Source organism: Odontesthes bonariensis, chromosome 4 (genome assembly GCF_027942865.1).
Source record: "Odontesthes bonariensis isolate fOdoBon6 chromosome 4, fOdoBon6.hap1, whole genome shotgun sequence".
Lineage (NCBI taxonomy): Eukaryota > Metazoa > Chordata > Actinopteri > Atheriniformes > Atherinopsidae > Odontesthes > Odontesthes bonariensis.
The window spans coordinates 31,634,771-31,706,859 of NC_134509.1; the positions used below are offsets into that span (position 1 = coordinate 31,634,771).

General features: G+C 40.3%; 4 protein-coding genes across 5 annotated transcripts; 1 reads left to right on the top strand and 3 right to left on the bottom strand.

The window, feature by feature from the left end:
* Positions 1-12,777: 12,777 nt before the first annotated feature.
* gtpbp1l (GTP binding protein 1, like) lies at positions 12,778-24,302 on the bottom strand. Of its 2 annotated transcripts, XM_075463961.1 has the most exons (15): positions 24,227-24,302; positions 23,755-23,945; positions 21,660-21,771; positions 19,991-20,171; positions 19,160-19,343; positions 18,914-19,078; positions 18,633-18,756; positions 17,922-18,036; positions 17,649-17,793; positions 16,596-16,778; positions 16,226-16,361; positions 15,941-16,119; positions 15,666-15,812; positions 15,174-15,224; positions 12,778-14,605 (listed from the first exon to the last, which is right to left on the bottom strand). In XM_075463961.1, exons 2-15 carry the CDS (start codon positions 23,941-23,943, stop codon positions 14,492-14,494), a joined length of 2,025 nt encoding a protein of 674 aa, XP_075320076.1. In that variant the 5' UTR covers positions 23,944-23,945; positions 24,227-24,302; the 3' UTR covers positions 12,778-14,491. The 2 variants fall into 2 exon arrangements, with proteins under 2 accessions (XP_075320076.1, XP_075320077.1); XM_075463962.1 differs by lacking the exon at positions 15,174-15,224.
* Positions 24,303-25,561: 1,259 nt separating this feature from the next.
* On the top strand, positions 25,562-28,879 carry lgals2b (lectin, galactoside-binding, soluble, 2b). Its single transcript, XM_075463963.1, has 4 exons — positions 25,562-25,634; positions 27,378-27,451; positions 27,571-27,742; positions 28,510-28,879. The coding sequence occupies exons 1-4, from the start codon at positions 25,632-25,634 to the stop codon at positions 28,654-28,656; spliced, it is 396 nt and encodes a 131-aa protein (XP_075320078.1). The 5' UTR covers positions 25,562-25,631; the 3' UTR covers positions 28,657-28,879.
* Positions 28,880-30,777: 1,898 nt separating this feature from the next.
* On the bottom strand, positions 30,778-31,851 carry uts2r4 (urotensin-2 receptor 4). Its single transcript, XM_075464576.1, has one exon. It carries the CDS (start codon positions 31,849-31,851, stop codon positions 30,778-30,780), a length of 1,074 nt encoding a protein of 357 aa, XP_075320691.1.
* A 1,552-nt stretch (positions 31,852-33,403) lies between these two features.
* Positions 33,404-57,518, bottom strand: LOC142378948 (arf-GAP with dual PH domain-containing protein 1). Its single transcript, XM_075463964.1, has 11 exons — positions 57,052-57,518; positions 54,304-54,434; positions 52,087-52,178; positions 47,564-47,646; positions 47,370-47,482; positions 43,714-43,860; positions 42,108-42,191; positions 41,942-42,004; positions 37,436-37,507; positions 35,990-36,221; positions 33,404-34,696 (listed from the first exon to the last, which is right to left on the bottom strand). The coding sequence occupies exons 1-11, from the start codon at positions 57,128-57,130 to the stop codon at positions 34,668-34,670; spliced, it is 1,125 nt and encodes a 374-aa protein (XP_075320079.1). The 5' UTR covers positions 57,131-57,518; the 3' UTR covers positions 33,404-34,667.
* Between the last annotated feature and the right edge of the window lie 14,571 nt (positions 57,519-72,089).

Genomic DNA, 72,089 nt, shown 5'->3' on the forward strand with positions numbered 1-72,089 from the left:
TAAGGCATAAATAAGTTTGTGACAAAAAATAAATAAATAAATAAGTTGTGACAAAAAAAACTTAGTCTTGACATCAAGACATGAATTTGACTTCATTCGGCAAATAAGTAAAACCGAAACTATTATAATTCCTGTCGAGATCACATATTTCTAAATCATGTTTGACTTTAATTCATAATAAAACCTTTCAAGGAAGAGAGACTTTAAGTGCATAATTGGTTGTGAAATCCCTCCTCGTTTTAGAACCAAGTGTCTGTCCTTGACTGCGTGAATGTGACTTCCACTGGTTTTCTGCTGAGTGGCTCATTTCATCAGCTTATATCCTCTTTCATCGGCTATTCCTTCCAAATCAGCACATTTGGCTTCATTTATTGATGCAACATGCTGGCTTAACATTAAAGGAAATATTTCTCAGGTATCGCAAAGCATAATCCTCAGTGTCTTTTTATCTGATGTATGAAAAAGACATTTTATTCCCCTTTTTCCCAAGAACAAAGTTACGAGTTGTTTGTATGCTCACCTATTCTTTTGTTGTATGTTCCCTGAATTATACAATTGATTTTCTGATTCTGGCAGAGATGCAATCAAAAGTTCACGTTCACGAATGGGCCATATAGAAAACTCAGTGATGAAATCTACATTTTTCACTTAATTTGCAAAGATAAAAGAAGAAACTTATTTAGATATCAGCTCCTCAGCTAATAGAGGAAATTTTATTAGATAAACCATTTTTCATTACAAGACATTTCAAAGTAGGCTGAGGACATTGAGTAGGCAAGGTCATGGTCCTTAGTTAAAATATGGTGGGTTGCCTACTCCGGGTTAGGAGTGAGTAGTTGCCTTTTGTGGAGCCTTGGGATCCAGTTCAAGAGTCGGGGTAGAACAGGGATGTTGACTGATGGACTGGGGCAGCATCTGAAATGATATTATATCAGTCTGTCAAGTTGAAGAGAGAGCCGAAGGTGAAGCCGTCAATTTACCAATCAATCTACTTTCCAATCCTCAATGCGCAGATTAACTGTGGATACATGCAGCTAATATGAGCTTCCTCTGAAGGGTGTCTGGGCACATCCTTAGATATAGGGTAAGGAGCTGGGTCATCCAACAGAGTACAGTCATCACTCCACTCTAAGCCCTTGCTAAGGGAAATCTTTTAAACCTGTCCCACCAGGAGAAAGCCTCAGGGCAGACCAAGGACTTGCTGGAGAGATTATCTGGCTTGGGAACAACCCGGTGCCCCCCCTCCAAGAGGAGATAAAGGAGGTGGCTGCAGAGAAAGGTCTGGGGACCACTGCTCACTGTTGCCTTTGCAGCCAAGTCCTGAATAAAAGGCAGAAAATGGATGGATGAACTCATCAAAAGCTAAAAATCTTTCTTTAGCTAAATTTTAAAATATGTCCTTCAGAGATGAATAATACTGCCGTTGCATTTACTATAATTAGAACTCCCTCTGTTTAAAGTGTTGTGGCTAATTCAAGCATCCTGAGCCCGTTCTTTCTCGTGAATTAGAACTGATCACCATGCAAAACAAAGTTGATCAATCTGAAGTCGAGTCCACATCTGACGTGATTATTTTTCTTAAATACCTGCCTAAAAGGTAGGGTAGGAGATCCTGGATTTTGAGTCCAGCGAAGCTGCATTTTGAAAATACACAGGTCAAAAGTCCCAACCCTTTTCTTCACTTTCCCCCCGAAGGCACGCCTCTAGAGTACATGAACGCGCACGAGCACGAAGGTGCACGAGCGCTGTTCTGACAGCAAGCATCGATCGTTGCCGTATTTAGTATTTAGTATTTAGTATATGCTAACTATACGTTTAATAATGCTAGGTGCTAGCCAAGCTGGCTCTAGTTTAGCTTTCTGCCAAGCTTCTGGGTACGCGCACAGGGGGAAGGAGGGGGAAGGAGGAGCAGATTGCAGTTTGATAGACGGCATCAGAATCCAATCATTGTTAACGGTCCATTCAGTATGATTGGATACTGTTTTTCCTAGATTGTACGTTCTAGAGGCCACTAAAACTTTTCATATTTGTGTCAAAACTTTTAATTAATTGGTTGCAATGGGGGTGTGAAGAGTATTTCAAGCAATATGTAAAAAAAATGCTCCAGAAAAAGAACCCCTACCCCGCCTTTAATGCGAAATGTTTCAGGATGAAGAATTTTGCTCTATTTTAGAAACAATTTCATGATTGCCTTGTTGCTTAGTTCAGACAGACCACGCGTTTTATTCTTGAGTTCTCAAATTCTCCCATTCTTTCAAAGCAGGTAAGTGTTTCTTAGACACACAGTGTGTCCTTTGATATAAGTGCTAAAGTGCAATGGCCATGGTAATATTTCATGCCGAGAAGAAGAGTTACCTAATCACTGGCTACATTTATATGCACAGCAGTATTCTTATATTAACCTCAGTAAGACATTACTCTCAATTAGACACTGCTGTTTAAAAGCCTTTTCTAAGTAACCTGAATTAGATCACATTCAGGTGTAACCAACAATCAAGTTAAGCTGTGTGGGGTACACAACCTCTCACTCTATATTCTAGCAAAGTTGTTAAGCCATATTTCTCACACTGCCGAGTTACCATGTAGCTGAGTGACTTTTGGCTTCTTTTCTTCTTTTCTTTTCCCAAATTGTCATTTGTTTAGAGCTTCTTTCAAATTTGTTTATGTCACAACATCTGGAAACACTGACTCCGGTGGAGTTCAGTGCAGAAAGTCAAATTTGCACTAAGCTAAACATCCACTTGTGTGGCAAGGAACAAACCCAAGTAGGCTAATGCTACATATTTTGATGGATATGGGTATAATTCAGACTTTAAACGGTGAAATCATTGCATTAGCATAGGGGAATGTAATGTGGGCCTGAGTCAATAATTGGACTATGCTCTGTAATATGTAAAAAGGAAAATGAAACAAAAATATCATTGCTGCAACTCTGGTGAACCAGAATATTCTCATATTCAGATAAAGTAGGTAGTTGCAATATTGCTGTGCATGTACAGATAGCCAATGAGGGGTTATATCTGCATGAGGATGTAGGGCAGGTGTCAGAAGAAAAAGATGTAAGACTGGACTGGACTCCCCTGTCAAACCAATGTTTTTCATTGTAAGCCCTGAGTGAAACCATTGTTCTGTTCAGTTTTTTTCTCAGTCATCCCATTTTGCTAGGATTAGGTTTAATTCTTAGTCAAGAGAACTGTTTAGGTTTAGGCACCAAATACTATTTGGTTTGGGTTAGGAAAACATGGTTTGGCTTGATTTGGCTTCCACACCCCTTAATAACATTAACCCATCGTACTGAGAAGAGCTGATGGTTGTGACAGAGATTAGGCTCCAAAGATGCGAAATGGGCACACACAATGAAAAACACTGATAGCTGCCAAACTGTTATCATTTCCAAAAGTCTGTGGTTTTTCCTGTCCACACCTCAGCACTGAAAACAGGTATCCTAAATACATTCACCCTGGAAGAAGTTTTCTGTTTCCACTAAGTTAAAACCACATTTATCTATGTATGAAACGCCAAAACCCCGTAAACAATAATATGTTTTAAAAATACGTTTGTACACGAGAAACAGACCAAAAACTAAACTAGCATATTTTTTCCCATAATGTTGCTTCTTTTACACAGTTTTTTCTCACCTTACTTCTTTCATTTAGCCTCCGACTTAACTTCTGACCGCTTTTCTGAAACCATATTGTTTACGTCATCATTTTTTTGGAAACAAATGTTCCTCATTGTTGTCCTTTTCTAACTCATTCACTGTCTCTCTCTTTTCGCTCACACAGTTTTATAGTCAATACACTATTTCTTCTGCCCGTTTTACTAGCAGCTTATTTCTCTCCATCTGTGTACCAGTCTGTTTGTGCTGCCTCTCCGCACAGCATAAACCAGTTGGTTGGCCCACCCTGCATTCCTGTTGCTCTGGCAGATTGTCGTGTTTGTCATACAAACATTCATCGAAAGCAGTTTTTCATGGGAGCCAGACACTACTTAATTGGCTGAATTACTACACAATACATACTATAGAGTCAAGTGACTGATGCCTTCTTTAAAGCACAAAGGCATAAAAGTTTGATGATCTATTGTATGTGTGACAGAGAATGAAGCAAAGTGGACACAACAACAGTGGAAATGTCAGTTCCCTGGAGCTAATCCTCCTGTCCCAAGGCTTTTTGATGAAGCTACCCACAGACAACTTGCAAAACAGTGGCCCAAAGCACACAATAATAATCAATACTGAGATTATTGACTGTCAGTGTGAGTGATTGTTTGCAGCCCTGGATGTTCACAGAAAACAGAATTCTAAAATAGTTTGGAATGCATAAGGGGGATGCATTGTCTCTAAGGGTGACAGAGATAACAAAGTGATTATTTGACTAATTAAGACCTACATTTTTGTTTTTCTTATGTTAAAGCAGGACTCACGTGTTAAAACAGAGGGCGCAAAAACATGCACGACTTCACATAGAACACACATTCAATAAGTGATAGATACAAGGATGGTGATAAATGTAGATGTATGCAGTGTATCTGCAAAGTATTGCAGCCTATTTGGGAATGACTAAACATGAATATTGGATGAACAAAGATGCTCAGGGTTGAAACAGCATCTGAATTTCAACAGGGAAAGAAGGACAGGGTGGTAACAGAGGCCATGCTGACAAACATGATGATAATGACACCATCTTGAAGCAAGCAGAAATAATTGTCTGTGTCAGCCTCGTGTCCAAACATTTTTGTACCCGCTGATGCCTGAATTTGTCTTTGAATAATGGAAAGCTTTCTGTGCAACATCATCAGAGAGCTGTGTGTGCAACTAGGGGGCAATGCTCATCACGACTCATCTGTCAGACCCAGGCTCCTGGAGAGGAGAAGACGAGGAAGGTGCCAACAGCCAAAAGAGCAGATAGAAATTGTTCAAATTTCCAAAGGGGATACAGCCCTTTGCCAAGAGCTGAAGAAGATTTTGGATCAAGGGAAGTAAAAGGCGAAGGTTGCAGTGAGTCTGCAGTGCCAACTCCTCCAGATGCATAATCCTGATCCCACGTCATAGGATTTTATCTTCTGGTAACTTCACGGAGAACATCTAAGGATTCATCAGCACAGATTTTCCTTTATAGAAAAATCTGGCTTCCTAATGACTGACATGCATGTTTCATGTGCATGCGTAGGTTCTCTCTGGGTTTCCCAGCTTCCAGAAACATGCATGTTCAGCTAATTGATTATCCAAAACTGACTTTAGGAGTGAGTATGTGCATGCATGGTTGTTTCTTTCATTTGTCTCTGTCTTGGCCCTGTGATGGACTGGCAACCTGTCCAGGATGCCACTGAAAAGATGGCAGCTGGTTTAACTGAAGCTTCCCCCACAACCCTGAATTGGCAACACCAGTTATAGAAAATGCATGGATGGCTTGACATTATGTGCCATGGGCCAAAGACCAAGAGACCATCAAGATTATTATCTGTAACAAGTCCAGAAACTCTGTGCAGGTATGGGGTTGTATAAATGCCCTTAAAGGCAGCATCTTTCCCCTGAACATCCATGCATACTTTAAAACGACAATTCTTAAAAAAGAATACAATTACATGAATTAATTGCAAAGATGAATGCATATCATTAAATCAAATGAAGTTGTTGAGGGGAAAAAAAAAGAAATATTTTCAGATTCTACTGTCAAAGTAAATGTATTTTCCTTATTGGCCCAACTGTTACTGATATGTGGATGTAACATACAGCATGGCCCCATTAGATGTGCCGGATAGTACAGCATAACTGGCAAATAGTGCGACCTAAAAGTGTGATGTGTAAAAGAGTGATGCAGTAAAATTAGTCCATGCATTTGTTACTTCAAGATTGGACTACTGTAATTCTTTATTATTGGGCTGTCCCACATATTCTCTGAAAAGCCTTCAGCTGATCCAAAATGCTGCAGCCAGAGTTTTGACGAGAACTAACAGGAGAGATCATATTTCTCCAGTTTTAGCTTCTCTTCATTGGCTCCCTGTTAAATTCAGAATAGAATTTAAGATTCTTCTCCTTACATATAAAGCTCTTAATGACCGAGCTCCATCATATCTTAAAGATCTCATAATAAGATATTTTCCTAACATACTTCCCGCCCAAACTGCAGGTTTACTTGAGGTTCCCAGAGTTTCTAAAAGTAGAATGGGAGGCAGAGCCTTCAGTTATCAGGCCCCTCTCTTATGGAATAGGCTGCCAGTAAATGTCCGGGAAGCAGACACCCTTTCCACTTTTAAGACCAGGCTTAAAACTTTCCTTTTTGATAAAGCTTATAGTTAGGGATGGCTCAGGTGATCCTGAAACATCCCATAGTTAAGCTGCTATAGGCCTAGACTGCTGGGGGGCCTCATCTGACACACCTTTCCTCACTTTACTCTCTTTATGTATATGTGACATTATTGTGGTCATTAACTCGTGTTTCCCTGTTCCAACAGATATCCTTTGAATGGTGTTACAGTGCCGCCGCCGCTGCGGCCCTCCCCCCCTTTCTGTCTTCTCAAACCCTAGCTGGTCGAGGCAGATGGCCACCCTTCCTGAGTCTGGTTCTGCCAGAGGTTTCTTCCTGTTAAAAGGGAGTCGTTTCTCTCCACAGTCGCCTCAGGCACGCTCAGGCCGGGAGATTGGACCGAAAAACAAAAGTTTTCAGTGCAATCTGTTGGTTTTCTTAGCTAGGAAATTGTTTTTGAATTGGCTCTACATGAACGAATTTGATTATTTTATAAATAATTATGATTACAATGAATTGAATTCTAATTGGCTTGAATTGGACTTTATTATCTAAGTGCCTTGAGATGACATTTGTTGTATTTGGCGCTATATAAATGAATTGAATTTAATTGAAAAATTAATTAAAACCCAGGGTTTTTTAAATGATACCTTTAAAGGGGAACTTTGGGTTATGCCCGACTGGCATTGTCACAATCTTTTGAGCCATTTGGGCAGCGAGACAGATTAATGAAACTCTATTGGCACGAGCAACAAGAATAAAGAAATGCCAAATGATCACACATGGTAAATTCTACTAACAAATTGATTTTCACTTGAATAGGAAAAAAATCATCACTTAGGAGGTGATTATCTAATGAGGCACAATTAGAAAGCCATTGACTTTGCAAACCAGTGGAGAATTCAAGGGGTTTCTCAGTCATTACTAATGAGCTGTGAGTGCTTTAAGATGAGGCAACAAGACGCAGGCAACCACACCATCTTTAATCTTTTCTAAAGATGTGAAAGTCTTAAACTGTGAGGTACGTCGTATACACTGAGAGAGAATGGCAAGATTTTAATGAAAAAAAAAAATTCGACATAATAGTTCCACATCTTTTAAAGTCAACAGGAACAAGCTTTGGAGTAGTCAGTCTTTGCTGCTGATGCTCATCAGTGAAAGTGAAACGGGTCACACTGTCCATTGGGGTCTCTGAACACCTACTGTAGCTGACCATCCTCCATCCGCCACATCTAACCATCAGTGAACGTCTGTCGCTCCTGCATTTTTGGTGTGCACAGAAGGTAAATGGCCAACTTTGTCATAAGGCACGTGGAAGCTTGTGGTTTTGTAGTCAAAACTTAAATTATTTTCAGAATGGCTCTGAAGAGCACCATTTGGTTTATTGCTGACTGCATCCTGCATCTTGTTCAAAACCATAATGTGAACACAAACACACACTGCCGGGGCTAATTAAAGGAATTGGCCTCTCTTCTCCAGAATATGCTCATAATGAAATTCAAATGAAAGCATTTTGCTTCATCCACTCAGGGCACTTAAACTGGTTTTATCGTTCATTAACTTCCTAAAACGGTGAATAAATCAAACACATAGCCTCACCTCTGATTTCTGTCTTTCATCAGCAATGCAACCCGATGGGGTTCATGTCATTAATTTCAGCTTTGTGCTTTTCTTTCATTCAGAATTTTTTTTAAATCTAAACATGCTGTAATCTCTGTCAATCGTTGTTAGAATGGTTAAGCTGTAATGGAAATTCCACTATGGTTTAGTTATCTAGTCAAACATTTGTGCCACGCACATTGAATGCAAATGCATGGCTTTGTTTTCAAGGTCTGTTTTTTAAAAGCTCATGTTATGTACGTCAGAGTTTGACTCAAACCTCCTACAGTCAACATTCCTTGCACACAAACTCTTCCTGGTTTCAAGACATGTTTTCAATGGATCATTTTCAAATTTAGTCAGCTGTTACGGACTACCACATTAAGTCCAATGGCATTTGAAAAGGATTATGCCATGGAGACCGACTCTTTCCGAACTACTAAGCAGATTTGGTCGAAAGTCATCAGCAGTGGGTTTTTTTTTTTTTTTTTTTTCAATCTTTTTATTGCAAACAAGTCGTGGTACAGAAAATGGCATAGTATAAACAGTAAGTATTATCAAAACAGAATTATACCATTACATACCTGTTATAACAGGAGGACAATGGTGGAATGAGGGAAAAAAAAAAAAAGAAAGTAAAGTGCAACATTCTAAAGGACATCCTCAAGGATTAAATACAGATAGCAATATGAGTTGCTCCATTAACACTTTAAGTTACCTAAAGTCCTTATTCACAGTCTTGTTTTATTTTTTAATTATATTTATCAAACCCTCCCCACCCCCCACCCCCCACCCACGGGTATGTTTGGGCCACAAATAATATTAATAACATATTAAGAATATAAGTTATAGAAAACAGTCTGAGTAAGTCCAGTATTAAAGAAGAAGATAATAGACAGTGTTGTCCTGGTAAAGAGAAGGTTACAATAAAAGGGGAAAAGGAAATAGTGGAGTGTTGTAAGGCAGAAGGCAAAGGGCCAGTGGAAGAGCAGTAACAGGATGGTCACATTCTCCTCTATATATTTTTTTCCGCTTCAAGCCTGCGACCCAGCAGCAGGATTGATAGGGAGTTTTTTAATAAGAGCTAATAGTGGGTCCCAGGTGGAACGGAAGGATTTCAGAGAACCTTTTAATGAGAATCTTAGCTTCTCCAGCTGGAGGCTCTGTAAGATGGACTGTATCCATTGATTACGTGTTGGTGGAGAAGCATGAATCCATTTGAGGAGAATAGAGCGTCTAGCTAGCAGAGTGGAGAAGGCAACGACACGGCGTAGAATGGTGGGCACGTCTCCAGGTGGAGGGAGACCGAACAGTGCAGTCATAGGATTGGGGTCTATCTTTATGTTATAGGCCTGTTCAATGGTTCCAAATATGTCAGACCAAAATTTGTCAAGCTTCGGGCAGGTCCAGAACATGTGCATGTGGTCAGCCGGGGACTGGTTGCATCTGTTACAAGCATCGCTCCGATCCGGGAATATTCTAGCCAACTTAGCGTTAGTAAAGTGAGCTCTGTGGAGAACCTTGCATTGGAGTAAGCCATGTCTAGCGCAGATGGAGGATGTATGAGCTAGGTTGAGCGCGTCAGTCCATTGGTCATCAGAAATTGTATTACCCAGATCACTCTCCCGTAGCTCCTTAAGAGATAGCGTAGGATTTGGAATAAGGGAGCCAATCTGGCCATAAAGAACTGAAATAAGCCGTTTTTGGTTTGGGTCAAGAGTAACAATTTTATCGATTGGTGATTCGGGGGGGCGATTAGGAAAGTGGGGGAAAAGCTTTTGAATGAAGTGCCTGGTTTGAAAAAACCGGAAGAGATGGTTGTTGGGCAAGTTGAATTTAACTGACAAGAGTTCAAAGGAAGAAAAAACACCATCCACGTAAAGGTCGTTAATCGTCAAAAGACCACCGTTAGACCAACTGCGGAAGGCCGGGTCAGTAGACGATGGGGAGAATAGGTGGTTATTTGAAATAGGGGCATGAATTGAAGCTCTATGTAACCCGTGTTGTTTCCTGAATTGGATCCAAATATTTATGGAACTAGTAACAATTGGGTTATTTAATTTTTTATGGGTAGTTACCGGGAGTTGAGAGCAGATTATAGAGTGTAGAAAGGAGGAAGTTGACAATTCAATATGAACCCAGGGTGGGCAGGGGTAGCAGTGGGTTTTCAAAGTTTCCTGAGGCCATAGAGAAAAAGGTTGGGGGAGTGTTAGAGTAAAACGATTTTGAAATATGACTCTACAACGTCCTGTTTGATTTTTCGTTAAGCTTAAAAATCCAACGACATATTACCTTTAAATGATTTCACCAGATAAGCATTCCCTGCGATGAAACACTTTTCAGGTGTTATGCCCACAATGACGGTGAGACAGTTTAACAGTCACACACATGCATTCATAACAACTGCACATTTACATTAAATCAATTATTTACCAAGAAAGAAATTGATAAAGCTGCAGTCTTTCCTCTCACATCCCAACACAAGACAAGCAAGATCTAAATCCAGTCTCAAATCAAGATCAATGAGCAACATGTCAAATCCAAAATCCATCAACTTTTGAGTGTCCCAAACAACGTAAAATGAGCTCTTCACCAAATGCCATTTTAACGGCAGAGTAACCACAAATCATGGCTGCTTTGAAAATGCTTATTTCATATGTTCGGACAAGTTTATTGTCAATATTCATGATACAGCTTCATTTACGGTGACTATAACTGCAGCTGTGCATGGTGAATAATAGCTGTGTGAGACCTCTCTAAAGGTTTAGAGACTGTTCTTATTCTCTGGCACACGATTATCCCACAGGCTTCCACGGTGAATCATCTATAGCTTTGTGTCTCCCACCTGATCATCTCCACACAGTCTCCACACTGTACAGGCTGTGCATTCATCTGCTGCACATAAGACAAGAACCGCCGTTCATCCGGCAAAGCCTGGGTGAGACGTGTGACCCGATGTGCGTTCCAGCTGCTGGTTTATAATGAGACCATTTCCTCTTACCTCTGCAGGCTCCTTTGCTCTGAACTTTAAGTGCTCTTCGCTTGAGACTCTTTCAACCGAGCAGCTTTTGTTTAGCGTGCGACTGCTGAGATGTACCAAATAAAACCTGAGGAGTGTCTCAGCTTTAAATTCAATACAACTGCTTCATTATCATGCCCGATAATGTTCGTACACATGTGCCTAGTTATAAAGGAAGATCAAGATTTGTAAAAGTTAATCATATGCATCCATTGCTTTATCAAATCGAAGAAAAGCAAGTGTATGCACAAAGTCCAAAATGTGCATTCACTTCTTTTTCGATTTGTGGAGGAAACCCGATAAAGGAAACTAGAGTTCTATTCTTGCTCTCGTGTAGGCTGAGGCCAACCACCTATACGCCTTATTCAAGTTTAAATGAACCTGCAGTCTAAACAACCAGCAATATATCAAAGTTGCAATGAAGCAGACTGAATTTACATACAGTACATTCACAGAGATATAGAATAGAATAGAATAGAATAGAATAGAATAGAATAGAATAGAATAGAATAGAAAGGTATCAGACTATGCCAGGTAGAACTGGGGTCCACCATGGACGGGTTGCCAATCCATCACAGCATCAACACAAAAAGAAAAAAGAAACTATGCACACCCAGTCACAGCTGGGGTCATTTCAGAATCACCATCAGCAACATGGATGTTACTGGCCACAGTGCTTACCACCACACCACCATAGCCTGGGAATTCCCATGCTGCTTTGCGCGCAATTTCATTCTCACTGCAAAGTCAGCCTGGAAACCACCGCCCTTATTTTTGCCAGAGTTTGGGAACCAATCACAGAACGGGGGGGCAGCAGCAAGACGATGACGACGTCTATGCGCTACACCGAAGCTTGTAGAGTGTTAATCCAACATGGCAGCGGACACAACGTTACCGTTCGATGCAGCCTTAGAAAGTGTTTTAGCTTAGAGCGCAAGTTTACTTTTATTTTACTTTTTTTTCTTCTTCCTCGTCGAATTTCTGTCGTCATCTGGTATAAGTGATACAATTGGCAATGAATCGTGCGCAAAGCAGCATGGGAAGAACCAGACGCCATTTGATAGACATTCGTAGCGCCCAATAAACGGCTCTAGGCATTCATAAACCACGCCTCAAATACGAGAAAATGCACACCTAGTTCCCAGACCACCATCTCATCGAGATTGTGGACGCGTAAGCCAGGCTAACACCACCAGGCAACCATTCGGAATTCCTATAATTTTCACAAACAGGCTCCCTGTCACCTCATTTGTTCAAACTAGCTGCATCTGTTGATTTGTTTAAGGGTACAACTCCATTCTGGAGGCTCCTAGTGAACCGAAACAAGTCTTAAAAAAAAAAAAAAAGAATTTGCCAAGCAGAGCCGTTGACATTTACAGGGTTTTGCCAGAAGCCAAGCCAAACTGACAGCTTGCAGGATTGAACCAGAGCAAAATCCAAGAGGTGAACAGGGCAGTTGTAAGATTGGAGGAACTAGAGGCTACACTGTGCAAAGAAAAAAAAATCAAAGCCAGACAGTACGATGGCAACATTTGTTTGTGCACTTGTAGAAGGCTCCAAAGCCCTTACAATAGCATGATTTATGTGTACGGAAAAGAATCCAGAAGAGGAAGGTGATGTGTACCTGGGCTGGGTTAGGACAAAAAGGCCAGGTTAGGAGGTCAGAAATTTGCTCACAACACTGTTACCTGGTGTTTTGTTTTTTTTTTAAAACCTCTCACCAGCTGATATGGGACTCATTTTTAATTCCACGATAAAAGATATCAGCACAATTCTTTCACCAGGGGAACAGCCAAAAAGTGTTGCACATACTGCCTCCAAGCAGCCAAGTCTTCCACCTACTGGCAAGATGTGCGAGGCAGCCGGACAGGGTCACGGTCCGGGGATTCAACTGAAGACAGTAAGAAAAACAGCTTTTCAAAGCATCTTTATTTGAAATGGATTTACAACACAAACTGGCACCACTTAATTTAAACTGCATCTTTTTTTTTTCCCCAATCCTCAGGTTGTTTTTCCCCCCCCACAAAAATTAGCATTTTTTTGTACATCAACGGACACAAAATGTGTCTCTTCGACAAAATAAATCCATGCACTATGGGTGAAGTCAAAAGGGAAAGGAGGGGGGAAATATTCTAGCAGGACAACAGGTTCATGTCCGGTAGAACTTTGACACAACTTGGTCACGTTGCCTATAGAAATCGAACTGCCAGAGAAATCGGCCAACTATTGTGAAAAACCAGTTAAAAGGAAGTTGGACTTTTTTTTTGTATTTTTCCTGCTTTCGATCAGTGTTTTATGTCGGCCTTCAGACATGATGAGATGACTTGTACACTACCAACATTAGTTAAAATATATAATAGTTTATCGCTGGTCATGTGAGAGCCATTTCCTTCTTGCGTCTTACGTTTTTTTTAATAGACCCCCGAAGCTGTGAAATTTGTTTGACAGCCACTCAAATATATATATATATTTTTATTTTTATACAGAGTACAAAAGTAAGGTGCAACCTTAAATTTAGTGACTCAAACGTGTTCTTCCTTGGCATCTGACATCGTGATTTCTTTTTAGGTGAAATGCACGACACTTCTGCATTATTTAGTTATCGTATCCATCAAACTGGGCTCAAGGGTTTCTGGCTTATTTTCAAGCAAACAGAGCAGAAATTAATAGGACTTGCACCATGTTAAACATGACAAAAGCCACTCTGCAAAGAGACTCGTGAAAAAGAAGGGATCATTTTAAAGTCTGGCTGCAAGAATTAAATTTAGTAAAACTGCAACAGAAGCTCTTAGATGGACGTATAGAATTTATTTTTAAAAATGGCCTTTCTATTGCATGACCGAATGTTGGCATGATCCTGAAACATGCGAGACCGATTTCTTCTCCATGTGCAGGGGACTCCATTACACCAAGAAGATCTTCAGCAGGGTTTTCTCAGAGAACGGTAGCTACCATCAAAACCGGTGGTAGAAGAAACCAACACTAGCTACGTCTAATCAACACTTTGTCGGAGTTTTCCCAAGCCACCACCCCAATATGGTATCAATTCCCTTTCAGGTCAGTTCCGATGCACATTTATACTGTCAGTTCTGCGACAAAGAACTTTCAGAGAAAACAACTAAACCACAATCTGCCTCCTCCAGTTTATGATGCAATAATGCGTCGACTCCAACCCTGGTGCCACCCAAAGGCTAAACCAATGACAGTTGGGTGGGGCGGAGCGGAAAGGGGATGTAGAAAGAGGAAATAAAGTACAGCGAGAGAGGAAAAGGTTTTGGAAGCTGGAGACAGGGCAGCGGAAGTGACTCGCATCTCTGCTGGAAGTTCAAATGAACTAAGAAGGTGAAACATTTATACGAAAAACAGAGTGCTATATATAACAGAACTTGCAAACTAAATCAAATTTAAAACGTAATGCCTTCTTCAGCTGTAAAGATTTCAACTGACTGCAAGTGAAAAATAATTCACTCCCTTTTGTGACACAGCTAAATAGTTTCTTCGATGTCAAAGAAGCAAGTGATGACAGGCCAGTGTTCGCAGACAGCCAGCAGAGGGTCATACAGCCACTTCTCGTCCCTTAAAGAGATGACGATGAAGAACCAAAGAGGTAGCAAAGATGGGGCCTTTAGGAGGTGCCCGTCGCTCCGGCAGACACTGCTGGAGACGTCGCTGGAGGATTCAGGCCTTTCCCTCGATGTCTCTGACCACCTCGCCGGCGTCCTCCACCTCCTGACTTGAGCTGCGGACAAAGATCAACACCAAAGCAAGTCAGTTTTACGAGTGTTGGTGGGTTCACAAGAATGACGATGTTAAAAGTCACTCGTGGAAGGTAGTGCAGTCCTCATCAGAGCACTTGACATTTAAAAAAAAAAAAAAAAAAAAAAAAGGTTAAGAGGGTACGAGGTTAAAGTTTTAAAGGAAAACCGTCAAAACAGATTTCTTATGGCAACTGGAAACGTCTGAAAAATCTATACAAAAAAAACACTTGTTAAATGTCTAATTAGTACTTTGAATGAACGGGGACATTTCAAAACTAGTTACAAATAAGAGGGGAAATGCAAGCTATTATTTAGCTTTTCAAGTTCCTCAAGGCACGAGAATCCATTTATGCCAGTAGTGACCACCTGACCGCTAAACTGAGCAGTAAAGCCACGAGGTTATACTGGGTAACTCTGGAGAGTGATGAATATAAAAATAGGCCTGTACAAAGTAAAGGATTATGCATGCTCGGATAAAAATCTGTTATGAAAGCGGAGACACAACCAAACGCGAACACGCCGTCATGACTCCTGCAGCCACGTCTTTACCTTGTTTTCCTTGTTGTCATCTTTACAAAGAGCCTCCTCCTCAGCCACTGTCTGATGCAGCATGCCAAGACAGGGGGGAGGAACAGGGACCAACACAAGAAAATTAAGTGTTGAAATTTAAGCACGGCGAAAGAGAAACAGAAAAAGCAGGGGGAGGGCAGTGGGGAGCAGGTGGCAAACCAAGGGGGAGGCAGAGATGTGTGTGGAAAAGGAAAACGGTGGTTCATTTGGAACAAATCCCGCATGGCAATACAACATGATACGAAACAGAAAGGGCAGAGAAAGGGAGAGGGTGACAGAGATTAGCAGGCAGATTTGAAAAAAAAAAAAAAAAAAATCAAAAGCGGGACAACAACATTTTAAGTTGACATGGCAACTACAAGAATCGCTTGAATTCAGTTTAATGCAACTCCATACGCAGACATAAGAACTGGTTCCATTTAAACAAATACATACACGTTCCTGATGTCCGCAGAGCATTGTTCTACTCACTGATGCCTGTGCTGTGTTTGGACTTTGCGGCCGTGCTGCGGATCCAGCATCCTCATTGGTTCCTGTGCCCTCTTTAAAATTCTTCTTACTGGCCTGAGTCTTGGACTGCTGGGCCTTGGCAGCCTGGGTCATCACTGATTGGAGGAGCTGCAATCAGCAGCAGTGTTAGTGTTTGTGACACCTGCTTTAGCTTACCATTTAATCACAGCTAATATCCGGACTGTACAACATGCAGGTCTAAACTGAACTAGAGAAGTAACAATAAGCTCCAGTACCTTGGTGATGGTGCCTACAGCTTTGGTGCGTCCTTCCCTGAACACGAGCTTCTGATCACAGTGCAGGTACTCCGGAGTCTTAATGAAGCGAAAATGGACCGCGGCCTTGTCCCCCGTCCTGAGGCAGTCTTTGTTCATTGTCAGGATAGTGGCAGTCTGCCGAATGCTGCCACAGTGCACTAATGACATGCAAAGAGAATGTTCCAGTTACTCGCGCCAGGAAGTTTCAAAAGATCAACCATGTCAAAAAAAAACAAAAAACAAAAAAAACACTATTTAACTAACCCATTGCCTGGTATCTTGGCGATATCGTGGTTGGATGATGGAGCACCAAAATCTCAGCCTCAAACTCCCACGTAGCCTGAGGCATTAGCTTTGGTGAAACCATTACCATTCCTTTCCTTATTGATGATCGTTTGACCTGAGACGGCGAACAGAGAGTGGGAAGAGAAGGAAGAAAATGAAGCCGAGTGGTGCAGAACAAGTAAAGAAAACCCAATACACTACTCTTTATGCTCGTTGGGATTTTTTAATATAAAATCTAATTTTAAGTATTTCCTTTAAAGTTTCAAAATAAGCATGCTTTGCCAAAGGAAAATGCAGTGAGATGCTCTATGATGCTATAAGCCACATTTCTTTTTTTTTTCCAACAGACCTTTTTTAGGGCGAAGGATGCCGTCTGCCCACCGCGAACCTCTTTGACAGGCATCCTCTTGCGGTGTATAGACTTCACAGCGATCGGGATGAAGGTGCCAAGTGGGTCAGGGCCTAAGAGTAGGGTGTCGTTTAATCGTATCAATCCACGTAATGTAGTGCCTGAAACTACTGTACCCACACCCTGTCAAGAGAAGAGCAACACGCGGTTATGTTAGGGGACAGACTCAACTGTGGGGGCTTGTGTTGTCTATACAGACTGATCAAATCAAATCAAATTTATTTATATAGCACATTTCATGTACAAAACAATTCAAAGTGCTTTACATAAAATAAAAGCATTGCAGCAGGGAGTGTAAGAAGCATTAAAAATACACAAAAGAATATAAAGAGAAACAAATAAAATAATGTAAATGAATTAAAAAACAAGCAACAGATAAATTAAAAGATACCGTGCAGATTTCATGCATAGACACATGAGAAAAATGTTTTTAACCTAGATTTAAAAATGTCTCCATTTGGGGAAAGTTTAATCTCCACTGGTAGTTTGTTCCACTTGTTTGCAGCATAACAGCTAAATGCGGATAAAGAAAGTCTTCAAATAAAAAAAAAAAAATATTTAAATCCTGCTAATTTTATTTTGTTGAAGCAGTGCAAGTATAAACGGTGCACGACACCCAGGAGCCTCACTCAGTGTGTGTACTCCGTCTTTCACCACATGGTGAAACTGCAGAAAAGCCTTGTTTTTATATTCTGCTCTGCTGTTAGAAGCAGTGACAGCTTGCTTGTGCAAAGCCAACTCCTGCGAGGGCGATGTCACGGCTGCCACATACACTGGCTCATGACAGTAAGTGCACCGAGTCGGCTCAGGGTTGCAGATTTTTTTTCCGTGATTCCGCAATTGACAGCGACTGCAACGACAAAGACTCAAACTGCTACTTCCTCCCCTCCAGGATCGACTAACATTTAAACCTCAGCCTGTCAGCCGATGTCCTTGGTCTAGCGGTCCTGTGGCAAAACAACTTCCAGCATTAGTGTGCGCGCCATTCCTCACCGGTACGGAGTATGTGTCGTCTATCTGGAACTCTGCAGGTTCGTCATTGCTAAAAGTGGTCCGAGAGGAGAGGAGGTTCAAGAACATCTTCAGCAGGTCCATGTTCTCCCCCGTCACGTTGGAGATCTGGAAAATTGGGCACATCCTACAGAGTGGGAGTGAGTCAGAGGAAGTGCTGCATTATTCAAGGGAATCTAAACAAATGTCCGGTCGGGCTTCCACACATGCAGCTTCCACTGAATACAGTGCGTTCCTCCTCCTCCCTGCCCTCACCTCTCCGAGCTGAAGTTTGAGGCTGTGACTATGACGTCGTCCTTGTTCTGAACCAGCACCGGGATTTTCCTGCAGCCAGGTGACTTTAACAACCTTTGTAATAATTTTAGCGTTTCTGTCGGTAAACACAAAGACACAAGATGAGAGTTTTCTTAAAAAAAACACTGGTTTAAACTGTTTGTAAATTACTCAAAAAGATATTTCAACACGTGGGAGGAAGAGATGGAAGACCATCTTTATTGGAACAGCCATCTTTTTTCTATTCCCCATGTTAACTGGGGCATATTCGCCTGGTCTTTTTTTTTTTATGCCTTTAATGGACAGGACAGTTGGAGGGAGACAGGAAGCAGGGGGCAGAGAGAGGGGGAAGACATGCAGCAAAGGGCCGTCCGGTGCGGGACTTGAACCGGGGCCAGCTGCAGCGAGGACTGTAGCCTCTGTACATGGGGCGGCTGCTGTACCCACTACGCCACCGACCGCCCCTCGCCTGGTATTTTTAAGAAGACGTTGCTTTGCTTTTATTTACTTGTTCTACATTGCAAATGCTTCCGGCGGTTTAGACAGCTATATTTGAATATCCACTGGTGACTGCTGAGTTTCAGAAATGCTACCATTAAATGATCACTTAAAGCTTCCCTCACTCCCCACTGCTGTGTCAGCAGTGGAGATCGTGGTTTGACTGTGGATTCCAATAGAACCGTGGCTCTTTACCTTGCAGGATGTTAGCTGGACACATATCTATCTTGGTAACCACGACAAACACCGGTACATTTAGGGCCAGTGCCAGACCAAGATGCTCTTTGGTCATGCCAACGATGCCCGCGTTACTGCCGACCTAAAAGGAAATGTGGGGAAAACAACGAGAAAAGGACTGCCATCTGAATATGACCACAAGAACCAGAAGATTTAGATGTGTTTTTGAGCAAAGTATTCACTCCCAAAGTTGGACATGCACAACTAAATCCCACGATCCTGTACGCGCTTCCTCTTACCATTAGCATGCAGAAATCTGGCAGGTGTCCCGTCATACCAAAGACGGTGGTCTTGAGATACTTCTCATGGCCGGCCAGGTCAATAAAAGTGATGACTTTCGAGGACTTCTCACAGATCTTGGTCCAGTCTAGACCCCCACCGTGGCTGTCTGGCTTGTTAACCACCTAAAGAAACAAAGGCACTAGGTGACAAAAGGAAAAGCCAGAGGGAAATAAAACTTGCATTTACAACTGGCAGAAGCTCACCTCTCCCTCATGGTCAAAGCCCAGGATGTCGTTTCCCACACTGCTGGTCCTGCCACTCTCCATCTCGTGTTTGTGCCTGAAGAGCTTTTGGCGAGCGAAGCCTCTGCCGTTGTCCAGCTCACCGTGGGTCAACACTCCAAGCAGGGTGCTCTTTCCAGCGTCCACATTCCCCACAACCGCCACTCTGAAGACCATATGAATAGTGTTTATAGTGACAAATTCACATTTCAGTTTAGAGGAATATATATACAGATATAACATTAATCCTTTGAACTTAAAGGCATGGTTGGTAATCCTGGAGAGCTAGCAAGATTTGAAAGTGGCACCTCTGGGAGTTTTGGCTGCATTTTGGGCCGCAGGCAGAACGGGCAGAACTCGACATGAAGGCATCTGATTGGTTCTTTGTCCTCGGCCCGAGGAGTTTGGATTGGTCAGCTTTTTGTCAGTCCTGCAGCTGCCACAGATGTCTGATTATTTTCGGCCCTTTTTCTAAATACATCATGTATAGATTACTCTCAGGATAGATGGAACATTTCACCCAGTATTACAAAATGTTTTTCTGAACAGGGTTACCAACCATGCCTTTAATGCACAAAAATCCTCTTTGTTTTGACATCAAAACAAATTCAGAGCAATGTCACAGCTGAACTGTCTGCACAGAAAGTCCGGCTTTAAAGCTGCACACGTGTTCTTTTTTTCCAGACGTTGCTGTCAGATAGTCAAATAGACATGTGTGAAGCTTTCTAAGCCTGAAGACATTCCCACTCACTTCATTCAATGAAAACAGATTAAGTAGGTAAAAATCCTAGAGCCTCTTGTCATATTTTGTACCTGACTTCCAGGAAATCCTGCTCCCCCACACGCCGACGGATGAGGTAGTCCAGAATCTTTCCGCCCGTGTCCGTCCTCTCCCTCAGCAGGATTAAGTCGGCTTCAATCTGTTCACACAGCGACTGCACCGTGGCTACTGATGCTTCCATGTCCTTCTCATTCAGACCGTAGTCACCGCCGTCTCCACGGAAAGGAAGGAAACAAGAGTTACTTGGATGCAAGATGAAGGCAAATTCAATGCCACGATAGGAGCTTTAAAAAGACAAAGGAGTTCAAAAGGCAGGACCATACCAAGTAAATCCAACATATTTCCCAGGGCAGTTAGAAAACCATAGAAAAGCAGCAACAGGTTTCCTTCAGGAAGTTCTTAACACACATTTGTGTAAGATGATGAGATTTTAAAGCTTATTCTATGCATGAGAGACACAGAAGGAGAAAGCTGCTCTGCCTTGCTCAGAGTACACCGTTGGGATATTTAAAAGTACTCGACGTGTAGATCCAGTATGATATTGGCCAGTGTGATAGGCCAGAAGGCTCATTCATGCAACAGGTAATTTTCCTGTGTCTTTTGGATTGTTAGCAACAACTTTTTGCTAAAAGCAAGACATTTTTGGAACAATTTGGGAGAAAACATACTGTAGTTGTGCATGGAGAGTATTAGATAGTTGTAGTTCAGAAAATGTCTAAGAACAGTGGGATTTTATATATATATATATATATATATATATATATAAAAACTTTGTGTGTCCACAATGCTGTTTTCCTGTGAAAAAAGGTGGCTTTAATCTCTCTGTTTGAATGGAAACCATGAGCACCAGTTGGTCACAAAGTTTAGCTGTACTAGACTGAGAATCAGAGCCATTCACTCAGCTGCTTTTCCAACCAGGGAGACAGCCATGAATACTGACATATGTATTTCTGAACAAGTGCCAGTGCTGAGCACTGACAAATGACACCCTTTCACACATGCACTCTGACCCCAGCAGCATGCCACATGGGTCAGACATGTTGCTGTAACAGGCAAAAAAAAAACACAAGTCTGGTTGCCAACAAAGACCCTTGTGTTTCTGTGTCAAGCAGAGGGTAACAGAATGAAAACCAAAGGACAAACAAATGGGATTATCTGCCTGGGAGGCACAGCTGTGAGAGGCGTCGACTGCGAAAAACACTTTTTCTCGGGTTTACGCACACACATATGAAGCGATATTTGCCAAAGAATTGCATTTACAAATGTTCATTTAAGATGAGTGAAGCTGCACTAAACAAATTTCACAGGATTCAGGTGTGGCAAAATCAGAAAATAAGCAGTCTTTCCACATTATAGTCACAGATACTTTTTTATTTTTTTTTCATTTTGGGTTTGAGATTTCAGTTTATATTTTACAAAAAAGAAAGAAAAAGCCCACTCGAATGTTCAGTCTTTGGTGCCATCTGTGGGGTCTCTTTGCTGCATACAGCAGCTGACTAATAAGAGCAAGCCAAACTCAAATCCTCCAAAAAAACAAAAAACAAAGACTGAAGTGTTTTACTCTTTCCCTGTTAATTCATAACATATTAAAATTATGTAGAAGCACTACCAGCTAATTTATGAAAAACCTGGATTAGGACTTAGATATAAGCTAAAGTAAAAGATCCATCTGAAATTTCCTCTGAAGCTGTTCGGTCTTACCTGAGCCCATCCCAACCACAAAGATGGTCTCTCCACAGCCCTCATCTATCCGCTCCCTCAGATGCCGTTGTAATGAATCATACTGTTCTCCCGTCGGACTAACGAGAACCAGCTGAAAGATAAGAAGGGGGAAGAGACAACAGAAGAGACTTGAAAACTTCGAACACAGTGAAACAGATTCTCTCTGAGTGTCTTGAAGTCACTACGTAAGCAACTGTACAGCCTCTGAGTTAAAGCAGTGTGACAGTTTGCCTTCTCTGGTTTAGACCAATGCCAGAGGGTGCAAATTCACCAATCCATAAACAACAGCTACAGACGAGACAGAATCCCAAATCAGAACTATGAAAAGGGGCATGGAAAATGCACAGTTTCACTTTTACTTTATTGCACACAGTACAAAGCCAAGATATTCAATGTTTTGCCTCGTTTGGATGGAGACTATTAACTCATTGGCTGCCAGCCATTTTCAGTGCAGAGACAGCCATACTGCCAAGTGTTTTTCAGTATTTTGACTGATTTTCCAAGACCCACAGAAAAGTGTGTCTTATGACTATGTACACACCGAAATTACCAAAAGAAAGAGTAGACTCTCTTCTTTGATCAGGAAAAAAAGTTTGTTTCTACCATTTTCAGTCTTTTAGTAATAGACAGTAGAACATAGGTTGGTTTCATCAAAAACAGCTGTTTGACCCCCAAAAAAAAATGGAGAAAACAGCTCTTTTTTTGTGCAAAGTGGCACTGCTGCCACCTAGCGGGTAATTTTGCCAGTATATTCTCTGTTTAGTGTTTACAAGCCTAAGATTTAGTGACGAACTCCGCTAGATTGTCCTCCAGCCCGCTCCGTTAAAAAACGCAATTGACGTCTATAGACGTCTTTGGCAGTGAACGTTTTTTTTTTAAATTGACGTCTATAGACATCAATGGCACGGAAAGAGTTAAAGGCCGTTTATGAAAGACATTTCATACAGGCGAGGTCAACAGGTGACTGTAATCATGATCTGCTATAAAAACAGTGTCCATGAAAGACTGAATCTCTGAGGAGGAGGAAAGATGGGCAGTGGATCTCTAATGTGTCAACAATGCTTCTCAAAGAAAGAGAAGCATACCTCCCCCATAGTGCAGATTATCATTAAATGCGTCAAGCAACTGGGGCAATTTCAGAGCATAATAGAAGACACTATTAGACAGCACTGCATCAAAAACATCATTCAGAAAAAGCTGATGCAATCACATTGGAACTGTGGGAAACCGTTGTCAAGCACTACATTTACAATAATTACGTTCTTAGATGCCACTTAAAAGTTGTCCTTGCAAAAAAAAATAAAAAGGTGCTTTTCTAGAGGCGGTTTCAGGGCTCAGTGGCATCTGGGGTGGATCACCACACTTTGCAAATGTGTATTTTGGTCAGACCAATTAGTATGAAACAACTTTCTTGACGTGTGCTCCAGACCAAAGACAAAAACTGGGCATCGAGCTACATCAGTGCCCTTGGCAAAGCAAAGCTCATTTGCACTTCTGTGATGGCAGCACCGACGCTGAAAAGTTCCTTGAGATTCTAGACTAAAATGTTCTGCCTTCAAGATGACATCTGTGCATTATTCCAACATAAAATGCAAAACCACATTCTGCACCCATCACAAAAGCATGGCGGAGGAAGAAGAAGGTTCAAGCACTTGACTGGCCTACTGTCCGGAGCTGCAACGGCTTAATGTTGAAAAAAATCCCGTACTGTTCCATACCTGAAGACACGTTTGCAGGAAGAATGCTTCATCACCTGGTACTGTTCAATGCCAGATGGTAGCGCTACAAAGCAGCAAAAGCTTTACTGGCCCAACTTTGTTCATTCATTTATTTACCTGAAATGTGTTGCAGGTCTGACATGCAAAAATGAATGCATGCAAACAAGTTAAATATGTTGGTTTTCTTGTATTTTGCAAAGACAAGGCAAAATGTCCTGCTTGAATCGTCCTTGTAGCAAAGACTGGAACGTCACCACCAGGCGTTCGTAGCGTTCGTATCAAAGCATAAACATGCTCTTCTGAAACACCTAAAAAGCTTCACTGGTTCACTGTTTACACTTTACTTTGAGGCCCACCTTGCTGCTCAGATCTAGATGATCCGCGGCCTCTCCATTTGTGCCCTCGCTTTCTTCAAAGACTTCTCCACCGGATGGATCGTCGGCACATCCCCGGTCCGGTGCAAACATGCAAGCCGGCACTATGGACTCTGCAGCTGATATTGAACCTGGCAACATCGCTGGTTCTGTCGCCGTTAACGACGCCATATCTATAGTGAGAAATAATGCAAAGCAGCAAAAGTAAACAACCTGACGTTCTGCTCGACAAGATAACCATTAGCCTTTAGCAAAGTGGAAAGTTAGTTGATTATAAAAGCCAGCTAGCTAATGTTAGCCAAAAATCAAACTTGCAATGTCTCAAAAAGTGAAAACAAGATTTTCGTTTATCATTACACCCGTTACATATACTCTAAATATTTAGATTTTGTACTTTGCATTGGTAAATTAAGCTAAATTTGATCATTCAATCTGTTATCAATTGAAAGTATACCTGAAGTTAGTAGCTAGCTGCCCAGCTAACGTAGTTGTTATTCTGGCTGGCTTCGATTTCTAGGCTCAGACTTTGACACGCCCATTATGAAATACAGGCAGCGGATTGGCTAAACCAGGGACGAGATTATGGTGCATTTGTGATGCTGGGAAACCCGAAATGTTCTATTCCTGAAAAATGAAAAGAAATGAAAAATAACTTTTTTAAATTATGTAACTCCAATAAGATTGCACAGACCTGACTTTCAAAATTTACCTCATTTACACACAAAAGAAAGGCTTACGCTGTAAGCAAACGTTTTTTTCCATTCTTTCGAATCGATATTTAAAACAATAGAAAACGTACTTTTCACACCTTTTTTTAGTTGTAGTGGGTGGCAAAGTAAATTAAATAGTCATCAATAGACAGTTCAATTAGGTGTTCATTAACAATTATTTGTTGTTCGTAAAAAAAAAAGGGGGGGGGGGGGCAGATGCAACAAACCAACCCTTTAAAACAGCTGCGAGCTTCCCCATATGCACTGAACACTGAGTTTCCCCACTTCTTTAAAACTCACTCCCTTCCATGACACGTATGCCACCAAACTCCCCCTCACTGTAATATAATTATGAGCAACCCAAAATGTCAGTTCGTCTGAAAAACAGCCATTGCAGTGAAATTAAAAAATCCCACTAAATGCATGTGTTTACTGAAAAGGAACTAAGTGTTGGTGAAAAGTTGCACTGCAGGGGAAGTGTTCATATACTTTGCATAAGATAGTTGAGCTTTCTTTACCTTTATAACCAGGCAAGCAATTAAGAACAAAAATTCTTATTTTCAATAGCAGCCTGAACTTTAAATTATAGCACATTTTAATTCAGCCACCATAATATCTTTCTGCCTGCGGTCACAGTACAACTACACTTGGAGTCAGGCGGTGTTACGTTAGAAAACGAGACCAACTAAATTTCCTGTATTTATTTCGTTTTTGCATTTAAAAGACTCACTACTTTTATTTGTGTATTTTATTTGCATTTTAATGTCCCTGCTTAACCTAATATTCGTCTTTTATCCCACTGTAGCACTTTCAGTAAATCAGCATATTAACAAAGCTGAAATGTGTAACTGGTTGGTGTAGTTTATTCTGAGAACACCTTTTCACTTTCAAAATGAACTTTCAGGGGAATCCTTTCCTCAAACCACGCGTATTTATGCGAATAATGTTACTTTTCAAAAATAAGTATATCGGCGATCCTGTAATATGATGCCGACTGGTTTCACTGCGTTTAGCGGACTCAGTTAATCATTTTTTACTTTTCCCTGGCTTTTTGCTTCCTGTTTCCAACGTCACCAGCAGTTCTTATAAAGTGCTCACCTGCCCGCAGAGGTTGGTCACTCGAGCCACAACCCGCTGAGGACAGCCAAGATGGTAAGTGGTCTGACAAGCTTCATTCATAGGATATTTGTTCATTTTCCACATGGATAGATATCTGCAGCTGTTCAATTTTTAGTTATAATACAATACTAAGCTGTTTTAATGTGTATTCATTTTATTTAGATTTTGTAATGAGACTTAAAATGTTTAAGGGATCACTTTATAGTATAAATACAGACATTACAGACAGATACAGCATTGTTTTCCTTATACGTTTTTAACTTTGGGACAGAGTATAAAATATTGACATATTCAAAAGTTGTAGAAATGAGTGCTGATGATTTAATTTAAATCCTCAAAAAGTTGCTGGGTTGCCTTAACTCTTTCTAAAAAAAAAACTAAAAGAAAAGAAACGTCATAATTCTCTTTACGAGTGTTTTTTGAACATAATTGAACATTTTATTAACCATTAACGTCATTCAGCGGACCTTTGGATATTTCCATCTCTCATGTGATGTGATGATAAAGTTGTTTAGACAAAAAAAAAAAAAAAGTCTGAGCAAGCGATAACTGATGCTTTTTCGAGTGCAACAGGAATTTCTAAGTGGTAAAGTTTGTCACTACTCAGTTCAGAGTTCAGTGCTTCCTTGATTCCTGCACCGTAGTACAACTATCACATGGTCTTAGTTAGGCAGCAGCCCAGGACCAGACGACAGGTTAAGTTCTCCAACACGCAACTTCTAAATTATTTGAGTGACTCAGATCCCCACAGGGAATAATAAAAAATAACTTGCCTAAAATATTCTCCAGCACATTGCCCGTGAGATCAATCATAAACCAGCACTAATCTGACATGGGGATGGTATACACTGAGGTAACTGTGGGTGTGGTACAGATATGGGGACCGGCATATTGAAGGTCATGTTTGACTATCAGCAGATGTTGAGCACATAGACAGGTGGGAGAGTTGTGGATGGGATTTATTGCTTTATTGATTAAGCTAACAGGTTCGCAGAATATGAAAGGTAATTCCGGGTATGCCAGAGTGTGTTTATCAAGTTCAAATATTTGAAATCAATCAAAAGTTTTTTATTGAGCTTTCTGCTCTTTCTCTCGTTTTCTTTGTGGTCGGACCATACTATCTGTGGATCCTCTGTTGTAGAAGGTTCCTGTGTTTTTACAGCGTCTATATATTTGAAGATCATCACCTTGATGAGCAAATAGGGCACCTTCCTGTATCAGTCCTTTTACAACCATGGGTACATTGTTCTATCATGGTTGATCATCAACAGCTAAGATAAGAGCAGCGCCGAGAGAAAGAGCTTTCTGCTCTTTCTCTCGTTTTCTTTGTGGTCGGACCATACTATCTGTGGATCCTCTGTTGTAGAAGGTTCCTGCGTGTAGAAAGTTCCTCTTTTTTTATGTTTTTACAGCGTCTATACATTTGAAGATCATCACCTTGATGAGCAAATAGGGCACCTTCCTGTTTCAGTCCTTTTACAACCATGGGTACATTGTTCCATCATGGTTGATCATCAACAGCTAAGATAAGAGCAGCGCCTATCATCATTACAGAGACTCAGTGTACACATGAGGCTCACAAATGGTCCTGCTTATGTTTTTTTTCAAATTAGAATATAACCTGACTGAAACTGATATAACAATACACATATCTGTATATGTTTCTCTGACCAACATAAGCCTCTTTTTAATGTCAGTGTCAGTTTACCACTGTAAAGTGTGAGTACAACATTTACCTCATCAATAATTTCCCATGTCCCTTTCATTCCGTTATAGCAAGTTAAGGACATGACATTCAAGATGGGGCAGGAGTTTAAGATCCGCATCAGGCCCAAAGATGACTGCAACAGGTACGTCCTCCTCAAGTTAAGGATGTGGATTTTATCTTCATTTTAAGAGGAAGTGGCGTACTGTCAAACAGACTCATGTTTCATCCAGCTCTTTCCTTTTCTGTGCATCTCTGCTGCAGCTTTGCAATCAACATCGGTCACGATTCTGAGAACATTGCAATGCACTTCAACCCCCGCTTTGACTGTGGAGGAGACACCAACACCATTGTCTACAACTCCTTGTCCGGGGGGTGCTGGGGTGACGAGCTACGGGAGGGAAACTTCCCCTTTAAGCGTGGGGAGGAATGCAAGGTGTGTTGGTACCGTATAGAGGTATAGGGCAAGTATTTGCAATCCCAAAAAACCTTTAGTCTGACTTTAGGTCATTAAGACAGAAGGTTCCCACTGAACGGTGGACAATGAAACTACTGCGTGCGTACGATATAAAATGTGTTTACAAGAAAAAGTTTCCAACAAGTAAGATTAAGACAGTAATAAGAGCTGGTGATAGAGTGCAAAAAATGTTCAACCATTACATCAATTAATGCAGCCCAATTAAAGCTCACACAATCACTAATCTTCAATATTTGATATCTGAAATATCTGATACCAGGGTAAAAAAAAACTTAAGTTGTATTGCAATGGTTTTATCCTTGTTTTGGCAACAATGGCTCAGAATGGCTTTTTGGTGGGATTGTAGTTCACTGATAATACAGCCTTATTGACTGTATTTGAAACAAAATGTGCTGCAGGCCCTTGCCAGCACATATTGGGACCATTTGACAATGTCCTTTGCCATAAGGACATTATTCGTGGACTTGGTTATCAGGCTGGAGCTCTGATTGGTCAACAGACAGCCATGAATGAGAATATGGGATCATAAAACTTAACAGCTGCATAGTGAGATAAAGTCCAAGCCTGCTGTCTCTGGAAGATAAATCTTTTTTGAAAATGGAATTTTTGTAATTCTTTTTGTAAACACGTTCTTTTATCTTCGTTTGTCCAAAAGAAAAAAAAAATGATCAGAGATCAATTGTGTTTTACCCTCTTTATATTTATCTTTTTCTTACATATTTCAGTTTCACATCAACTTCAACGATGAGCAGTTCTACATCAAACTTCCCGATGGAAGCATGATTAACTTCCCCAACCGCCTGGGAGATGTCAAGTACAAGTACTTCGACGTCAGTGGTGAGGCCAGGATTGTGGGAATCAAGATCGCCTAGAGGCTGAACTTCTCCTAAACCCTCATCTGAAGCTTGTCCTCCTTCTGCTTGTTGCTGAAAAAAAATCTGTCCCAGTCACAATTGGCCATCTTTTGTCGTCCTGAAAAAAACAAACTGGAAATGTAAACTAACAGTTTGCTGATTTTTTAATTACCAGAAATGGCCTAAAGATGGAGCCACAACACATCTTACCTTGCTGTGCAAGCTTAGCAGCTCATCAGTTACTGGGTGTCCCAATAAAAGCTGAAAAACTCAAGAGCGTGGTCTTTGTCTTTCTGTCTCGCAGATACTGTCGCTTACCAAGTCATAATGAACAACTGGTGTATGTTACATGTTCCCAGCTCAGCACAATATTTATTTAATACAGGTTTAATACAGGTTAAGGATCTAAAACAAAAGCACACTTGTATCAGGGTGAGATATTTCTAGTATTGTGAGTATAATCCAAAAGGCTAGGGTGCTGCTGAGGTTTAAATCCACTTCTGTTCTTAACAGTCACTTATTAAAGTTGGTGATATGTACTGGTAGTATACAACCAGAAAGAAAGTAAATTAGGATTAAAAGTGGAACTGAATTGTTGATAAAAAGGAGCATTATGGCCCGCATGGTAAACATGGTTGAAAATTAGAGCAAACAATCAGGACTGAGCAGACGGCAGAGGGTGAAACGGGCCCGTGTGAGAGGAAGGTTAATATTCAGGAGAAGTGAGATGAAGCACTATTTTCGAAACAATTTACAGGAGGACTCAAAAGAGCCATGTACTGAGGCTGAGGAATGTAGCACAATGCAACCACATTCTCTGGAAAGGAGAGGAAATATGCACGTGTGTGTGTGAGTATAAGGCGAGTGGCAAATAGTAAAGCAATCAGCATTTTACTTCTACTTTCACTTCCTCATGTTCATTATTCTTTTCACAGAAATTTCTATGTCACTGAAGGCAGTTTGTTTTTCTTCCTTTTTTTGCCCTGTTCTGACTCCCAACTTTTTCATTTATAAAATCTCATTTGAACTAAAACATCAGCAGAAATGTGAGAATGACATCATGAACGCCAGAGGAATGAAAACCAAACACTGATCTGTTTGTGCTACTTGCCCTCCCTTTCGGAGGACCTGCAGTCAGACTTTAATGACTTTAGGATGAACATCCATCTGTCGGGCTGCATTTTTCTCGGCCCTTAATTTCAGTCATGACTTTCCATCACAAGTGTCACGGAAAGATGACATTTATCATGTACAAAATGAGTAGAAAGCAAACCCAAAATGAGGAAATTTAGTGGACTCAACTATGATCAATAATTTACTAGGATTGACCAGGATACCTCAGCCAGTGCCAGGATGCACTGCTTACAATTAAAGATAAGATTAAACTTAGTTCGTATCTCTCAGGATTTGTAACTTCAGGCATTGGGAGAAGTCTCGCAAGATGTTTCAGATTTCACAAACTTAAAATGCTCTTCATCTCAGGAACTGACCTTTCAAACCACAAACTCTGGACACAGCCTCAATAAAAATGTAAAAAAAAAAAGCCAAGATTTGATTCCAGTGGTAAAGCCTTGATTCCAGTGGTTGAAAAAAAAAAATAATAATAAAACGATTAGATAGAATTTTATGAGAGCCTGACGCCATCCATCTTCTCATTTGTTCTGGTATCTCAGTAAAATGACCTCTGACAAGATTACGAGCTCAGCTGCTACTTCTTCAATTGGTCATTGTGTAGACTAAGGTCCAACACAATCTATTTATTTATGCACTCTTATGCCAAAACGGGCAGGATGATCTCCCATTGGTGATCTCAGTTTGATTCCCGACAGTGTCACAGTGAAGAACATAATGTTATTGGTAATGTGCAAGGACCAAAACCAGAGGCTTTGGACCAAAAACCATACGGGACAATAACACAATTGTCCAGCTTTTATATTCCATCTATGCAACAAACAGACATGAAAATGGAGCGTAACTTTGCTTATTAACTAATTATTGAATACAAGTCCAGCTGACCTACATTTTTAAGTCAAGAAGAGTTTTAGGTTACCCAACACAAAATTATTTGCAATGTAGAGGCAAAATGTTCTCTTTCTCAGGGTGATGACGTTTTACAGCTCGACTGTCCATGTTCATCCATTAAAGCTCCTGCAGTGGTGTTGTCACAGCTGACGCAGGATCAGCCCTGCTTGACCCCACAGACTGACCTTTCTGGGCCAAGTAATCTTTATAGTTCCGAGTCAGAAGAGTGTATAGAAATGGATTGATGCAGCTGTTCCCATAGGTCAGACACGTGACAAAAAAATTGACATAATTATGAGCTGCTGGAGACAAAGCTTTGAGAGAGTCAGGGGAGAACAGCTTGGCAAGCTGCCACCCCCAAAAAGGCAAAAAACAAGCCCAGTAAGCAACTACAATGCTTAAGATCATCGACACAACTTTTTGTTTGAGTCCTCTCCTCCGGACGGAGCGGCTGCTACCACCTAAACTGGCCTGCACTGTCCAGTAGCGCCTGGCTAGCCCAGCATACAATCCAACGATTACCAATCCAGGGATTAAAACCGTTGTGAAAAACAGCACTGTGATATAAGCCTTGAAGGCCTCAGGTGTCCATGTAGGGAAGCAGATTCTTTTCACCAACCCAGCTGCAGTGGGTTTGCCCTCCCTTAGCCGGATCATCACCATCATGGGAAGTGTCAGCATGAAAGCGAGCGCCCAAATAAACCCCGCTGCAAGCCGTCTGTTGCGGGACGAAGATCTGTGCGCACTGAAGGGCTTGGCAACGGCGCGGTAACGTTCCATGCTCATGGCAACCAAGATGAAGACACTGGCGTGCATGGTGAGGAGGTCGAGACTCAGCAGGATGCGACAGCCGGCCTCACCGAACAGCCAATCGTGGGCAAAGTAGGTGCAGACAACAAAGGGGATGGTGGAGAGGTACAGCAGGTCAGCCAGGGCCAAATTAGTGATGTAAACATACATAGAACCTGTCCGGCACAAAGCGGCTGAGCGTGTAATGATGAGCGTGTATGTGTTGCCTGCCACTCCCAGGGCACACATGACCATCAATGTGGCACCGAGCAGAGAGGTCACCCACATGCCTCCACTGCCTCCAGCACCACTACCAGCTCCCTGAGAAGTGCCATCTCCAGCCCCTGGGCTCAGTCCAAGTCCCAGCTGGGGAGTGATGGTGGCATTGGGAGTGCAGTTCATTGCAGGTTTACAGATCAAAGATTAGAGGTCAGACTCTGACCCAGAAGAGCCGGTTTACACAGTTCACACTCTTTGACAGTTGGCTGCCAAAAATGGAAAAGGTTTCAAGTTTATTCAAACATTTCACAGAGTGAAGTGATGTGGATGCAGAGCGTAAAGACAGGATACGCCAGAACACTTCGGGAGTAAAGCAGACATTTGTTAAGAGTTCTTTGATTTGATAGACTGGTTCAGTCTAATGTAAGAGAAAACAGAAAAGGGAAGTAAATGTGATGACTAAACACTGCACTCATTCAATCTAGCTAGCAGCTTCAGCCCTACAGCTGGCTGAATCTTACCATGTGCATTTCCAAATAAGATGTTTTCTACACACTCATGGTCCCACAAAATTTCAAAATGGACACAGCAAGGATTCAAGCCCTCAACATACCTCCAACATTTTTAGGTGTTTTCAGTCACAGACTACAGAGATCTCAATGTTAGTCTCTGATCTTAAGTAGAACTGACTGTAGGGAAGTGAAGTGCCTTGCAAATGGACAAACTGTGCTCAAAGTCCTTGATAGAAAGCTCCTGCAGTGCCAAGACGTGCTTAAGGGGACTTCTGCTGTTGACATCTCTGGAGCAGCATGGGGAAAAAAAATCCTCTTCCTTTTATACACGCGGTGTTTTGAGTACCTCTTAAACATCGAACGTGTCCTGATTCAATGAGCAGCTGTAATGCATCCAGCCAAGGTGTAACTTGTCTTTGTTCCTCTAAGTTTCTGTCCTAGTGTGGGTATTCAGCGCATCACGGTGCAGATCCTTCTATTTCCCAAATCCTCCATGATAATTCCTGGCAGTTCTTCTTTAATTATGGATTCACTTGGTGGCAGATGAACCCTTTCTCCTTGAATCTTGAGCCCGGTTTTGATGGAGCACTGCGGTCTTTGAAGTTTTCTTGGTTACAGTCCTCTCCTCCCTTCTCACATCTGTCCTCCTTCTTTCTCACCAAGGTGAAAAACTGGCATGGGCCTATAGATTTATGCGGTATTCCTCTCGGGCCTCAACCTGCCGTCCATGAGCACCAAGGTGTAGTTTTAGACACCAAGAAATTGCTGGCAGGGGTGGCAACTCCACAAATACATGTTCAGTAACCAAAAACATTACACATATCTTCAGACGTTGTGGGGTTATTACTAAAAAGCAATACAAGTTTTAGTTCAATTTGAATGTCTCAATTGTTGTTCATATCAGGACCCTCCTTAGTCTTTTTGCTTAAAATAAATGATCTTAAGTCTTTCATTTGAAGCGCATCATCCTGTAAATCATAACCATTTTAAAAATAAATACATTTAGGAAAAAATCTAAAAACAAATTGAATAATAGATCCACTGTAAAAAGTCCTCAACAACTCTTGTAAGAAATATTTTTATGAATGGTTATCAATAATTTCATGTTCTATGTAAGTCACCCCAGATCAGGTGTGTGTGTGTGTGTGTGTGTGTGTGTGTGTGTGTGTGTGCGTGCGTGGGGGGGGGGGGGGGGGGGTTCGTAGCATGAAAAACAAAACATGAACATAAAATCTTCTTTTTATTTAAAAAAAAAAGCAAAAAAACCCACCATAAGTAATATTTTAAAAGTTTCAAATAGCTGCTTGATTTTGATAAGTCAGGGTTGAAATTATTGCTGCGTTCAAGAAAGAGTTAAGCCACATGGAGGCGCTGTGACACAACACAATGACTTGTAGTTTCCAGTTCATCTGTCCCAGTGCATCTTTAAAAAATTTTTTTTTTGTTTACATTACTGTCTTTAATAGAGAAAAAACTGAAAATACATACATCTCAGCTTTAAAAGAAAATAGATAACAATACAAAAACATTAATGTGTAGTTTAGTTGACGTAAGCTATAATATGTATAATATGCAGATTATATTTGCTTAAAGGGAAAGATTTTAAACACACAATCTGAAACCAAGATTACAAAGGTTATAAAATGAATGATATTACTTTTACTGGAAAATTATATATTTTTTAAATAATATACCCTCAATCTGACTTTTTATTTTCCATTCCAGGTGGTCTGTACCTGTTTGACACATGTGACATTTTTACAGCAGACATTTTGTTGCATCTTCCTTAAACTGGCACATGTGACTACCTGAACCTTTTTAGCAGCACCAATTACCACATGGCATTTAGACACAGTGCATGAAGCAAGAAGACAGTGGCACTTATCACCTTCAAATCTCCACTTTTAAACATTTTGATGCCAAGATACAAAAAAGGAAAAATCACATCTGTATATATATATGTGGATTACTACTGTCACTAGTTCATACAGCAACAATGACAGAGTACGTCATTAGATATCATCATTTAAAAACAGTAGAGAATATTTTTTATACAGAAAAGGCTCCTGGCATAGAGGAAGTAGCATGATTGTATGCAACATGAACAGTAGCCACCATGAGTGAGAAAAGCAAAGAGTGCCTTCCAGACATCCAAGAAAACACTGGAAAAGAGAAAAGAGATCTGGTCCTAACTCGAGAATAAGTAAGAGAGTCATCATTTTGATGTGCTATTAACAACTTTTTTGTAATGTAATACCAAATGGAAAACATGGCTGTTATATTTAGGTGTTGATACTCCTTTTTAAATATTGATCAATAATGCTTTCTGCCTATTGACCATCTTTTGGGGATAAAGCAACAGGCTCCAGTGTGATCACAGCAGTGATGGCGGTCAGACTTCAGGTCAGTGGAGGAGCTGGTGTAGATCCTGCGTCAGAGTGATGATGGCTGAAAGGTGAGGAAAAGGTCCCGTAGGCTTCTGATCCATCAGTGCCTGTGCTTGAACAAAGCCTCCACTAGAACACAAACATTTTTTTTTAATTATTTAAATTAGAAGTAATTCTACTTATAATTCAAATATCATCAAGTGAGGTATTTTGATTTATCCAATACTTACTCACAAATTTCATCAGGTTTAGTTGTACTTAGTTGTACATTTGGTGCTAACTGGTATAACACCATAAAGCAGAAACGAATGCGTTCTCCTCCTAATATTAACATGTTCACCTCAATGTCGGCCCACTGCACTCAGCACAGATCAAAAACAAATTATGCACCTGGACCTTTTATCATGTCACCATTGGGAATTTTAATATATGTTGAGAAAACATGGTGTCACATCAAAACACCTGAAAATGGCAAAAATGACGGAATCACCGCCAGTCAACTTGGAGGATGTACATTCAACAAAGCACAGATTTGACACAAAACAATTTCAATCGACAGCTGGTTTTGTAATACACACCTCTTTTTTTTTAAAAACAAAATTATAGAAAAAAATATATATTTTCTTTTTTCACGAGATGAAGTAGATAAAAAACAGGATGCGGACTGTGGATGATAAGATGAAAGCGCTATCCAGTGATGACTCATAAATCTGCATTGGGAGAGGAAATGATGCCAGAACCTTTGTTTGATGCAGGTACAATGAAAAATATAAACATGAGTCATTGACGATATGGGGTTGATGTCAGGTACAAGCCCAGGTGAGTTAGCAGTCATTACCTCTACAGCAAATGCACAGGTGGACAATGAGATTTTGGACTTTTCTCATTCCATCAGTTGAACAAAGATTTGGTTACACTGAGAGAGTTTCTCAGGTTGATAATGGATCTTCCCACAGAGGAAAAGAGATGGCCAGCAAACACTCTGGGTCTCAATACAATTGAAAACTTATTGTGGAAATGGTCTACGAGGCTTCATCCCATTTAAAGCCAGAGGAGTTGCACAAAAAGGTACTAATTTGTTTTTCTTCTGCGCTAAAGATTTATACTTAATTTTCATCTTTGTTTTTTTTGTGTTTTTTTCCTTTTCTTTTAACAAAATAAACAAAAGTTGAATGAACATCCCTCAAGAGTGCTGATTCCATAATCTTTGCTTGAGGTTGTATTAATAATCAACAAAATGATGAAAACTTTCATTTTGACTATATTCTTAAAAGTCATCAAATGTTAAGATGGCTCATTAAGTTTCTAATAACTTATCATACAGTGCTCCATAAACCAGAATATTTGGTAAATAAGTAATCACAAGCTGGACATAACTACTAATAGCTTATAAAGTACTACTTCAATGTTATGAATTCTTACTTGTGTATTCCTGTGGGGACATCTGAGCGCTAATGACGTCACTGAAGTGTTTCAGCCAGTCCTGCTGGTCGCCCTCTGTCTCACAGGTAAACAGGAAGCAGCGGTCAGGTGTTTCTATTGTGATACCATTCTGCCAAGCACCGTTGCAGTGAGTGCCAGCAGGCAAGCCGGGGGAGACGCTGTAACCAAGGTCCCTGTTCCCCAAGAAAACTTCGCCTTTGGCAAAGGCATCCTTCAAACAGAGGGAGAACAAAAGCAGCCGCTGCAGGGAGCAGACTTTTCATCGTGCATTTGGGAGAGCATTGTGTCTTACCTTCTCAGAAACAGAATACTACCACATTTCAAATACAAATAGTTAATTTCATAAGTAAAGGAATTGGGCTCTTGTTTCATTTCTCTAGTTGGTGTGGACAGAACTGATCAACAACAGTGAATGATCTACAGAGAGGTTTATATGTAACAAAATAAGAAAACTCTACCGTATACCACCGTAACAGTAACAAAGTGAGACATTATGGAACTATTGTTCTGAGAGCTTTGCATCGTTCTGTTAACCTGTTGAACCGGGGTGGTGAGCGTGGTAAACGAGCAGTGAGAGCAGTTTTTGGGAACCTCTCTATGTCAAGACCCCAGTTTTTGAATATGTGTATGTAATACATTCTTCGTCTTTTGGTAGTGAAGTTGCTGCACATATACACAGTGACTGTGTATCACTGTGTCATCATGTATAATTAAGTTATTAACTAAGAGATTAAACTACACTGCTTTGAGCAGCTTCCTCCTCACATTCCCATCAACTCGACTTCCTCTTTTCTTCTTCTTGCTTTTTTCTTTTTTTTCTTCTCTCTTCCTTATTGTCCAACTCTTTGCGGGTTGTTGGACTCCTTAGTCACTTAGCCCCTATAATTATTGCATCTCTCCACTGAACTATTACATCAGCAGCAAAGCTGCTTTTGGCTATCTGATGTGTATTTGGTCCAGACTTGAGTAATCTGAGCTGCCTCCTCTCACAGCCTTTTGGGAAAAGTGTCGGCAAAAATACACCCTCGAATAATTCACTTAACTCTCATCTCGATAGCAGATTAATTAAAAGAGATGATATCTGCAGTGTTGTCTGTAGAAGTAAGACTGTAGCTTATTGCAGATAGTCCACAGAAATCCCTACTGAGAGGGTCCAGGCAAGAAAATACCAACTGACCATAAAGTCACGACTTTATATTCCCCAACAACGTCTTCTGCATCTAATTTGCTTGATAGAAAACGATGCTCGATGCTCATTTGTACAGTTTTCAGAGCACAAGCATATCATTAGGTCACGTCTGTATTCTCCACTTGGTTGTTTGTGATCAAGAAATCCAGACTAAAACGAGCCCCGCCACCCAAAAACCGAACATAAGGAGGTCTTTCTGATGTGTGTAGATGTTTGCGTGTGTAGAGATACCATACCAGGGGATCTTTGAAGTACATGAGCCGTCTGTGGTCCAGAGTGACCCAGCGTTTCTTGAACCCTTCTGTTTGCTGCGTAGACAAGCAGGCAGAGACAGACATGGGATCAGTGAGACAGAAACAAAGTAGCACTGTGCTTGTACCTAAGGTGGTGTCCGTCTGGTTTTAAACCAAAAAGTGAGTCATATACCTGCTCTTGAACTGCTATAAGAATTCATCAGTTGGCTGGTTGAGTTAGTCTAATAAAATGCTCCCAAAGCCTTAACTCAAACTTTGTCCAATCAATAGTCAATACATGATGATGTAGAAAAGCATTGACATCAAAGGAACCAACAATAATTTTGCTCCCAAGTCAAAAATTTGGGAGCAAATTTTTTTTTTATAATTCAAAACCATTTTTTTTTCCAATATCAAAAGCAATACTAAACTGAAAACTACACTGCGGTACTCAACAGCTACATGTTTACGTCTCGACGAATGGGTCAAATTCATAGAATGTATACGAAAGGTGGGTCTGAAACGTAAGGACCAATGAGAAAAACTCTTACACATGGGATACACAACATTAATTATCATTTCATCATTCTGTTACAGCAATGGCACGCAGTCATGTATACGTTGGTCACCTTTCTGTTAACCTTCCTCACCCTTTATTCAGACCCGCCTGCAACAAAAAAGACCACCATGTGTGGGTGATAGCTGCAGTTTCGCCAGGACTGGGCAGTGCCTGAAGGGTGGTTTAGTATGACAGTTTTCATAGAGTCGCAGTTTGTCGACAATATGTCATGTCGCCATGAGAAGTCATATTAGTGTGCCAAGTGCGCTATGGTTGCATACATTAAAAAAAAAAAAAAACATAGGAACATGGAAACAGTTGAAAAATATCCCTTTACAACATGTTTAAGCCTTGCGAACATGACACCATGTGGGTTTGATTAATTCACACATGACACCAACACCTTCAGTTGCTACTGGAAATGTGTGCATGTGTGAAAGGGGCTTTCAAGTGCAGAAGCACTAACAGCCACAAGAGAATGACTCTGGCTCTAAAAGACTCCCATTCCAAAGTTTCAATGCCTTCTCTCCTGAACAGTCTGCACAGCCATTGATTTTAAAGTGTCCCTGATTTTATATCGACATTGGACCTGGACTTGTGGATCTTACAACCACTTTGCCAAGTGTACTTTTCATTTTGTGAAGCTGTACTTTTTTTTTTGGAGGTGTCATTTGACCATGAAAATGCATTAAGCCTAGCCTCAAACTTTTGAAAATGATATGAAATCATTCCACTCACATTTGAATGGTTTTCTGTCACTTCTTAAAGCTGACAAATGGACATCTGAATGTTTACTGCACACCTTCATGGCGCTAATATTTCATTTGGAGACTTGTCACGGTTGAACGTTAACACCAGGGCGGCATTTCCAAATCCGTTTTCAAAGGAACTGTAGAAGAAAGTGAAGCGTAGCGCCTTTGCAGAGTTTATTGGTGTGCACAAGCAACTTGAGTTCTTTTAAAAGCTGAGCTTCAAATAGCAAGGACACTCAGGTCCGGTCCTCGACTGCTGCCAGACGGTCCTCATAAAAGTGTTTGATATGCACATTGTGCCATAAGGCTGAGCGACTGATTGCCCTTCTCATTTCACCAGTTGACTATCCACAAACATGTCTCTCATCTGTGTGAGGGAAATGAAATATGACACCCATTTAGCAAATCAACCCAATGCAGCAAGTTATTGAGTTCTTTCATCTCTCAGCCTGACAGACGGAGATTAAACTGAGAGTCTGTGTCTGTCTGAAAGCAGAACCGGTTGTGTCGCAGAGCATCAGGTTGTCGAAGGCTGCCTGAGTATGTGCCTCCGCCTTAATGCAACTGTATGCGTATGCTCATCCTGATACAACCCGTCATGACGACAGGTTTGTAAATGTTTCCTTAATATTTTTACTGCATCTCTGCGTTTTGTGTGTCTAATTGACACGAGAATGAAGTCAATCCTGAGGTGGAAGCCCTTCATTCCTTCAGACAGACTGACAGACACACGGACGGAGGCAGAACAGGTACGACAGGTACTCTCAGTTGACAGTCAGCATGTCAACCAGAGATGGAAACAGCCACACTAACAGCTGAGCTTGTTAGCGTCTTAGTACTACTCCTTTCATTTATAGAAAGGAGAGAAGAAGATGGACTCACAGAAGGAAATACTAGTGTCCAGTAGGGGTGGGTGATATGGGCAAAAAAAAATATCTCGATATTTTTTAGGATTTTCACGATAACGATATTTTGACGATATTTAAAAAAAAAAAAATCGATCACAATAAAATGAATACAAGCATACAAGTCTAAGTACACACGGCCAGTACAGTGAAACTGCGAATGGCTCATTAAATCAGTTATGGTTCCTTTGATCGCTCAACCGTTACTTGGATAATTGTGGCAATTCTAGAGCTAATACATGCAAACGAGCGCTGACCTTCGGGGATGCGTGCATTTATCAGACCCAAAACCCATGCGGGTTGTCTCTCGGGGTGCCCCGGCCGCTTTGATAACCTTGAGCCGATCGCTGGCCCTCCGTGGCGGTGAAGTCTCATTCGAATGTCTGCCCTATCAACTTTCGATGGTACTTTCTGTGCCTACCATGGTGACCACGGGTAACGGGGAATCAGGGTTCGATTCCGGAGAGGGAGCCTGAGAAACGGCTACCACATCCAAGGAAGGCAGCAGGCGCGCAAATCACCCACTCCCGACTCGGGGAGGTAGTGACGAAAAATAACAATACAGGACTCCTTCGAGGCCCTGTAATTGGAATGAGTACACTTTAAATCCTTTAACGAGGATCAATTGGAGGGCAAGTCTATTGCTAGCAGCCGTGGTAATTCCAGCTCCAATAGCGTATCTTAAAGTTGCTGCCGTTAAAAAGCTCGTATTTGGATCTCGGGATCGAGCTGACGGTCCGCCGCTAGGCGAGCTACCGTCTGTCCCAGCTCCTGCCTCTCGGCGCCCCCTCGATGCTCTTAGCTGAGTGTCCTGCGGGGTCCGAAGCGTTTACTTTGAAAAAATTAGAGTGTTCAAAGCAGGGCGTGGCGTGGCGCGTGGTAAGGGCAGAGGACCACTGGCGCCGCACTTTATTGATTTTTGGCGATTGAAAAAAAAAATATATATATATATCGCCCACTTAAACCTCAGTTCAGTGTGTCAGTATTAATAGTATTAATAATTGAGCTTTTTTTTCTTTGCTGATACTGTAAGCAGACTGTTAATGTCTCAATGTGTGATTTCATACCATTTCTGCTTTTCCTATTTGAGCAACAGCAGATTAATTGTTGTCCATCGTAGAAAAGCAAAGTTCTGCCCTAATTATAACTCATTACCAGTAAAATTATGAAGGAAGCTCAAGTAAGGAATTAAAATCCCACACATGTGGTTTTATAAATACACAAACAGGAGAATAAATAGTGTTCAGTTGGATACACTTTTGGATTTTAGATGGGTCATTTTCTAATGACTTAAAATGAAATGGCCCATTGATGGACCAGCCACTGCAGTGATGTTACAGATGGTTTCCCTCACGTTTGTCCATACTCCAAGGGAGGAATTAAAAAGAGAGTTGTATAAACTGGGATTCTATGCAGTTCTTGGAATGGCTAAAGTCGCTGCAAGAACTCTGAAAATGAAAAAGAACTTGCACTGAATATTTTTTGAAGATGGTCATTGGACTTTTTACCTTTATAAAGGGCAGACTGCTGATCTCCATGGATACTACAAAACACTGAACACAGACATACAGTATGTCTCATGTGAACATGGTCCAAGATTAACTTAATTTAAAATTGTTAATTGGTCCTGTACTTCCGGGGGAGTTCTGCTGTTGGTAATCAATACCCATGGATTAGAAATCTCATCCTCTTTTGAACTAATGAAGCAGGTAGTATCGCTCCGTTAAGTGGTAACCTATGAATTTACAGTCCATTTAATTTTTTACCATGAAATAGGTTTTACAAAAGCAGATGCTCATCTTTGTCAGACTGACAAAGACTGACTATCAGTATGTGTGCGGTAATACGGAATAAGTTCAAACTTTCCACACCCAGGTTCACTGTTCAGTCCTGACGGCTGATAATGAGTGAAATAAAGTAAAAAATAATGTGAACTACTAATAGATTTTTTTCTTTTAAATAATTTACTCCAAACTATTTAGAGGTCAGACAGCGCCAACATTAAAGATTGCATATTTTACACTCTTGGAAAAAGCTTATCATAGAAATGCTAAAGTCGTCCACAGAGGAATTCTGTCGGCAAATGTCACTGAGGTCTACCTGCGGAGAACTTTTCTACCTCGACTTTTTCTTTTAAAGGTCACTTGGATACACTTGGTTGATTTTAACATAGCCCATAAGCATTTACTGATATATCAAAATATCCACTCGTGTTTCAAATAGTTTAAATGTTGTGTTGACCTGGGGAGAAAAAACTACAGGAGGATCGTAGATTTAATAAAGGTTTACTTGCCCTGGGACCTGTTTTTTCCATGAATCCTTCCTTGATAAAGTTCCTTGTAAGTTTGGGTATTAGCTGAAAGGAAAGTAAAAAGAAAACAAAAAACGTGAGGATATGATAGAAATATACATTTTTGATAGGTGGGTGTGAGTATGTGTGTGCGAGTGTGAGTTTTCACCTCAGCATCAGTCGCCCCAGGAAAGGCCACCTTTAGATAGTGTAGTTGAACAGCTCGAATTGAATTAAACCAGTCGACGACCTCCTGATGAAGACAGCAGTTCAAACACAGAAAACGCTATTTTGCATAACTTCATACATTGAACATATTTAATGTCTTGGTGCTTTACTGCAGATGGAACTGTGCTGGATGTAGTTTATTTTGTTTTGTTTGTGTCCAAAAGATCTAAATAATCGATTCATTTTTTCAATTCTGATTTGTGATCCATGCTTTTTTAAATTTCCCTGTTTCCTTTTCTATTTAAGCAACTTACTGAACATGTGACATCCAGTATAAACTTTTTATAATTTTTAAAAAAATACTCTCGTGTTTACCACATGCAGATTTTTTTTTTTTATAGATTAATCCATATGGATTTCAGTCAAACAGAGGAACTTTTTTTTTCTAAATTCAAATCAAACACATAGTTCTGTCTTGATTTTTCCAATTTCAGACAGTCTCAAAAATCCGGTTATTTCTTTCAGTTGTTGCCTTACAAAACTGTCTCTTCTCACCATTGCTACTGTAATTCACCACACTCATTTTGCTGTCAGTCACAGCTCCCTCTCACGTCGCCAGCTGAATAAAAATCCTGCAGCTAAACAAAAAGGCATGACCACATCCCCCCTGTGCTTCTCTCCCTTCACAGACTCCATTTTCAATTAAACAATGACTTCTAAAATTGTACTGCTCATCTTCAGTCTTAAATGCTTTGCCCCAAAATATATCACAGACTTACTGACCTTGTATGTTCAATTCCAACCCTTAAGACCATTGAGATCCACAGATTCTGCCCTGATAACTGTTCCCTGATAAGTTGGAAGGTTAAACTAAGGCTGCATTTAAAAAAAAAAAAAAAACACCAATCTAGCCGGATCATAAACAACAAACTGCTTCTTTCTTGAACATCACTATCAAAAAACTGATTGTCCATACAGGCCATATGGACAATATTAGACACCAAAAAAGCAATGGAGCAGCTTCTTGATTGTCTCCCCACTGTACTGAAGTCTTGTCACCATTTAAGCTGTTGCAAAATCATTACATCATCTCATAAGACTTGTGGATCTTACACCTTGATGTAAATAAAGGCTTAAAGGAGTGATTAGAGACCCGTTCCTGTCAACGTTCGTACCACCTGGTGCCTGCCCAGACTTCCTGCAGTGAAAAGGCAGCTGGTGACTTCCCCAATCCATCAAGTTATTTCATGACTGTGAATGTGGTTTTACTGTAGACTCATTCAGTGTCAGATGTCAGACTGCTGCATACAAATCCTTAGCTTGATGAAAACAATGAACTGCTCCATATATTTCATTGTGTTTATGAGTGACAGAGAATGATGGATGTGGTGCTTGAATGTCATCCAGTAATGGATTCCATCAGCCAGCAAAAATTGATACAGATGATTTGTTAAGGCTTTGGAGTCTATCTCACAACAGGAGTCAGGTAGTCTACTCATTTGTCTCTTAATGTGACAAATATCTGATGTGAAGGCCACCTTGCAAAGTTGATTCATTACCACACGCAGGCACAAACACACACACACACACAGTTTAGAGATGCACACCTTGCCATTGTCATGATAGACAAACATATTACGGGTGCTGTAGTCTTTAAGGTAGGTGATCTGCAGGCCGTTGGGGTTTCCTATCTTCTCTGGCTGGAATGTTGCGTTAATAGTGTCCACCTTGATTACGGCTTTGGGCTCCTTAGCCTAAATGAGAAAGGAAGAACAAGAGGAGGTGCTTGCGTGAAATGTGAGGGACATCTATACATTCGCTTATCATACAGGAGGTTAAGCTCCTCAGACTGATTACTGTAAATGGGATGATTTTGAATTCAACAGATTTCATACTGATGTTATAATAGCTTAGGATAATGTATACTGTATATCAAAAGCTTTGTAGTTTCTTTATGTGACAGATGGTGGAGGGGGATTTTGAGGTGGAAAGTGTTAAACTAGTTCCAATCAGCAACTTCTCCACTTGATCCTCCACTTAAACCATAGGTTTGATAACCACTGCTTGCAGTACCACAGAATCCACAGTTCTACAGTTTAAGTGTGTTGGCTGGTGTGATGTTCACCACCTTGTGGTGAATATGAAGACAACTGAAGAGATAACATTTGATCCTTGGTCTGTTAGTGATCACAGGTCAGTGATTAAGCCCAATACATCTATAAATTAGGTTTTGTTATGATAAATATTCGACAGTCGGCAGTGACAATTCACTTAATTGGCATATCCATGTTGAAAACCTGTGTTTTAGGCAGCAGCAATGTAACCTGGTTCTCACGCAGATGGATGTTTCTCATCCATCTGGAATTTTGTCGGTTGCCTAGCTGTTCTCTGCTGTGAGTAGGCGGGGGTTGTATTCAAAAACCTCTCGAACCTGATTGGAGAATTCAATGTGTGTGTCACGTACTACTTCGACCAATCATATCGAAAGCAGACGTGACGCGTTGGAGCGCGACCAGTCTCTCGGTCTGTGGTGGAAAATAAACAAAACACAACAGCAGCGAGCAAAGCAGGAGCTAGCAGCAGCTAATCTGTTAACACCCCGCCCCACGATTGTGATTGGATCTAGGCATAGAGGCGGGCCCGGTTATGGGGTAACCGAAGACTTCGGGCTCAACAAGGCGCGCCCAGACCCTCATGAGAGCTCACGAAGTGTAACGAAGATGCACGAAGCACGAAGGGTCTGCGTGAGAGCAATGTGCTTTTGGGGAAGATTTAGACTCTAACATAAGTGGTAAACCGATGTCAGAGAGTGTAATTCATTGTGGTATACAGGTATGATATGGAAGCCTGTCAGTCCAATTAAAGTCTAAGCTTGAACGTCTGGGTATGGGTATAAAGGGACATCACTATCTCCCATCTTTATTCTAAAAGACTGTTCTTTGAGAGGCAGAAAAAAGTACAACATAGGATGACAAATGTTCCTAATTCAGAGTTTGATGTGTTTTCATGATGCCCTGAAGTAGATGCAAAATTAAACCGTCCTGACTTGAAATAAGTTGCATTCGATTTGATCAATTTCCAAAGGGACATTATATCATTGCATCATAACTTACTGAGGAAAAACTGCATCAATAAACAACATAAAATAACTCAACAAAGTATTGGAAAGTTGAAACGTAGCAGTGAGGAAAGCAGGGCTGAAAGCTCCAGAGCTCACCACTAATGCAGGGTTTGTAACTTGCATCAACTGAACCAATGACTGTGCGCAGCATCAGAAGATAACACAGATAAACGCTCACTGCAGGCGACATAGACAGAAACTCATTGCCAACAGTTCGACATCTTGGGTGGAAAGATGCTCCGTCACAGGGAAAGGTTCAGGATTACACAATCTGTTGTTAAGCAATGTCTCCTCCTTTACTGTTACCATTCTTACTGCAGTCTCTGTCTGCTCAGCAGAGAGCAAAGAAGAACAGCATTACAGTCCAGAATATGATCCTGCAGCCACGTGTTTGTGAAACACATGCTCTAATCCTGCATTTCAAGTATTTCTGCTGTCCTTGTCATCTCTCCAAACTTGTTCATTCTATATACAAGTGATCCTCTCACATTTCCAGTGATGTTCCAGAATAAAAATGGGTAAAACTTCTTCCTCCTTGCTCTCTATTTTGGTCTTGCCCCATGTGTGTGACGTCTCCTTTTCAACAACAGCTCCATGTTATACCACAAGTGAAAAACCAATTACAAATATTGCAGAAATCCTGTCGTGTCATCAGCTAAGATTTATTTAAGCAAAAAATGCTGAGAAACCTGAATAACATTTACATGCCACAGTATCTTGGTTTCTGTTACATTACTCCAAGCATGAGGCGAAGCCTTTCCAGGTTCCTTAAAGCAGGACAAGGTGTAAACTGTGATCCTTCAACAATCCAATCATAGCCAGGATTCTGAGATTAGATGTCACAGAGATCAAATAAAAGAAAATGGACTGAGAAGGTTCAGTGGACTGAGGCCAATTGAGAAACCGGCTTTCGATTTTACTCTATGTCAAAACATTTACATCAAAAATCCTTTTTAATTCAACAATCATGAATTTGTTTGATACTACTACTTAACCACTTAAATAGTCAGTCTGTGTACAGTATTAAAGCAGTGAAAATACCTAGAATTATTATCCACACATCAGTCTGATTTCCATCATTTTAGGACTGAAACTAATTCCAGCAATCTGTTTGTTGACGCTCTATTTTAATCGGCCCTGACTTGAATTTTAATGAGGACTATGACTACAGTCTATGTTTGTATAGTTCCTTGGTCACTGACTTTAACAGAAATCCAACACAGCTATGCCTGTTTGCATGAGACCTGGCAACTGATTATATCTGACTCTTTTTCTCCCAAGGCAAGTTTTGATTCCTGAACCTGATAAATCAGGTGGAGACAAATTGGCTGAAGAGTGGTTAGTTGGACCAGAGCCTCACCTGTTACTTATACCTGAATAATTTACACACCTCACAGATCCACTGAATCCCGGCCAAACTTTAAAAACCTAAAGCACCTCAGAGGAAACAAGTGGCACTTGTATTTTTAGAACTTTTGTGACTCTATTGTTTTATTCTCTTTTTATTCATTATTTTCATTGTGTGCCTCAGCAGATTCAACTAAAGGACACGAAGCGACAGAAAAATCAAATCAAATAATACGTTACAAAAATAGATTCCTTCTGTTTTTCTCTGTCTTTTTGAATATATGATTCCCACTTTTCTTTAGCTGCTTTACTGTGATGAACAAAGTGCTCCCAGTGCTTCCAGGCCTAATTGAGTTGGGTGGTGTACTGTATAGTTTAGTGAATCAGCCACACTGACAGAGAGGACAGACTGCTGATTAAGCTTGTCTGAGCACGCTCAAATGCAATAGAGTGAGCAAGTACTCATTTTGTTGTCTCTTGGTAACTATATATATATATATATATATATATATAGTTACCAAGAGACAACAAAATGAGTATATATATATATATATATATATATATATTTATATATATATATACACACACACAAAGTCAACTGTGTGTATACTTAACAAAGCACTAAATCATATAAAGTAGTGATATTGTCTGCAGTATGCATTATGGCCTCTCAAATTTAGCCTATGATTGCATGCGTACGTGGTGATGAGCTGCACACAAGCTAAAAGTTATCCATCAGTAAATTGTGTGTTTATCTGCATATGGCTGCCAGAAGTAACATCACCAGCTGCTTACGTCATATTTGGTGAAATATTTCAGAGTGCCCTCTCTCTCTGAAAGGACGAATCGCCTGCTCAGGAACTGTCCGTTGTCCCGCCCCCTCTTCATCAACATGCCATCCCTCGTTCCTGCAGGAGGCCAGCAAAGGCAGTTTGTTCACATAAATATGTTTTACTGCACACGTCGTGTGTAAACATCTGCACACTCACCTTCTTCATACGTCAAGCTGTTACTTGGCTCGGAAAACTCTTTCCTTTCGTACTTTGCTCTAATCCACTGCTCCCTCAACACTCTGAACACACACAGATAAAATTGAAATAGAGCGAATGTGTATTTTGAAAATGCAAGCTAAAAGCAGATGGATAGTAAAGAGGCTGGAATGCATGCACAGAGAAGGCTGATACATTAAAGAAGGAACCAAGAATTGAAGGTTAAAGTTGTTTCAACATCTTTTCTCTTTAATTTTTTTAAGACAATGCCAACTATTGCAGGAAAGTAAACTGCTTTGAAATGCAACTCTAACAGCCAGAAGCTGTCTCATTTAATCTGCGTAAGCTGACAGGCTTCTATTTGTATTTTTTTTTTTGCACAAAGTTGGCTGATAAATACCTCCTTTTGAGCACTGTTTTCTATGAGCAGTTCTTTTCCTAAATTGTCTGGAGAAGCAAAAGAACCCAAGAAAAGCTGCTCAGATGGAGTATGTATCATATACACAGGGCTCTCAAGTTTTCAAGTTTGCTTGGAGTGAGATTCGGGCGGGGCAGGGACCGGGCCGTGTGCGTGGTGGAGTTTCTTTCGTTTTTTTTTTGGGGGGGGGGGGGGGGGGGGCTGGTCCCTTGCAGTATCCCATCGCTATAAACTAGCTACTTAAAGAACAAAGAAATTGTTTTATTTATACCAAAATCACAAATCTTCACTTTTACACTAAATTCTGCTATATTTTAAAAGAAATTGTTTTAGGTATGCAAAGTCTTAACAAACAAAAAAAATTTATGAAACAATTTTTTTTTTACGAGTGTTGTTGTAAGTGTTTGTGGCAGATTTTGATGCTTGATGGCTGATATTGGGGGCTCCCATTTAAAGTACTGTGGCTCAATGTCAGCCATTTTCACAGTCATGATAGATAACAGAGTTCCATTCAGAGCCAACGTGTTCCTGGTCTCTCTGCATCAGCATTTCAGTGCGGCAGAACTAATACCAGTTTGGTAATTGTAGATAGCCTTATTGGGAACCTGCTCATACCAGTCACCTTTGAAAAAAATTAACCACGGAAGCCTAATTACACTCCTACATATTTTTCATTTTTCATTAAGTTGCTCATGTCAAAGGGTGTGTGCTGAATATTTAGGTCTACTACTCCAACGAACACTTTAATCGGCAGGTATTGGTCTTTTACAAAGAGTAGGAAAACTATAGTAACTAATAAATAAACTAATCAAATAAATGAAGATATTACCTGCTGATGATCCTGACGGTTCTCTCTCACCTCCAGCTCGTCTACAACTTCTGCAGCTGAAAGCTATTTCAGACCTCACCCGGCAACAAGAAATTCTGTTTTCTGATTGGCTTAGAAATTCTATTTTGTGATTTGCCGATGGGTTGCTAAATCAAGACAGCTGTACCAGAGCTATAGTTCTGAGCTGTACGAGCGCACAGTAACCTGCCATTGACTCGTTTATAGTATAGGCCATTAGAATTTCTGTGCGTTGATCATTTCTCAGCGTGAGAAATGGCATGTGTGGCGTGTGAGCGTGTGAACGTGTTGAAATGCGTGTGTCTCACGTTCATTGCGTGAGACTTGAGAGCCCTGTATAAGTCGGTGTGTCCTCTCTGACCCTAACTCACCATCCTCTTAATCAATTTCTAGTGCTGATGTTCAAATTTGGAGCTACAATACATGTGTGTGAATACGTGTTAGTGTTTGTGAAACAACAAGACCGAAGGGCATGGAGATGCTCCAGCATTTCTTTACACAATGCCGAGCTACTCTTTCCATTCAACACAAACATACACTACAGTTTCAGTCAAGCAGAGGCATAATAGGGAAAACGTTGGCAACTCACTAATGCAAGAGCTGTTCTCTTCGGAAAATCCATTGCATCGCATTCATGCAATTCCAAACATGCTTTTCTAGAAGCTACCCCTCACAGCTGCAGTAAACACAAACTTAGACACAGACACTGTGTGTCAGCAGGCAACTGAAAGCCTGCCTGCAGACAAGAATATAGTGATCAGAAAGTTCACAGCCAGTTCACAGCCAGAAATTGTTTCAACATGAATAGTGGGTTTTAGTTGGTTTTGAATTTTAGCAGTCACAGAAAATGACAGACTGATTTTAAACAGACATGACTGACGCATGTACACTTTTTATAGCTGCTTTAACTGCAGAGGGTCAAATAAAGTTGTTGCAAATCATGAAAGATGACAGGTTTGGTAAACAAGACTTTGAGTATACGCGTACAGTTTATAGCTGTAAACTTCAGCTTTATTACCAGCTAGGGTGTTCAGTATGTGTATGCTTCCTGAACCGTCTTAATATAGACGCCACAGTTCCGAATGTGAGGTCGTACTGAGAATACGAGGTCAAAAATCTGAATAAAGTAAAGCCAAAACCAAAGTTCACAAGTAAATTTCACTGCCAGTGAAAAGTCTAGTACAACATCTGACCTCAATATAGGCGGAGTTCTGAACTGCGAACTCCAATCGATATTTCCATACTCAGGAATCACATATTTACTTTCCACATAGGCACGGGCCGGTATGAGATTCTGACGGTATGATAACCTTTGGCAAAAATATCACGGTTTCACAGAATTATGATTACAGCTCTGAAATGTGTATTTTGAATGTCTGTATTTAAAAAAACAAAAAAACAAACTTTTCCATTAGTTATGAAATAGTGTGCTTCAGTGGGAACACTTGGGAATTATCGTTGCCTTTCAGGATGCAATAATAATAATAATAATAAAAGATTGGTTTTATTTTGTTTCGCTCAAAGCCACTTCCAGTGAATGAAACAGCAAATTCTCAAAAGTTCTGCTAATCTCTGTCAACGAGTTCTGGGAGTTGATGTGGTCGCTATGCTGTTTCAGTGCAGTGGTACAGCTGCCTGTACCGCACTTCCTCGCTGAGACTGGATTCTAATTGGTCCATCCTGTTTGTCGTACTCCGCACGCACCAAGTTTTGACTGGTGCACGACTACGCAGGAACCCATACACAGACGGGGGAAAAGTTCGGGGGGCTCGCCTCCTTCAGCCATCATACAGCCTGCAGAGCTGCCTGCTCGTCACTCACAGCAAGCAGAGGTGCGCGGGGGGAGGGGCACTACGCTGCAGCTGCACGCGCGTGAGGGACCTCTACTTTCTCTCTGACGATACGTCACATAACAAAATAAAATTAAAAAAAACCTAAAATTTTAGTGGTTTTGAAACCTTGACTTTTTAATACCGCGGTTTACCTTGAAACCGGTAACCGGCCCACGCCTACATTCCACTGTGGGAATATCTATCACTCTGATGTGTTTATATACCCCATCATCCATATACTTAATGTCTGATGTAACAGAAACCAGACCAAGCTGCCTTTCATACATAGAAGTGGATGGAGAGAAATGACAAAAGTTTTTGAAGACTAGAAGAAAAGCTGTAAAGATGGAGAAATGCAGCCCTCTTAAAGGGAAAGGGTTAAAGTTTCCGCCCAGGCTGAAAACAAGGCAATGTCCTTTTACAAGGAAAGGAAATTAGCAGGAGACTGTCATGAACGTGGTAACACAATTAAAACATTCACTGACACGAACTGGATGATTCACACGTCCTACCTTTCTTTTTCACTACTAATAGAAATACTTAAAGCTATGGTAGGTAATCCTAGAGAGCTAGCAAGAGAGCTAACAAGATTCGAAAGTGTCCCCTCCTCTAAGCTCCACCCCCCCCTCCCCATTCCGTCAGTGCTTCATCCAAAGCCGGTAGAACCGCATGCGCACACGGAGCAGGGAGCCGACAGAGGGGGGCGTAGGCAGAAAGCAGAGGCATCTGATTGGTTTGTCGTAGGCGCAACAGTCTGACCAATCCGAGATCAGCGGGACGCTGATCTCGGATTGGTCAGCTTTTTCTCAGTCCTGCAGCTGCCACAGAGGTCTGATTATTTTCGTCCCTTTTTCTAAATACATCTTGTATAGATTTCTCTCAGGACAGACGGACCATTTCACCCAGTATTACAAAATGTGTTTCTGAACAGGATTACCAACCATGCCTTTAAATGCAGCCAAAAACCTAGCATTCATGAGGAAAAACTGAACGTCGGTGGACAAATCCGCTGAAAACCAATTGTAGCATTTGCTGCGATTGGATTATAACAGAAGGTGCAGTCAAATTATTTCTTGAATGTTAATTTTGCTATCTCTGTGCAGCTGTGCTAAACGTTTCTCGGGAGCAAAGCATTAGCTTCGAATGCAACCGAGAACATGATATCACAAAGCTATTTGTGACAATAATCAAATAACCTCATATGCTATAACTTCTAAAGAATAAATGAGGGTTCATTTTGAGACTTCATTTCTTGTGTGTGCCCATGTTCCTGTAAATACCTCATTTTTGCTTTTAAAAGCACGATAAAACCTCTGACACACATGGGTAGACAAAAAATATAGAATATGTTCTATAGCAAATTCTCAGTTTAAGGAGATATTATACACGATGGTTTGTATAGAATGAGTAGAATGTGTTTACTTACTGGAAGTCCTTGTGGGTTGGTTTGTAGTAGTAAACTGGAACAGACGCCTCATACTTTCTCCTCATTAGCTCATTCCCATTCTCAGCCATGAACTAATAAAACACACACACACACGCACACACACACGCCGATTACTCAAGGATGAATGACACCTTGGCAGAACAAACGGACAGTAACATAGTTAAAGGACAAATCTCATATGGAAACCAAAATTCCTCAAATAAATCTTCAGTGATGTTAGTGGGAACCAATAAGAGCCAACATGACAAATACTTCAGGATAAAGATGAGCAAAAAAAACACACATCACTCATCCCTTGATTTCTGTGGAGCCAATAAAGGGTGGGAAATGTACGAGGCGCGAATGTGATGCTCTAATATTTCACATAATTCTGCTTCCTTGAAAGCTTTAGAATACTTTCATTTCTCTCCAGATGCTTCTTATGTTCAACTCTTGCTCCGCAAAAAAGCTTGTTTGACCATCACTAGTTGTATTCTTTAAATTAATTATTTTCTTATAATAAACACTGTAGTTTTTCATAAGAAAGGAGGCGTGCGCTTCATTTCAAGATATTGTGAGCAGGTCATGGCATTTTTTTTTATTGCAAAAATCCCCACGGACACAAACTATCTTCCAAAGCAGAGCTGTTTTTATGTATTTTTCGATATTACTTTGTGGATTTTTTTTTAGGAAAGTTGGTACATGCTGCCAATTTCATGGGCTGACGGGGTATCGTATCATAAAGCAGGGATTCTCCAACTTTTTGGGTCATGATCCTCCGGTATAATCAGGTTCCTGTTCACGACCGCCTCCCCCCATGATGAATGCTCTGTCAGAGCAGGTGTGGTGGGCTTGTGTTTCTACGTTGATGGTCCTGCTGTTTCATGTGAGCCAGCTTGAGACCCGTTCTGTTGACCATCCCTCCCTTTTTGCCGACAGGGACACATTAGCTGTTTGTGCAGAACTTTGCTGTCAAACAATGTCAACAATGAGGGAACTCACCCGTAAAGCCTCCTGGTATATATATGTAGGAGCCATACATTGATTTCGATTCGTCTTACTTTGTATTATTCTCGTTTTTGTGTGCACGTGCATGACGTCAGCGGACGCTGTCGCCAGTGTCTATGGGTGGCACCGTGGGTGAGTTTTTTCATAATAAGTACGTGTGCTCAGCTGTGTGTGTGATGGGCCTGGATCATGGCGGCTGGGTGAGCGTGGGGAAAAACTTTCTGTTGACCGTAACAATACACCAGATAACTTGCACTGTCGGAGGCATCTTTGCACGGCTTATGAAATGCACCTTAAGAAGTAAGTGTCCTTTTTTATGTACAAGCTTGTGAGATGGAGCAATATACAACATCATTGTGTGCCATGGTTATGCGTGACGCGTCTTCAGTGTAAACCCCCATGTCTTAGCCGGCTGCAGCGTTTGGATTGGTTTTTAAGTTTATACACCGCAATAATATGTATATATATATATATATATATATATATATATATATATATTTTTTTTTTTTTTTTTTTCCCAACCAAAACGGTCTTTTTTCATTGACAATGGTTCTGAAAATCAGTCAAACTTTTTGCCCCCAAAACCCTGTATTTAGATATAGTCCCACAGATTGTATAAAATTTTAAATGATCTGCCAGCTACGACTCATCTATAACGTTTTCTCTCTTTTAAATCTTTTTGTCACGTTAACATTCTTGATACGGTGATTTCAAAATACAGCACGCCTCGTCAGTTCTTGACTGACACCTCCCTTAAGACTATAAGAGGTCTCATATCGTTTCCATAGGCTAAAATAGCCAATGAGAGTATGTGCCGTAAGCCTCTCTCCAGCCCTGTACACTCTGCAGAGCCAGCACAAATGAGCTTGCTGAGGACTGATGCATCAAATAGCAATGAAAGTGAGGATATAGCTTTCGCATGTATAACTGTAAACCTCCAATGAGAAAAGCCCCATATAAAGCAACATGGCTGCAGTGAGTTCTCTGTGCATGCTGTGTGCTTTCATGCGTGAGTCTGGGAAGGAAGTTGAAGACGAAGAGAGTGACAGTGCCTGGTTTTATCTTTGTAGAAAGCTCTATAAAATAATCTTTTTAGGCTCTTGCCATCGATTTTAGACAAGAACTTGGTAAGGTATCAAACTTTGGTCTGATCTTATTTGCGAGCTAAAACCTCACAACTGTAGCCATCTGCGGGCTCTGCCCTCTCACCTGCAACTCGTGGTCCTCCCAGCGAGAAAGCCTCAGGGACTTGACCTTGCTTATTTCAGGGATGTTGCGGTGAATCCCAGAGCAAGCCAGGCAGATGAACACTCCCAGGGAGCAAGAGCCCCATCCGGGGTCTGCAGAGGCAAAAACAGGGGAAACAAATCAAGCATGGGGACACAAGGAAAAGAGGTCAAACCATGTAGTAAATAAATGGGCAAAAAAAGTCATCAAGACAGGAGGTTGCATTGAAAGATGTAGGGGCTAAGAGGGAGGAGAGATGCTTCATTTGTAGTTGTGACATATTTCTTTTGTATAATTGCAAGTGAAGCCTGCAACATAATATTACCTTCATTTCTGATTAATCTGTTAATTATGTGTTAATTCAGATTCTATTCAGCAAACCAATCACAAAGGCCATCACAAATGATTCAACACCAGAGGCGCAGGGGTTTCTATAACTTTAATGAACTAAAATGGAGAGTGCCTCTGATATAACACTTCAACATTCCAATCAGTATATCAGAGAGAAGACAATGAAGGCTATCACGTTAGATGTTGGATTTCAAATTAGGATTAGGTTTTGATTATCTGCTTTAACCTAAAACCTAAGGCTTCATCTAAAAAAGCTTCTAAAACATGAGGATTTTCTGGAAAACCTAAATATGTCTCCTAAAAGCTTTTATTCATCAGCTTCTTAAGAAAATAGAGCATGAAATATGAACCTCTTGAAAAGTTAAAACTTCAGCTTTTTAGTTAATGACTGATTTTGGAGATACAGTATTAATCTGATTATATGAGTCTATTGCCTGAGGCCTGAATGGCTTAAACGTATAGAAATGACTACGTGTTAAGCTGTCAACCAAAGTTGATTAACTGTTGAAAAAAAAAAAAAAAACATCACCATCATTATTGCACTCTTCAAAGGCATTTTGAGGCTCTGTGCCTTTGCTTGAAAGCAAATCGAAGTCATAGCTAGGACAGAGGAAAGGACTTTACCTCAATCAATACAGGCATTTTCTTCATAAGCCTAACTCTAACCCCTGAGCCTCACAGGGATCCCAGTTACACAAAGATAGAAATCTTTGGGGTTAATCCATCGCTCTTTTTTCCTGTCTTCATCCAAAAAGAAATGAGAAATGTTTTCCTTTCTCTGGCCACACCTGTCTTATTATGCTGGCAACATTTTTACACCCTGCCAGTAAACAGAGCCTGAGAATGTAGAAGAGCGAATGTAAAAAAGAACATTGTCAGTTCAAATTACACATGTCTAAGCAGGGAGGGCCGTCTTTCATTTCCCAACCACAAAAAGGCAGATTAGAGACCAGTGGACCTGGCTGGTTAAGTCTCACGTCCAAGTTCTTCCATGTCGGTGTTTCACAATTAAATTAACTCACTTTTGGAAAAAGAAAAAAGAAAAAACACAGAGTGACTTTCTTTAGTCTCCAGTAAATATGGAACCATTTTGGCTCAAAGTGTAACAGGACTTCCTATGACAGGTTGGTCATAGGAACTCGGTATAAGACCTGCCTTTGAGCAAGGCAAGTCAATTCAAGCAACTGCACAAACCTGCAGGGTGCCTTCCTTAAATAAACATAGATGTTAAGATGAGGAGATAACCTAGCAGTATTATATTTCTCCAGGGCATCAATTCATCATCTTTCTGGTTTTCTGAGATGCAGCATGTAGCATGTGCATGAGTGCGTGGACTGTAAAATCTAAATATAGCGTTTCTTCTAAGAGGCATAATAAGTATCAACTACAAATCCAGCCTTAAATCTTTACCACATTCTAGTCATTGTATAGTAATTACATATTAGTGAGGCTGTGGATGTACAAGTCCCTGTCTCTTTTACCTTAGAGGGATAAAAGATAGATAGATAAAGGTAAAAGCATTCATCTATACATACAGTCCACAGCTAATACTACACAGCTATAGGCACAACTGCTCACAGTTAGTCAGTGAACGAATTAGCTTGAGTGTCGCTGATGTTAAAGTTAAAACTGTGAGCCATTTTCGGCAATTAAAGTTTATGATTGAATTAACTAACCTATCTGTTCTGCTATTCTACGTAGAAATAGTCAATTAAACAGCAGGTAGAAAATGAATGTGGATACTTTTTCATTTGCATTCACTGAAATCCTGATTGCAATTAGTCTACTGTACATTGGTGGCAGATTCCCGTTGTCCATTAAAGCATCTGACTTGAAAACAACAATTGTACTCGCATTCACTTCTCACACTTTTCATAAGGCAATGCAATTTAGACGATGATTAGAATTTCTGCATCACTAAAAGATAAGATAATTCAAGATAGTCCTTTATTAGTCCCACAGGGGGGAGATTCAAAATGTTACAGCAGTAAGGACTTCTGCGTTTTGTCTCGGGAGTTTACTAAGTGCAAACCCTACACTCAAGCATGTGTCGACTTGTTGAGCTTTGAGAGCTTCTTCTCTTCGACCCTCCACATGGCAGAACACGACAGCTTCACCTGAGCAGGTAACCTTTAGGGGGCTCCTCCCTCCGACTTTCTGAGGCATTTTTGTTTCACACATTTCGAACCAGAACAACACCAAGAGCAAAGCAACATTTTTTTTTTTTTTGTCAGAGAAGTACTAAACTGGTGCGTCTGTAAAAGAAAATGAATAAGAACACGCGTTTTAATTGCAACGCCACTTCTAGACACCTCCTCGACCTTATAAGCAAAGTCTCCTCAGAACATTTTGTGTGTAAGAAGCAGTTGTTAAACCTACCCGGTGCGCCACAGTCCGCGCAGACGTCATTCCCAGGCTTTTGCAGGATTTCTCTTATTGCTCTCTCATTCACCGACATTTCAGCGTGTTGGTCGCTTATTCTTCCGCTTGCAAAGAGGGAGAGAGAGGGCGCCGCAAGAAGAAAAGGTGTGTCCACTTGGGCTTCACTCCCCCGCCTTGGAGAACGGACAGGCCCGCACAGGTTGGCCCTAAAAGCGCTCGGAGCACAAACGAGATCTCCAGATTGGTGGGGAAATCAAATCGAGGCCTCCGTAGAAAGTTTTCACGGAAAAGCTTATTGTCTCTGGTCGGTCCTGAAAGTGTTCACCTTTCACTTTATTTAGGTCTCAAGCCAAACGTCACACTGGTCCCGGTGTTGTGCAGAAATAAGCCCCCCCCTGTCGCGAAAAGCATGTGCAAAGCGGAGCGGAGGAGACTCCGCAGTAGGAAGTGAAATGCAGAGGTTGTTCTGACTTGCTTTTCCGCGTAATACCAGGTTAGATCGCTTATCGCTGTGGGCACGGCTCAAGTTAAGCAGAATGCAGATAGTCGGGCTTCTCGCGGTTCATAAACTGAGGTTAGGAACTTAATGTCTCTAACCTTTATCAGATTACTCTTTAAACAGCCTCCAAATCCCAGCCATGTCCCCCTGAAAAGCACCATGGAAACATATCCTCTATTACCAGCTGTTTTTGCTTAGATGACTGTAATGCCCTTTATTCCTGCCTAAGCCAAGACTGTTTCTTGCTTGCAACTGTAAGACCAAAGCCCCATATAGCTCTCATTTTACCTAAATGACTGTACTGACTTCCAACTAAATGTAGGATTCATTTCAAAATTCTCATCTATAAAGACGAGAATCTGCGTCTAGTGTAAATCAATAAACATTTAATGTCTTCTCTTAGATCCCTCAGACCAAGAGCTCACTGAACTGATAACTCAGGGACTGTTTCCTGTTATGGGTCTATTATGGACGAGTCAGGTTAGCAAACTGTCCTGGGTGCTTTGTGCAAGCACAATACCTGATCAGAAACGAAAAAAGGAAAAAAAAAAAAAAAAAAAAAGTTTTCAATTTGACTTCAGTTTGAATCATGCATCTTTGGCTTCAGTCATTACCAGTGTTGGTCAGGTTACTTTTAAAAAGTAATTAGTTACAATTACTAGTTACTGCTCCCAAAAAGTAATTGAGTTAGTAACTCAGTTACCACATTGTAAAAGTAATTAGTTACTCAGCAAAGTAACTGTGGCGTTATTTTCTATAACGCTGTTACGTTCTATAACATCTTTAACATCAAATATGTTTATATTAACTGATTGAAGAATAAAAACACTATATACAGTAATTTAGAACATTCTGTATTTATTTGAACTCAATAGATTGCAGCCTATGAGGTGCCACCAGGAAAATAAATCAGAATTAACTTCCATATACACATATGAAATTAAACTCATCCACATACTATACTCAAAACCTTGCACAAACACTAGTGAAAAGCTCTCACATAAACTAGTGAAAACATTTACCTCTTATATAACCTACTCAAAAGCTCTCATACACACTACTGAAAAGCTTTCATATATACTAGTGAAAAGCTTTACCTTTCATATATACTAGTAAAAACCTCTCATACACATATGTCAAACCTCTCATACACATATGTCAAACCTCTCATACACATATGTCAAACCTCTCATACACATATGTCAAACCTCTCATATACATATGTCAAACCTCTCATAAACATATGTCAAACCTCTCATACACATATGTCAAACCTCTCATACACATATGTCAAACCTCTCATATACATATGTCAAACCTCTCATATACATATGTCAAACCTCTCATATACATATGTCAAACCTCTCATACACATATGTCAAACCTCTCATATACATATGTCAAACCTCTCATACACATATGTCAAACCTCTCATACACCTCTCATACACATATGTCAAACCTCTCATACACATATGTCAAACCTCTCATTTACATATGTCAAACCTCTCATACACATATGTCAAACCTCTCATATACATATGTCAAACCTCTCATACACATATGTCAAACCTCTCATATACACATGTCAAACCTCTCATATACATATGTCAAACCTCTCATATACATATGTCAAACCTCTCATACACATATGTCAAACCTCTCATATACATATGTCAAACCTCTCATACACATATGTCAAACCTCTCATACACATATGTCAAACCTCTCATACACATATGTCAAACCTCTCATACACATATGTCAAACCTCTCATACACATATGTCAAACCTCTCATACACATATGTCAAACCTCTCATACACATATGTCAAACCTCTCATAAACATATGTCAAACCTCAACCTCTCATACACATATGTCAAACCTCTCATACACATATGTCAAACCTCTCATACACATATGTCAAACCTCTCATGTACATATGTCAAACCTCTCATATACATATGTCAAACCTCTCATATACATATGTCAAACCTCTCATATACATATGTCAAACCTCTCATACACATATGTCAAACCTCTCATATACATATGTCAAACCTCTCATACACATATGTCAAACCTCTCATACACCTCTCATACACATATGTCAAACCTCTCATACACATATGTCAAACCTCTCATTTACATATGTCAAACCTCTCATACACATATGTCAAACCTCTCATATACATATGTCAAACCTCTCATACACATATGTCAAACCTCTCATACACATATGTCAAACCTCTCATAAACACATGTCAAACCTCTCATTCACATATGTCAAACTTCTCATACACATATGTCAAACCTCTCATATACATATGTCAAACCTCTCATACACATATGTCAAACCTCTCATGAACATATGTCAAACCTCTCATATACATGTCAAACCTCTCATACACATATGTCAAACCTCTCATAAACATATGTCAAACCTCTCATACACATATGTCAAACCTCTCATATACATATGTCAAACCTCTCATGCACATATGTCAAACCTCTCATACACATATGTCAAACCTCTCATACACATAGGTCAAACCTCTCATACACATATGTCAAATCTCTCATATACATATGTCAAACCTCTCATAAACATATGTCAAACCTCTCATAAACATATGTCAAACCTCTCATACACATATGTCAAACCTCTCATACACATATGTCAAACCTCTCATACACATATGTCAAACCTCTCATATACATATGTCAAACCTCTCATACACATATGTCAAACCTCTCATATACATATGTCAAACCTCTCATACACATATGTCAAACCTCTCATACACATATGTCAAACCTCTCATACACATATGTCAAACCTCTCATACACATATGTCAAACCTCTCATATACATTTTTTCAAACCTCTCATACACATATGTCAAACCTCTTGTAGCAGTAGAGTTGGTTATTGGGCTACCATTACATCTCTGCCTTCCCTGTGTGTGTTGTTGACACTTTGGTGACTGCCCCTTAGCGGGAGCTCACCTGGGCTCACGATTGGGCGACTGTAACAAGTCACACCCTCATAAAGCAACATGGCTGCGCACAGGCTCTCTGCTTTTTCTGAGAGTAACAGACTGGGTCAGCGGCGCTGGTTTTGTGCGCTCCTCGTCACTGGTGCCCCGAAGGGAACTCGTCTTGCCCCTGGCTGTTCGGTAGGTTGCTGGTTTCCTTTCACGTGCGTTTCTTGTGCTTAATTGCATCCGTGTCTTTACGGGGGGTTCTCGTTTCAGCTTGGGCTAATTGTTGCAAATTGTTTGGCCATACGGCTCCATCCTTATCCCTCCGACGCGCTCGGTTTACCTTTATTCAGGTGAGCTGTAAAGTTACTCGTATGGGCACTAAAGGTTTAATGAGACAACATGCTGACATTATTTTCATGTATACAGTATACACCACGAGACGAGTCCGTAACCGGAGTCGCCTCTCAGGACTGCGTGTGCCAGCTACAGCGGGCCCGTGGGACTTCCAACCAAGAACGGTCAGAGTTGCCGCTGTGTCCTCCCGTCTGTTCACGGTAACAGCTTCTCTCCATTGCTTGCTAACCTCGGCGGCTTGGCCGCTTGTAGGTTTGGGTGCGGGTGCATGGCGCTGAGCTTGCTCGCTAGGCTGCATCTGTCCCGTGATTAAGTGTTTGTTTTGTCAGTGTGGTCAACGTCTGCCCTTTGTGTGCGCTGGCTGTATGTGCTTTTAGTGAACTTGTAATCCGCCAGTTAATGTTGCATTCCCTCTGCTGAACCTGGTGTGCTGGGTATTTTGTTTTTGTGTGTTTTGTTTGCCGTCATTGTTTGCTGTGATTTATTTTGCTTCCTTATTTGTTTGCAGTGTTTCGTGTGTTAATTGTATACCTCAGTATCATTTGGTCCTGTTTGTCGGAACTGCTCCACTAGGGTGGAGTGTTCAACCTATAACCTGTCCGCTGTGTGTGTGTGTGTGTGTGAGATATTTTAATGCCGGTATTTTACCTGTTTACCACCAAAGAAAATAAAGGATTGTAATTTTGTAACCCACGTCTCTGTTATTCATCCCCTACACTTGGTGTATCTTTAAAGGAATATTGAGTTGCATAAAATTGATTGTTTAAAGTAGTGTCTACCTCTCGGCACTGTTACACTCTCATAAACATATGTCAAACCTCTCATGCACATATGTCAAACCTCTCATGCACATATGTCAAACCTCTCATGCACATATGTCAAACCTCTCATGCACATATGTCAAACCTCTCATGCACATATGTCAAACCTCTCATGCACATATGTCAAACCTCTCATGCACATATGTCAAACCTCTCATACACATATGTCAAATATTTGTGGATTTCAGTTGAAACGGAAGGCGTTTCAGTTGAAACGGAAGGCATTTCAGTTGAAATGGAAGGTGTTTTATTAAACTGGGAGTTGTAGTTTTAAACAGAAGTCATTCATTCTGGTTATCTGCGTCCGTTTTGTGCAATCTCCGGCCGGTATTTTACAAAATAAAATGATCAACAATTGATCAGCTACCCACTGAATACCTTACACAAGCAGTGGCATTATCCAACTTAATTTTTGCTTCAACGGGGACCCTGTTCCGTTTTCTGTCAAACGCTACAACGCTTGAGCAGCAGCCGACCACCTCAGCCACTAGCTTAGCATAGCGCTACCAGCTTCAGCTGTGGTCAGCAAAGAATCCGTGATCGTAAGAGCTTGGACACAATGCGCTTTCATCTGATCCTTGTTGCTTTACAGATTCAATTGTTCTTGTTTTATAATGCGAGCAATGAAGAAGATGTTGCAAGTTTTTTAGGAGTGTCCTGCTTTGCATTGAGTCTTTTCAGAGGGGGGACTCCATCAATTTCTCCGAGGAAAGATTGTATAGACAGCTTGAGGATCATACACGATCATTGTCATCATTTATTGCTGCTATGTCTAGATATGATCCTAATAACAGAGACATAATCAACACACTTCAGTTACTGTTTACATGTTTTCAAAATCTGCTACGTGAATATGCCACCAGAATACAATCAAGTAATTCCACCAATAGTTTCACACCACCAACAACCTCCACAGGCCACCGAGGACGCCCCAGATACAACATAGGAGCCAGACAGATTTCTCATTGTGTGTCCATTGGGATGACTTGGCAAAGGATTTCATCGTGCTTTGGAATCAGCCGAAGAACTCTATACAGACACAGACAAAGTCTTGGAATAGACTCAGTAGAATATACCTTTCTGTCGAATCAAGATCTTGATCAAATTGTCACTAATATACTCCAGTCTACTCCAAATTCTGGTGAAACATATGTACTTGGAAGCCTCAGATCACGTGGCATAAGAGTACAGCGTTGGTGAGTCAGACAGAGCCTGCATCAATTAGATCCCATCGGCAGATCATTGAGACGACGTCATGCAATAAGCAGGAGCATATACAGTGTTCAGGGCCCCAATCAATTATGGTAAATGTAAACAATTTTGATATCTAAATGTCTGTTAATTTAGTATCCAAATGAGGCATATACATGGGTTATTAAAATTATTTTAATCTCTCAACACAGGCATTTTGATGGAAACCACAAGCTGGTTAGGTGGCGGATGGTTCTTCATGGCTGCGTGGATGGCTTCAGTAGGACTATAATATATTTACGCTGCTTAACTAATAAAAGAGCTTCAAGTGTCCTGTATTTATTCTTGGAAGGAGTTGAGAACTTTGGAATTCCTTTGAGAGTCAGATGTGACCATGGTATGGAAAATGTACTTGTTGCTCGTTTTATGTTGGAAAGAAGGGGATTAAACAGTGTAATTACAGGTGTTTCAGTGCACAATCAGAGAATTGAGAGACTATGGGCTGAAGTCAATTGAGTTGTTAGTAGGCACTTTATAAACATTTTCAACTTTATGGAGGAACAAGGTATATTAGACTCATTAAATGAACATCATCTTTTTTGCCTTCATTATGTTTTTTTTTACCAAGAATTGAACGTGCAATTGTTGAATTTATTAATCAGTGGAACAATCATGGCCTCTCTACACAAGGTGGTCAGACACCACTTCAGCTTTGGCATACAGGTGTCATAAGTAACATTGGAATCCAACCTGTTATAAATGACATTTTTAATGATGACCATTATGGCATTGATCAACAAAGGCCATTACCTGAGATTCAAACCAATAACAATGTTATTGTTCCAGATATTGATGCAACCATTAATGAAACCAGGATGAACATTGTTCAACAAGTGAATCCCCTTGAAATCGATGAAAACCAAGGAATAGATATTTTCTCTTACCTTGTTCACTTTATGCAGTGAGTTTGTTTTTCTTGTAGAACCTTTTATAAAAGACATTGTGTAACAGTACAAATAAATGAGGTTTATGACCAAATTTTGCTTAAAGCATTATTTTAATGAATACATCACCCGAACAATTCTTGATGAATAAGACCAAGAAATAAAATACAAAATAAAAAACTGCATGTCTTGCATCAGACAAATCAGATCTGCCTGATAATTTCAAATATTTTTTTGAATAACATTACACTAAACAACTGGTAGTGAACAATATGGTTATAACATGTTATATGTAGAACACACATTTCAGGGTTTTTTTCTGTCAAAAAAAAAAGTACCAGAAGTTAATATCTTCTCAGTGGAGCTAATTACAGGTAAAAAATATATTCATATATGTATAGATTTAAAAACAAACACAAGGTAAACCCTCTTCATTTTCAGTAGACATGAAGTGAACATAAGAACAACTGCAGAAGATGGCATGTTTATGCCCGCCCAAAACCATAAGTGTTTCCTAGTGCAAAATCAAATTTCTCTTTGAACACCTGATATGATTTGTGTAGTGGCAATTTGATACAGTTGATACATGTGTTTGCCATTGGAAATAGTGAAGAGAAGTCATCATCATCTTTGTCGATGAACTGGACAGAAGGAGTTGGAGAGAAGCCAATAGGTGGTACCACAGATGCTCCTGTTGCGAAGGCCAATATCTTCTGGAGTTTGGCAGGCCCTTCCTCTTCTTAGAAAAGTAACACAAAAAAAACATTGGGTCACATGTATAATCTTTGAATTTCACCCATTGGTGGAGGAATACAGTTTTTTTTACTATTCTATTCTATTCTATGTACACATTCTACAACAGGTTCAGTTCAGGAACACGCTCACCATCCTCCCATCCTTCAAGAATTAATGGACAATGTTAAATTTCTTATTCTGTGTAATTTACCTTCGGCATCTTGAAGATAGTCTCTCCAAAATGTAACAACAATCTCTTCAGCAGCTCTGTTGTTGCTCCCATCTGGAGACAAACTAATCCTGAAGAGATCATCCAGCTTGTCTGCATTAAGTTTACATGGTTCATAGCAGATCAGGGGCCGAAAGCTGTCCGGATGTCTCTGGATTTTCTCCAAAACCCTAAGGGTTTTAAGTCCCTCACAAAATCTGTGAAAAGGGAAGATGATAATTTGGACGACTTCATGAGTTGTCCAAAAAAGTTGTACTTTTCAATTGACTATAAAAGACATTCAATGTGCTTTTTATATTAGTTACGTTTATTGATGTGAACAAATGGTAAATGGCTTCTACCTAAAAAGTCCTAGCTTTATAACGATTACATGTCTTTCAGTTATCACAGTACCTGTGAAATGGACCTTGAATCCTGTGGATCACCTGGAACATGACAATGTCATGCACCAGCAGGTCCCGGACTGCAATTGACTGCATTGGTCTTAGACATCCTGCATTGGCCAAGTAGTCAATCAGAGGTGCCTTTGCTTTCTCAAGGTCTTCCAGGGTTGTGCTTTCAGATACCTAGCATCATGAGGAGTAGCAGAATCAATTGTCATTAAGATTACTTATCACTCACAGAATTTGGGAGAAGACAAATTTGAAGTTCCTAAAATTACCTGACGTCATTAAAGACTTTAAGCAGTTAAAACAAGATCCAAACATAATCCTGCAATACGGTGAGCAGGATATTTCAATTTAAACACCCACCGTTAATGTAATAAACAGGTAGATTTAGAAAAGCTGAAGCTTTTAAAAAGCCAGAACAAGACAGACTGCAGTTTGAAAATGCACACGGGGATAAAGACTTTCATTCATGTCAGACATGTCTTGTGGTCTGATGAAAGTACATTTGAATCGTTGGGCCATAATGACCATCATAAGATTTGGAAGAAAAACTGTGACGCTAGTACCATCCTAACTGTGCAGTATGGAGATGGCAGCATCATGTTGTAGGGCTGTTTTACTGCCAGAGGTACTTGAGCACTTTATAAAATAGGTGGAATCATGAGGAAAGAACATGTAAAGAAGACATCGGCCAGAAAGTTAAAGGTTTTGGTGTAAATTTGTCTTCCAAATGGCCAATGAACCTAAGCAAACAGCCAGAGTTATTACAAAGTCACTCAAGAAAAACAAATTCATTGTTTTGGTAAGGCCACTTCAAAACCTTGATCTCAATCCTATGGAAAAGATTAAGAAAGATCTGAAAAGGGGAGTGTGGATGAGGCACCCAGCAAATCTGACTGAGTTCCATCAATTCTGTCAGGAAGTGGGTCAGAATTCCAACAAACAGTTTAAAAGACAATTATTCCTGATGCTGACCACATTTAAACTTCAAAATTCGAAAAAAGTTCTAAATATATATATAAAAAAATATTTTCAAAAAGTGATTTGGAATTTAGTAAAAATAAATAGTTTTGGTAATTCTAAGTGAAGTGAAAAAGAGAAGTTGGGTCAGTCTTTTTATTTGGTGTATGTAAACATCAGGTTTCAACTGTATTTGTATCACACTAAGATCTTCTATAGTCCTTTTTTGGGGATATACATTGCATATAAGTATTTAATTACTTTTTATCTAAAAATATTAATAAATTATAAATAGGACTGTAGCAGGGTCTTCTTTTGGAGGAAACATCCGTTGGTACAGATAAAAGCAATAATTATGTCCTGGCCCCTAAGACCAATTAAAAAAATGATATAATTTGTCAAGTTTTAATTCCAATTTATTTTTAAGTCAGTGAAAATTTAAAAATAACTCACCTTTTTGACTTTTTCGAGAAGCTCTGTATCAGCTATGTCTTCTACAACTGGATTGGTAGAACCATAAGCCAGAAGAGAAAACAGTGTTGGGGAGAGAAAGTTTGGTGGTGGACCACCATGAACCAAGCTTACAGCTATGGCCCTACCAACTTCATAGTACCCATCATCTCTTAAGGCTGCAAAACAAACAAAGAAAAGAAACTATTTTAAAACAACAAAATAACTTTAAATAAGTAAATGTAATTATTCTGATATTTAAACTGGAGAGTCACTACCAGAACTGTTAAGAGCCAGGGTTTTGCTGTTTTCTTTGCTCTCAAACATAGGGGAAGAAGCAATAGTCTCCATCAGCAGCCTCAAAAACTCCCTTCGTGGGCCACCTAAATCAATTCCTTCTTCATGTCTTCCCATGTCATCAGAGAATTTAACACAGATCATATATGTTGGGTTGTAGGATCCTCTTCGGAATCCCCGCATGGCTCCTTCCCAGACAGCAGAGCGATTTATGTTGAATTTTGACTGCTGCGTGGACACTAAAGACAACATTAAAATACACTAATGAAAACATTTCCTGATCAAAACCATAGTGTTGCTTTGATTCATTCATGGATGTTTGAGAAATCCTTGAATCTCCCGTGGCAGCAATTCTAGGGTGCCTAAATGTTTGCTTACACAAAGTGGAATAGCTATTCAGACTGGCGCTACAGCAATTAGCAAACACCTGTTGGAACTGTGCATCTCCTGAGTGAGAGCTACAAGAGCTAATTCTCAGTGCAACGCTCCTAAGAATGTTTGTAAATGGCATAATGGATAATCATCGTAGTGATGAGGTGTTGAAGGAAGAGAGTCGGAAAGGGTAGGTGGTTCTTAAAGAGACAGAGCCCAATTTCAAGGTGTTGGATGCAGCCATGATACAGAGACAAATTTCTTCTAAGTCATAACCACTAAAGGTAACATACTTATTTGATTGTGCTATAAAATGGTACAATGTGCCTGGAGAATACATAATGCACCCCTTTAAGATATGGCAATAAAAACAGTCATTTTACACTACACCAAACTCTATTTTAATGATTTATCTTGAAAGTTTTTTGTAATCTACGTCTGAGTACTCACTGTTGACTCTCCATACTGGCCATTATTGCCAAGTTCAATTCCTCATCATCTGTGGATTCGTCAGAGATAGATGCCACAAGAGTTAAATACGATGAACAGTCATCATCATAGACTTTTGTGGTCGGATTTCGAGCCCTTTGTCCAAGGTTCCTTCCATCATGATTGCTGCAGCCAGGTGTGTTATCAGTTATAACGCCTCCAAGGACAGAAATGATGGCGACATCCTCTTCATCATTGCTGCATGCTCCCAGCTTGCCATCTTCCTCATGACTTGACACTGGAACAGCTCTTGTGACATTATGGGTGTCCGCACTTATCCCGGTTTCCGGCAAATCCATCTCAATACAGTCATCTTTGCCAGTGGTGGTGCAGATGTTCAAAGGTTCACTTTCTTCATCAGACTCCGACTAAGGAGGAGAAACAAAATAATTTATCTTTTGATGATTTCTGCTCTTAGCAATATGAAACGTTCAATGAAAAAATTAACCAACAAACCAGAAGAGTTTTTGATGGCCTCACATACAAGGCTTTAGTTTTGAAAACCTTGTGTATCAGCATCCCATTAAGTTCTTGACCCTCCTGGAGTTTGGGTGCAACAAGCTTACTGCCACAACCCATGAGAAACTCAAGGCTGCAAAGATGTGAAAATGCCAAACAAAAAAATTCCCAAGTCACATTTCTGCAAATAGTTGATCACAATGCAGACATGCAGACATGTCATTCAATTTACAACGGAAATATGTAAAAAAAATTATACAAGTGAAGAAAAGCCTACTTTTGCTAATGATCAGACATTTCTGCTTTTACTTTATATGTAAATAACAGAAGACATACATAAATTGTGTCAAAGTGAAAATAGAAAATAGGCCTTTACCTGACATCTTCTGGAATGCGTTCGCCAAAACCAGCCCTGATCCGTTCCACAACCGTTTTGTAGTCCCAGGCTTTTTGTAATTCAAAAGCACTAAGGATATGTCCGTGCTTGTGTAATCTCAATTTTGACCCTTGTTTGACCACCAGTCCCCAAGATGGATTTGGAAGTAGCACAACATCCTTGTTGAAATGGTCAAAATACTGATATCTGGTTCTGAAATTACATTTAAAAATCAAATAGCAACATGACATGGCAAAAATGTTCCTAATTTTGAAAAAAGAACACTATTTTCTGGCTTTGAATTCATGTTTTTGCTGTCGATTTACAAGTTATTTTTCCAAAATGATCTAACAAACCAAGTCATAAAATTACTGGCTTTCAATCCATCTAACAATTTATGTCTTGACCGATGAATTACTGGGGTCCGTGTACCTTTTGTTCAATTGTTCTTTAATTGATTTTCAAACCTTTAAAAAATTAATACATCAATTTATGATGTGTTTTTCACTTTATTCTCACATCAAAAATCTCACAATAACAAACCCCCCCCCCCGACCTCATTTGATTTTGATATTGTGTGACATCTTATGCGTTATTCTGTTCCCCTATAAAGATCTGCCCCCCTTGTGTTGGAAATGCGCACTGCAACCAGAGAGACAGTCCGACAGTCTTCAGTTTGGATAGCCGAAAATTTTCAAATGAATAAAATACTGCGTTCCCCCAATGTAACTTTGGCAAACAAAGACAAATGTCTTCAAATTCGTATTACCGGTATGTGAGGATTGAACGACCCACAGCGTTATGATTGTTTAATTCCTATGGGATAACATGGTGTGAGCGTCAAGCTGAAATAGTCTATTCCAACTTTGATGAATCTTTTTTCTCACCTTAGAACATCATTTACCAGAATAGTAAGCCTACACTCATATTTTCAGGAAGCATATTTTCGCAGCCAACAAAGTGAGTTTCCATTCTTTTATATCAGTAATAACAAATATATAAATAAACGTGCTAGAAAGCAGTGGCTGACTGATATCATTCAAATTAAAAGGAGCATGACATAAATTGAAAAATACTTTGATTCCCTCAAAAATTAAAAAAACAAAATTAAACAAACAGAATTTCACAAAAGTTGTCACAAAACAAATCTCCAAATCAAACGAGGGGCGTTTTATAACCGTCTTATTGATGACGTGAGGATGAAATAAAAAATAGAAGAAAAAAAAAAACAACCCATCAATATATTGTATTTTTAAAAAAAATATTTGTAGGTTATTTTTCTCACGTGAAAATAAATAATGAAATAAGTCGTTTTTTTCATTTTTAATTCTCAATCACAGAACAATGGATCGAACTATACATGGCACATTTGTTAAGCCAGCCCATGATATTATCAAAATGTCTAAAATTACCTTTTTTTTCTTGGTGCTGTTGATGTCCATGTACCGAAGCACTGTTGGGCTTGAGAGCGAGGGGCAACTGGTAAAGGCATGCTACGCTGGCGGGACGGAAAAAGCGATGCTAAGCGGCTATCCACCGAGTCCGGAGCTGGAGTTATCGGTTGCTGCCCAAGCGTTGTAGCATTTGACAGGGTCCTGATCGTCTCGGTTGAAGCTAAAATATTGTTAAGTAATGCCACTGCTTGCGTGAGGTGTTCAGTGGGTAGATGAGCAGACATCGATAATTTAACATGGGAAACTAGATCGCACAAAAAAAGCTTGATGCTAACCAAAAAAACCCAAAACGGTTTAATGTTCCGGTTTAATGACAGTCCTTCCTGTTTTACTGAGATGTCTTCCTTCTCAACTGATATCCGCAAATATTTGACCATTGTATATGAGAGATTTGACATATGTGTATGAGAGGTTTGACATATGTGTAGGAGAGGTTTGACATATGTTTATGAGAGGTTTGACATATGTGTATGAGAGGTTTGACATATGTGTATGAGAGGTTTGACATATGTATATGAGAGGTTTTTACTTGTATATATGAAAGGTAAAGCTTTTCACTAGTATATATGAAAGCTTTTCAGTAGTGTGTATAAGAGCTTTTGAGTAGGTTATATAAGAGGTAAATGTTTTCACTAGTTTATGTGAGAGCTTTTCACTAGTGTTTGTGCAAGGTTTTGAGTATAGTATGTGGAAGAGTTTAATTTCACATGTGTATATGGAAGTTAATTCTGATTTATGTCCCTGGTGGCACCTCATAGATGGAAGCATGTTTGTCCTTATATAACATCAACCTTCCTTATATTCAAAGAAAAATTAGCCTTTTAAAAGAGCTAACTTTCCTTAAATGCAATCAGAATACAACTTTCAACCAATTTAGGCCTTCAATCCAACCCAAAAAGCTTGACATTTTTCAGATCGAAGGGAAGGTAAGGTGTTGGTACCACCGAACGCAATAAGAAAATAAAAACTAAAGAACCTCGACAAACAACTTACACCGATACGTAACCCAGAGCATATAATGGGACTTTAATAAGAGGACGTCGGCAGGGAGGGGTCAGGATGGGGATCCAGTCATTGCTGGATTTGGCATCAGACTGATTTGGCATCAGACTGAAGTGGGTTATGAGCTGTGGATGGAGAGATGAACAGAAAATGAACCAAGAGTTCAGTTGTAATAAAAGTGAGAAATGAAAACAAAATCATCTGCTGACAACCTGCCTTTTTATTTGAAATTATGGAAGCTGAGCTGCAGAACGAGCCAGTCGAGATGAAACCGAACGCTATGTCGCATTTAGTGTTGCTTTTATTTTCAGATTTAAAAAAAAAAGCTCCACACACACGACCATCAAACTAGCGTCTGAAGGACGGGCGTATTGATCCAGCTGTAGCTCGCCTCACAGGCAGAAGGAGATGTGAGCTAGTCCAAGCCTAACTGGCGGGGAACAGGTCCTGTAAGTGGCTAAATAACTCCACTGCGTTGAAGAAGTACCCGTTAAAGGGGAAGTTTTTTGTTTTGTTTTGTTTTGTTTTTTTAAACGTGAACCTGAAAGGGATAGTTTGCCTCTTTTGACATGAAGCTGTATGACATCCCATACTAGCAATATCGTGCATGAATTTTCAGTGGGGTTACATGGCACTGAAAGGATCAGATTATTGGCTAAATTACAATAAGACTGAGTTTCTCCTTATTTGAGCAATGGTAATTATCCTTGGATATATGGCGGTGAATGAATGGAATCATAGGCACAAAGCATGATAGGTGGCGCTGTACCCATTCCAACTATTGCCAATAGAGCCACTTCCTGTTGACCTCTTCACCACCAACAACAACAAACTCAGGTATTCGAGAAAATGTTGAACGAAGAGCAAGATGAAGCTACGTCCCTCTACATTTCGTCAGTGATGAGCTGCTTGTTGCACAAACTCTTTGTAAAATGCAAATAAAACCAGAAAGATATGATCTTAGAACTATTAAAAAGTTATATCTAATCAGAAATAGTGCAAGTTCGGTGCAATCTGTTGGTTTCCTT

Coding starts and splice junctions, on each gene's coding strand:
- uts2r4 (XM_075464576.1), bottom strand. CDS start 31,851: ATGAACTGCACTCCCAATGCCACCATCACTCCCCAGCTGGGACTTGGA.
- lgals2b (XM_075463963.1), top strand. Junction 27,452..27,570: donor CCCAAAGATGACTGCAACAG/GTACGTCCTCCT, acceptor TCTCTGCTGCAG/CTTTGCAATCAACATCGGTC. Junction 27,743..28,509: donor AGCGTGGGGAGGAATGCAAG/GTGTGTTGGTAC, acceptor TACATATTTCAG/TTTCACATCAACTTCAACGA.
- LOC142378948 (XM_075463964.1), bottom strand. CDS start 57,130: ATGTCGGTGAATGAGAGAGCAATAAGAGAAATCCTGCAAAAGCCTGGG. Junction 42,005..42,107: donor CTGGGGCGACTGATGCTGAG/GTGAAAACTCAC, acceptor CTTTCCTTTCAG/CTAATACCCAAACTTACAAG. Junction 37,508..41,941: donor TGGAAAAAACAGGTCCCAGG/GCAAGTAAACCT, acceptor TTGTCTACGCAG/CAAACAGAAGGGTTCAAGAA.
- gtpbp1l (XM_075463961.1), bottom strand. CDS start 23,943: ATGGCGTCGTTAACGGCGACAGAACCAGCGATGTTGCCAGGTTCAATA. Junction 20,172..21,659: donor TGTGGTTGGGATGGGCTCAG/GTAAGACCGAAC, acceptor CTTTCCGTGGAG/ACGGCGGTGACTACGGTCTG. Junction 19,079..19,159: donor GCTTTGACCATGAGGGAGAG/GTGAGCTTCTGC, acceptor TTGTTTCTTTAG/GTGGTTAACAAGCCAGACAG.